This window comes from Harpegnathos saltator, unplaced genomic scaffold (genome assembly GCF_003227715.2).
Source record: "Harpegnathos saltator strain DR-91 unplaced genomic scaffold, Hsal_v8.6 scaffold594, whole genome shotgun sequence".
Lineage (NCBI taxonomy): Eukaryota > Metazoa > Arthropoda > Insecta > Hymenoptera > Formicidae > Harpegnathos > Harpegnathos saltator.
The window spans coordinates 739540-802500 of record NW_020230420.1 but is presented as its reverse complement, the minus strand read 5'-3'; the positions used below and the strand labels follow the sequence as shown (position 1 = coordinate 802500).

The 62961-nt window shown below is 48.2% G+C and overlaps 3 protein-coding genes across 8 annotated transcripts; all 3 read left to right on the top strand.

Annotated features, from left to right (window-relative positions):
* Positions 1–3301: 3301 nt before the first annotated feature.
* On the top strand, positions 3302–14714 carry bdl (borderless). Of its 4 annotated transcripts, none has more exons than XM_011146395.3 (12): positions 3302–4229; positions 5079–5221; positions 7675–7903; positions 9378–9514; positions 9627–9771; positions 10098–10372; positions 11097–11231; positions 11340–11599; positions 11750–11925; positions 12008–12052; positions 12149–12331; positions 13550–14714. In XM_011146395.3, the coding sequence occupies exons 1-12, from the start codon at positions 4070–4072 to the stop codon at positions 13771–13773; spliced, it is 2112 nt and encodes a 703-aa protein (XP_011144697.1). In that variant the 5' UTR covers positions 3302–4069; the 3' UTR covers positions 13774–14714. The 4 variants fall into 4 exon arrangements, with proteins under 4 accessions (XP_011144697.1, XP_011144696.1, XP_025159958.1 ...); XM_011146394.3 differs by having other exon boundaries at positions 3305–4229; positions 9348–9514; XM_025304173.1 differs by lacking the exon at positions 7675–7903 and having other exon boundaries at positions 3306–4229.
* A 5169-nt stretch (positions 14715–19883) lies between these two features.
* On the top strand, positions 19884–39399 carry LOC105186301 (protein croquemort). Of its 2 annotated transcripts, none has more exons than XM_011146390.3 (10): positions 19884–19901; positions 27191–27463; positions 30279–30445; positions 33065–33209; positions 33664–33864; positions 34879–35090; positions 35556–36030; positions 36611–36684; positions 36894–37113; positions 37209–39399. In XM_011146390.3, the coding sequence occupies exons 2-10, from the start codon at positions 27347–27349 to the stop codon at positions 37338–37340; spliced, it is 1743 nt and encodes a 580-aa protein (XP_011144692.1). In that variant the 5' UTR covers positions 19884–19901; positions 27191–27346; the 3' UTR covers positions 37341–39399. The 2 variants fall into 2 exon arrangements, with proteins under 2 accessions (XP_011144692.1, XP_011144691.1); XM_011146389.3 differs by lacking the exon at positions 19884–19901 and adding an exon at positions 22811–23062.
* A 345-nt stretch (positions 39400–39744) lies between these two features.
* On the top strand, positions 39745–62167 carry LOC105186299 (protein FAM151B). Of its 2 annotated transcripts, none has more exons than XM_011146388.2 (5): positions 39745–39968; positions 56719–56850; positions 59020–59258; positions 59375–59517; positions 60406–62167. In XM_011146388.2, the coding sequence occupies exons 2-5, from the start codon at positions 56727–56729 to the stop codon at positions 60803–60805; spliced, it is 906 nt and encodes a 301-aa protein (XP_011144690.1). In that variant the 5' UTR covers positions 39745–39968; positions 56719–56726; the 3' UTR covers positions 60806–62167. The 2 variants fall into 2 exon arrangements, with proteins under 2 accessions (XP_011144690.1, XP_011144689.1); XM_011146387.3 differs by lacking the exon at positions 39745–39968 and adding an exon at positions 46471–46874.
* The last annotated feature ends 794 nt before the right edge of the window (positions 62168–62961 follow it).

Below are 62961 nucleotides of genomic sequence, written 5' to 3'. Positions count from 1 at the left end.
TATATATATATATATATTTCGTGGTATATCAGCTCCTTCCTCCGTTATTAAACGTACTCTTACACGATTAAATATTTTTACGTCATATTGCAAATCCTCCTGGCTCCACAGATATATCTCACGATGAGTGTAGACGCACTTGAAGACAACTCACTTTGCGACATCACTGCGCTACAAGTACGTGCACGCAGACAGAGAGAAAGAGAAACCCAACTGACGATGTCGGATGCCAGCCATAATTATATGTTATCGCGATCCAACGTTGCAAGTACAAATGAAATGAATGTCGGCACACTGAATGCCACATTAGTTGGCGTGACATCGTTAGATCCGTATCTAACGTTGTTACATGATATTACCAGCAGCGCCGTTCTTCCTGCCTAACTGAAAGATTTCTATATCCTGGCGATAATGAAGGATTGAATTGCTTCTCAAGGCAAATAGGATCATTGTTGGAACAAGGAAATCGGGTCACAGAGCAATTATCGCCTCCGCTTATGCGAGCGATTCATTAAGGAACGCTCGTCGTGCACGACGAGTGTATGTTCTCCCCTATTTCTTACAAGAAATAATAATAATAATAAAAGAATCGTATATTTCCAATAGACCCGAGCAAAAACAGCGACTCTCGCGTGAGATGCGAGACAGCCGTTTAAGCGGGAATAGATTTTGACGCCTGATATGCGAGATCGTGAAATCACGACGCGGCTGTAATTTGCTCGCGAAACCGCCGTTGACTGGCAGAAGAAGGTACATTTGCGCAAGGCACGCTACGGCACTGATTACTGGAAATGACCGTCATTTCCATGATTTCTCTCAACGTACATCACGGTGTCGTCGCCGCCGCGTCGCGCCGTGTCAAAAACTAGAGCGCCGCTTCGTTAGAAAAGATCAGCCGTCGAGACTTTCCTCTCTCCGTTTCCTCCCTTTGCTCGTAAGGTGGACGTTATTTTTATGCACGAGGTACCAATCCGAGTCCTAGTAAAGCATCATAGATCACGTGATCCCCGCCGACTGTCGCAACAGAGAATCTTCGTCTCAAAGATGCGTCATTTTTCACTGTTTCCGCTTCGCTGAATGAAAGATCATCAATGACACGATGATGGAGTAATCCTTCGGAACAATTTGATTAGCGATACCCTTCCCTCATGGAAACTTTCTTCGCTCCTGTCGCTCACGAATTGTCCCTCGTGATCGATTTGTGGTGCGATCCTTCCAGAAAATTATATATATTTTCACGTGAAATCGACATATTATCCCGATATATTCTCCTACACTACGCTGATAAGCCTGATTCTGCATCGACGGTGAAGACGATAACGACTCGCATTTGCGAACGTGACGAATACGAAGTCACACGCCGCCCGTGAAGCACGGCCTTACCGAGTCCTTATCCGGATTCGACCGTTCAACAGGTCGATTTTGCGATCGATTCGAACGCAGGGCAGGTGAACCAGGAACCAGCCGTTCCCTCCTCTGCGTCGACGATGAAATAATACGACCGGTATCATTATGCACGCATTTATTTCCAGTGTCCCGGGCACGTCCAATCCTGAATCGTGATCCATGCGAATGGATCCATTATCTCAACAGCGTGACAAGGCTGTGGGCAGTCTGCTAATGCGGCAAGGGACGGATGTGACGTAATCTGAGGTCACCCACGCGCGCGCGGAGCGCGCGGCTGCTCCGAGCTGCAGCTTCGTCGCTGTCGTGCGACTTCGGCGAGCGCGAAACTCATCGGAAATCGATGATTTCTCCGCACGACAGGCACTTTTTTTTTTTTTATTTCGGTCGTAGCTTGCCGTTTCATTCGCGATATTTTCCCGAGGTCCTGTCAGCATTTCGCGTACTTCGCGTTGTGAGTCGCGTCGTTGTGGGAAGATCCTTTGACGTGACGTACGCGTACGTACCGCGTACATGCCCGAAGCGACTCGATACAATTTTCGACGAATAGCCCGATGGAATGAAAATAAAAATACATACGGTTTATTTCCAGAGTGTCGTTCGCCGTACTTGGCGAGATGGAGAGGTTTGTGATTCGCGGAGAAAATCAATCGCGACAGTACATATCGTTTATCTTTTCTTTCTACCTCCTACGAATGCAACGGACAGAAAAAGAGAAGAGAGGTCGTCAATTTCATGAGCGTAAGAATAGTAATCAGGTTGTAACCGGAAACCAGAGGAAACCTTAGTTTTAAAAGAGCAAACGACAATTGTACGACGTGGGTGTGCAAGTAAGAAAGTTCAAAGGCTCCATCGTGTCGTGAGAAGACATATATATATATATATATCTCCCAATCTCTCTCTTCTTCGATAAATCTCTCTTGTTCGATAAATTTTCATCGCGTCAACACCACCATTTGTATTATCCGCTTAAATGAAAACGACACGTCTCGAACGAGTGTGTCATTTCCATTTTTCGCAATCTTGTAAATGAAAAACGATCGTTGATCTCTCATGGAAGATCATCGACTCTTGTATACGTCAAAGTAAAAATCACACCGGCGTCAGTTTGAAAGGAAGGAATTAAGGATAAAAATTCAACAGGAAAAAGAATCGATTGAAAAAATCTATTTCTGGACGACAAAAATTAATTTCCTAAAGATCGCATTGAAATCACCCATCGCTAGTTTATATACGTAATGGAGTTTCGCGAGCCTTTTTAGTACCTTACGCTGCAGCACGCAGGGCTCAATTCCCTCGAATCAGCTTTGACCAAGAAAGAACAGCGATGAAAGAGCAGAGCGGAGTCGACGGCCGAAGGTAGGACTGAATACTGTTTAATTCTTCCGTTCCCGTTGTAAGAACACGACCCTTCGCGTGCTCCAGCAGCGACTCCGCAGATTACACGTCTGAGAGACAGAATAAAGCGACCCAAACATATTCGCCTTTTTTTACCTCGCGCGCATTAAATAACTACACGTATCGGGCAGTAGATAGTTACTTGAGAGCTGAATTGAGCGGAAGAAAGAAAAAAAAAAAAAACAAGAAAACAGAAAAAATATCTTAAATTAGAAGAGCAACACTGTTGCGTAAGACGCGACTGGAACAGACATAAAACGAGTTGCGAAACTTCATTGAGTCGTCGGATTATCTCGAATAGCGCGATAACGCACGTTGGCTCGGCTCATATCCAGCACAACCTGCGGAAATACGCGTTTCGAGGGGGGCTCGGCTCGGCGCGGCGCGTTTCGCGACGCACATTCCTCGCTCGTTCCTTCCCTTTATCCCGTGGATCGAGCTGATCAATCGCGCGATCAATCGCGCGTTTTGTGCGGCGTCGGTCACTCGTGTCGCCATGGGTGTGCCAAAGTTCGCATGCCACCGCTAACCGGAGCGTGCCCGTAAACGCAGAATCGCGACGCTGCGACCCGCCACCACCCCCCTTCCCGTCGCGGTCCATCCACCCTCGCAGTCCCCTCCCGGCGGTGCTCATTACTCCTAGCTCTTCGTATCCGCTCGGATTGAACAAGGCAGCGCGATTACTCGATCTACCGTTGCACTCTCCGGAGGCACTCTCCACTCGGCTACACGGCAATCTCGTCTCGGATCAAACTGTGCGTCGGCTCCAGCGAACGCGCGGTACCCGATCGCAAAACAGGCATCTGGTGCACCTTCGGTGCGCGTTCTCCGATGTCAACGACCTGTCGAAGGTGACACACGTCGACGAAGCGTCGACGAACCAGGCTACGATCACCGCTGATCGATCTCGAGCCGACGGTGTTCGAGCGGCGTCATCGACGTGACTCGCTCGTGCCCGAGATAGGCAAACGAAGAAGCGGCTCGGTCGAGGAAGTTTGCATAACGTTCGGCGGCTAACATCCGGGGGTTGCGTGTGCTCAGAGTGCGGAGGGAGGACGAAGGAGAGAGATAGGTCGAGGATGCTCGGAACGTACACCTACGTCGTTCGCACGCGTCAGAGTGACGCGTGCTGATCGGACTCGCGAAGGTGGTGGCTGGTGTTCGATGAGTGCGGGTGATGACAGATGTGTCGGTCGTCGCCGCGGAGTGTGGTCCATCGTCGTTTCTCTATTAGCGCGACGTAGCTCGCTCGGTCGCGCTCGCGTTGATGCGATATAAGCAAAGTGCGAGAGAGAAAACAGAGGAAGAAGAAGAAGAAGAAGAAGAAGAAGAAGAAGAGGGTAACGTGACGCAGGATCGGAAGGCAAGGATGAGCAGCACCGAGCAATACCTCTACAAGCTGTTGGCCGTCCTCCTCTGCTGCGAAGGTTAGGAAAGCGTGAGAAAAAAAAGTAAAAAAGAAAAAGAGAAGAGCTCACGGCGCGTTCGCGAGCGAAAACGCGAGAGAGTATCTTCAGCGGCAGCGGCCGTTTCGATCTCACGAACGGGAATCGTAGAGCGAGGAGAGTAAACTCGGGATAAATTTCGGACGATAACCGGCACAATTCGCTGATTCGTCGTTTAGTATACGAGGCGAGGCAGACTAAATTCGAGATTACCGCCGGAGAAGCGCTGAATGAACGAGCATCTTGTTTACCCGAATAATCGCCACATAAAACCACGAGCGAGACGACGCGCGCCTGTGCGTGTGCGTGTGCGTGTGTGTGTGTGTGTGTATATATATATATGCGTGTTTTAATATCATGTTTCATACATTCTTGCGCGACTGACCGTGAAAGTTTTTTTTTTAAGTGCACTCGCGGCGAGACTGACAACACGTCGATTATCGCCGGCACCGAGAGATTCATCGGCGCATCCCCCCTCCGCATCTTAGTTATCGCTTACCTCCCGAATGCGACTCATCGGGGTCGCTGTTTATCACGCCGGGGTGTAGATAACAACAACGCATCATTTTGTTAAAGCGCTCGATCGTCACGCATAATCCAGCGGAGAATTACGCAATCTCCGGAAATTAGTCCCAATGTGTAATATCACTTTACACGCGACATCGTCGTTCTCTCGCAGTCGTTCGTGCGCGATAATGCTGCGCGCGTTCGAAAGGCACGGCTGATGCGAAAAAGAGAAAAAAAGAGAGAGACAAAAGAAAGAATCGCGATGGCGATTCCGCGGAAATGCGATGTATATGTATGTCGTAAATCGGTCGCCGGTTTTTCCAGCATGCAGCTACGGCTTGATGCTGGAGGAGGATAAGGAACCGAATTATCTAACCGCGGGGGTGGGAGAGTACGCGGTGTTTAATTGCGATCTTGATTTTCCGCACGAGACGCCGATCCCGTACATCCTCCAATGGAACCGCAACGTAAGTATGCGAGATTATCAGAGTCCACCGGTAATTGTACGTTCCTTCGACGAACAACGCGGCGAGACACGCGCGCGACAGCGGATGGCGCCGTTCGCGCCATCGATTGATTCTACAATTTAAATAACTCTAATGTTACAAATTATCCCGAAATTATCCCTCTCGATGCGACTCGAACTCGGGAACGTAAAATAAACGTCGTTGCGACGAAACCAACACGCAGCGCACGATATGTAAAATAACAGAGCGCGCGCGCGCGTCGCGTGATTGAGGTAATACATTCCCGTGGCACGTATGCCGATTTCGCCTTGACTCGAACACACACGGTTGTGCAGGAGTATTTATTACAGCTAGCAGCAAGACCGTTCCCATGCGATTAGGCACGTGATATTCAATGTGATATTAATTCCCGATACGACACATTGATCGGTCCGAGAGAGGGAGAAAGAGGGAGACTCCGTGAAGTGGCGAAAGATACAAAGAGTCGCTACAATTTGTCCTCGCGATTCGGCATTTTACTTCCCTCCTCTCTCTCCCTCTCCCTCTCTCTCTCTCTCTCTCTCTCTCTCTGATTTTTCTCCGGAAGTACAAGTCCGCCCTTGAACAGACAGAAGAGCGGAAGCAGGCAAAAGGGTCTCGCGAAGGAGTGTAACTAGGCGCGTATTTATTTAGCGAAACGCGGAAGTCGAGGTCGCGCGCGCAACGCGCAATGCGCGATTCACTTTAATCATTTAACGTAGTTAATAACAGGCCGCACGGTAACAACGGTAACCCGACGACGTGCGATTGACTGATTGACGATTAAAGAGCGTCAAGGCAGGCTGTGCTACTCGCTTCATTTGCATACGGACGTATGTACGGGCAACGTATGTACGGGCGCGTACCCACCGCGTACCTTCCGGCGGAGGCGCGAAGGAAAAGCGCTTCAAGGTGGCGCACGTTATTCGATTACTTGACGAATATATCCGATTCCGCGGACGTGACCAACGGATCTGCCCGCATATGGGATTTCCACATCTTCTCGATTTCACGCGGACACATTACACGCGGGGGAAACTAACAGCATCGGGTGCGTCGCACGGAAGATACGGTAACGTGTCCCGATGACGTCACGATAGACGACGAGCTGAGAAAAACTAGCCGAAGCGACCACAATTGGCTCGATTGTTAACAACTCGCGGTGTCCCGAGAACTACGCGGCTAATTTTGATCGGCCTGGCGATTCGAGTTTCACAGATCCCACGGGTCTTTAAATCTTAAAGTGTCAAGACTTAGTCTCGTTCATCCCCCCTCGAAGGGTAGTAAGCGGGAGTAACTTCCAAACTCCAAATCGAGGAACTTTGGTAAACACGGCGACGTCGACTGTGTGTGATTGGTCGGAGCTTCTTCGGGCGTCACTTCGTCGGGTAGAAACACATGTGCGTGCATTTCTCCCTGATTCAGGAAACTCGCCTGAAGAGATATCGTAGTGTGTACGTGGAGCGAACGTCTCCCTTGGAAGCTCCTCTCTGAGCCCCCGCGACGCGTCTCGCGCGTTCAACCGGCGAATTATCTCCTAATGATCATCAGGAGAGATTTTCGTGGCACGAAATGGCCGCGCTCGCGCGGCGCATCCGGCCCCGTGAGCGCGGGGCTGTTCTTTCGCGGATGTCACATTGAATGGTCGCGCGACGGAAACGAATTGCACGTGGCCGCCGCTGTATAAAATCAAGTGGAGAGCTCGAGAGCCCATTGGTCCCTGATGCGTATGCAAAACAGGTGCTCTTTCCCTCTTCGTCTGTCCGTCGCTGGTAATTGGAGTACGGGACGCAAGGCTGCATTATATTTAGTCACGTTCAGTCTGCGACACGAGGGGTCCAACCTCAGTGGGTCACTGTTAATGCATTGTCATGCGATTAGAAGCGATTAGCGTCATTCTCGCCCCAGTCGCGCCGATGATATCCTCGTTTCAGGGATTCCGGGTGCGTTCGCCGCCGCGGAGAGAAGAATGCGGTGCGCGCCGCGAGTTGACGACCGACCGACCGGAACGTGTCGCTGAATCTCTCTCTCTCCTTGGCCGTCCGTTTTCCGCGCCCTGCACTCGCGGCACGCGCGAAGCTTCGAGCTTGCTCGTCGGGTTCGTGCTCTCGCACGAACGTTACACTTTTTCGCCGAGACGCGTGAGTCGCTCGTCCCGCGAAAGGAAGAGCCAATTAATGGCCGTGCCGTTGCAACTTGCAATCGGATTACGCGGTGTAATTTCCTCAATTTCGCCCGCGCTCGCGCTCGCGCCCGCGTCCGCGCCCGCGAGTGCGCGTAAAGAAGGAGAGGAAGAAAACTCGCTCGCGCGGAGAGTTGCTTCCTCGGGGGAACGTTACGTCCATGTGCGATCCGATCACATCGGACGCAGCACAGGGCAGCCGGACGAGATCTCTCGACACCGGGACGCTTTCTCGCTTACTCTGATTGCTTAGGGCCGCACGGTGTTCTCGTGGTACGACGGGCGCGTATCGCTGGAGGACAACTACAAAGGTCGTATACACTTGTTGGACGATATCGGCCACCGTGGGTACGGCCAGGGTAGTATAAATCTCACGAATATCCGCGAGAGCGACCAAGGCTGGTACGAGTGTAGGGTGATCTTCCCTAACAGGACGCCCAACTCCAGGAACAATGGCACGTGGTTCCACCTCGCCATTGATGGTAAGCTAGTCACAATTCCATTACGCAGTTCTCCGCATGCACGGTGGTTGTACTAATGGTGATAATACCGAAACTAGTCGAATAACTGAGAGATGTGTTTTCACTAATTTCTCTGGTGTGTACTTACACCAGTTTGTTTGCCGTTATGACGTGAACTTGGAGCTGGGAGAGCGCCGCACCCATCAGCATGTAGATCAGCGACGGATGCAATATGAATGGTAGAGGCGAAATGTCCAGTAGCCGGCAAAGTGTATGAGAATCAAACGATAAATAACGGATAAAATAATTGATAAGCAATCGATAAATCATTCGTAAATCTTCTTGCACGCCTTGATATTTTGATGAAATCCGCGGGAGAGCATCGAAGGCTGGCGGCTACCGAACGTTTCGCCTCACCTGCCAGGATTTACTTAAGAAATGATGGAATATAACGTATATTTTTTATGTGTAATAACAATTCCCCGATACATTATGCAAGTTGTCGCCGACTAACAAGAGCTGACCTGATTAAACTGTGTCGTCCTGGCGTCCAAGCTAACTGAGAGCTTACAGCCGTGAAATTCGTGACCTAATTTTTTGGCAAGTAGACAATGAGTTGAACTTAATCGCTCATTTAAACACCTCTGACATACTTGACCCTCTTAAGACTTGAAAGGCGAGAAAAAAACAGAAAAAACGTCTTGATGAGGAGGTCACTTTGCTACTTCTTCATTAATTTGACGCTCGTTGCACTCGCTGAAAATAGCAACGCGTTCGCGTAAGATATTCAGACAAATATTCTAAGTCTTTTATGAAAGTTTGAATTCGAACAAATGCAAATTATAATTGCTCCAAAATTTAAAACAGTATATATATATATATATATATATATATATCGACTGTATCAATTATAAGACATGTCTTATTTCATGAGTCATTGCTCAACTAGATCGGGTTCCGCGGTTCTGTAGGTTAATCTTATTCTATCGCACGAAATAAAATTAAGTGAGAGAGAGAGAGAGAGAGAGAGAGCTGAGTCATTAATATGACCAACCGACTCGCTCGTAATTTACCATAGAACGTTTATTTCTGTGCCTAAATAAATTGAAGGTTATAGCCCAGGTTAAATGTTGGATATACGCAGACTCCACGAAGCGTTCGTTGAATCCCCGAGAAACAATAATTCCCACGAAAGCCGTCGCTATTTATTGTATTGTGCGTGTAGCTTCTGGTGGTGGTGGTTTCTGACCCACTAATCGATACTAATGTTAACTTGTTTTACATTAACGCGTATGCCGGATTAAAACACGCGGATGACTAATCGTCTGTCTCACGCCGTTAATCCCCCGCTGATGTCGAGCAACAAAAGATAATTAATACGAGTAAAGGTGTACTCTTTATACCGTAACCCCGCTGCCGCTTACTAACCTGATCCTGGGCAGACTCGTTAAATCGTTCAACCCAGGTGCGTCGCCGTTCCCGACGACTGTTGTAGGTGATACTCTCCTAGCGATACCGCCTGTCAACAAAACTGCCATGGAGGGTGAGCCCGTGAGTTTCGACTGTGTAGCCAAGGGCGAGAACACGATAGTGACTTGGCTACGCGAGAAAACACCCATCCCGGAAATACAGGTGAGGGGAGCCTCCGAGCGCCTTCGGCCAATCGCGCGCGCATCGAAATTTCGTTTGCCAGCGCGTTTCTCGATGCGCGGGAAAAATTAACGAATTAATGTTGTCGTGGCAGGATCTCATGAAACGAGCGTCCATCGGTAGCGACGGGACGTTAACCATAAATTCAGCCGCCATGGGCGACCTCGGGGAGTACACCTGCGTAGTAACAGGAGAGACTGGAGACCAGCAGAGCGCCTCGGCCTTTCTAAATGTACAATGTGAGCATCGTCGTGTGTCGCATGCTCTCTGCGACCGCGATTATTAACCCTCTGCGGCCTCGAGCCGGGATATTCCCGGCGGAGCTGTTTTACAATTAATAATAAAAATTCGTCCTTCGTCGGTGAAAAGAGTACGCAACATTTCACTCGTGCAAAGGTTCACTTCGAAGGACTTAATTTTTCTGTGCTGTTTTCGAACAGCTGTTAATCCGACACACGTCGCTGATTCGCTGATGCGAAAACAAGCGGGCTTTGAAAGGCGGCAGATGCGCCGCCTTAAATTCGCGTCTTCCCTCTCTCACGATCAGCAATCGATCTCCCCGCAGATAAGGCGAAAGTGATCTACGCGCAGCGACAGGTCTATCTACCGTACGGCAAGCCGGCCCTCCTGGACTGCCACTTCAGGGCGAATCCGCCGCTGACGAACTTACGCTGGGAGAAGGACGGATTTCTCTTCGACCCTTACAACGTGCAGGGGGTCTTCTACAGGAGAAACGGATCTCTGTATTTCAGCAAAGTGGACGAGACGCACTCGGGAAGATACAGCTGTACGCCCTACAACGAGCTAGGCACCGAAGGGCCCAGCCCTTTGATCACCGTGGTGAGTAGCGCTCTATCGCCGTCGTCGCGCCACAACGAGCGACATAGATTGCACAAGGAGGGAGAAAAACAGAGAACACACACGTCAGCATTGAGACCATTGACCAGTCGACGGCGACGGCTTAACCGTGCTTTTGTTCCCCAATTGCGAATCCTCCGGGCCGTACGGCCGACGAGAACGACGCGAGAAATGGAGCAAACGTTTCCCCTCGGCGACACACGCGTTAGTTTCTCAAAACAATGCCGACGCGCGGCGCTCAGTGCTCCCCATAGACGCAGATGTATGGAAAATTTAGCGGCAACGTTATTGTCAACTTGCGAAATTTGCATCTCTTACGAGCGCTCCATATTTATCACATGGACAACGAAGTAAGAACGAAGTAGAGACGCGAAAAAAATTATTACAATTCACTGAGAACGATAGAGATCGTGTGCAAAATGTCATTTAAAAACTTGACAGTGGCTCTTGCTGCCGCGTCGACACGTAACAAGAAATTAAATAAAAAAAAAAAAAAAAAAAAAAATCACACCGACGTGACAAAAAGATAAAAGAAAAATGTACAGCGTCGTCGCACATGACGCAAATTTAACGATCGGAATTGAATACGGCGAATTTCTCCCCACGAATATGACGGCAAGCGTCGCAAAAGGTTTTCCCCTGCGATTGCTATGACAATCGCGAGAGTATATCTGGGTCGTTGTTCGATATCGCCGATTATTTACAGATAGTTCAAAGGCCGCCGGTGTTCACGATAACGCCGCAGCACCTGTACATGCGAAAGCTAGGCGACAGCTTGGAGATCCCATGCGACGCCAGGGACGGCGACGACGCGCATCGACCAACCATCGTGTGGTATAAAGTACGTGGTAGCGGTTAGCGATTAACCGATCGCGGCCGATCGCGCGCGCGTTGCCGATCGCGCCACGCGTGCAACATACATGTTATTCACGGTGTTTCTCGGCAAAAGGACGGATCGCCCCTGTCGCCCGAGAGAACCAGCATGATCGGCGGCAATCTGACGATAAGGAAGATCCAGGAACACGACCGAGGGCTGTACCAATGCGCGGCCAGCAACGAGGCGGCGACGGTCGTCGCGGACGCGGAGCTGATGGTGCTGAACGTCCCGCCGCGGGCGCCGTACAACCTCAGCGCCAACAGCAGCAAGAACGCCGTCACCTTGACTTGGGTGCCCGGATACGTGCGGCCCAGGATGGAGTATTCAGTATGGTAACGCATCATGCACGGTGTACACTCGACGTCTGTCCGATAAGGGCGACATGAGAGCAAATGCCGATCGTCGTGCACGAAAAGCACGATGGATCTCGCTAGGTCCATTTAACGCGAGGACACAAAAGGATACGCCACATTTCCGCGCAGGTACCGGCCCACGGACACGTCCGAGTGGAGGACCATAAAGATCCTCTCGAAAAAACTCACGGAGGCGACGGTGAGCAATCTCCATTCGGGACGGGAGTACGAGTTCATGGTTCTCAGCCAAGACAAGCACGGCGACGGGATGTTCAGCAAGACGCTTCGGATATTCACGCAGCCGAGTACGGTCACACCTAGTGCCTGTGCGGCCGCTGGTCGGGAATGCTGTGAAATAACCGAACTAACAGGAGATCTCTTTTCCAGGTTCCATCGACGAGAACTCGGCGTCGGAATTCCACGGCCTGCAAGGTAAGTGAACGACTATCGGGGCAAGCTTGATCTCGCCACGTCGATCGAACGGAAGACCGCGAGAGAAAAACCAAATATACACGAATGCTATTTCAGAAACCGAGATTGTGGGAGCGCCGCTCAACGTGAGAGTCCAAGCGACGGTCGAGGGTTACCTGGTGACTTGGGAGCCGCCCGAGTACGGCAAGAATCAAGTCAGGCTCTACACCGTCAGGTGGTTCAGAGGACCGTCGGAGCAACTGTACGGTAGAGCGGAAACGACGGACACTTATTATTTAGGTGAGTCATCTCGTTACTCCTGCGATCGCAAGCATCATTCGTATTTAGAGATGTGCGAACTATTCGAATTCGAATAGAACCGAATCTAATGTAATTCGATTCGACTCGAGTCCGAATCCTTATGATTCGAATCCGAATAATTCGAATAGGAATCGACTACATCAGAGCTCGGCAAAGTTTACAACTTTCGGCCGATTTTCGGAAGCTATCTCCCCTTCTATCTCCCCTTACCGCGCGGCGCGGATTCAGCAACTGACGGTCCCGGCTCGCGACTTCAGGACCGTTGAGATCATAAGGCGCATCTATGTGGTGCCTACTAAAGAACTGCGTTCGGGGAGCGCGTCGATCAGCGCTAACGCGTCATTCAATCCTTGTACATGTAATGAGCGATAAAGATAGAATAACGTGTTAACGTTGACAATGCGCTCCTCAAACGCACCACCAAAGGCTGAAAGATTAATGTATCGATACAACTATATGTATAATATTTCGTACAAATATGTACAAATATATATTTGTACAAGTATATATATATATTTTTTCTTATATTTTTATAATTAGAAGGTAATGTAATAGGTTTCCTCGTCACCCATGAGGTGGTACTATTGCCGACGCGCTTTTTTTTTAAACCACATAGATGCGCCTTATGATTTCAACGGTCCTGAGGTCGCGAGCCGCGACCGTCAGTTCTGTGGATCCGCCGCGCGGTAAGGGGAGGATAGAAGTCGCGTAGCTTCCGAAAATCGGCCGAAAGTTGCAAAGTTTGCCGAGCTCTGGACTACATTATCGTTTGCGTGCAGCAGCTACAAAACAAGACATTTGGGCCTATATGTTTGAACTCTTAACTTGTGATTAACTTAACTTATAATTAATAATTTAATTATAAATTACTTTAAATATTTAAATATATATTTTATTTTAAGATGATATTACAACATCAATATTCCTTTCCATATTAAAATCTTCCGTCACTATTTGCATGTTTAATAGTCATGTTACATTTTTTAAAGATTCGATTCGATTCGAGTTCGAATTTAAAAAATGACATTTGATTCGATTCGACATAGAAATTCTTGATTCGCACATCTCTACTAGTATCCTGATTTTTATTCCGTCGACACGTTCACTACCATGGCTTATTCGGAGAAACCTCCCCCTGCAGATTGCTATACTTCTTTTCATGTGTCAACGTGTCTTCAGTGCGCGATATTGTTTCAGTGAAAACTCTGGAGGAGGAGAGCTATTATACTTTCGAGGTGGCCGCGGTGTCCCTCATTGACGACGTGGCTACGAGCGAGCGGGTCGGTTTAGAAGTGCCCGCGTACCGCCGCAATCGTGCGATTTCTATGGGTATCGTCGCCGGTATAGGTTTTTTAGCGGCGGCGTTGGCCGCTGTGTGGTGGGCGAGGAAGCGATTCTGCCAGCCGACTAACGAGAAGTAGCCGAAAACCCACATCGGAGATACGTGCATGTACTCAAGCGGAGAGAGAGAGAGAGAGAGAGAGAGAGAGAGAGAGAGAAAGAGAGAGAGAGAGAGAGAGAGAGAGGGCAAGAGAGGAGGAGTAGTTGACCGTAGTACGAGCTCACGATTGATTATAAATATTCATGTCGCTCGTACGATCAGCAGCAACGGATTATTATAATATGAAAGTTAATATCACGTGTGTAAAAAGAAAAAAAGAGAAAAAAAAACATCAAGTGGTCGCGGGACACGCTCGTGGCCCAGCAAGAGAAGGTATCGAGATTTGACGAGACCTATAATTTCGAAACTTCGACGAGCGTGGACAAAAATACAAAAAGAAATGAGAGAAAGAGAGAAGAAAAATAGAAGAACGTATTTATCCGATATACGAGATAATATCAGGGATGTCGCGTAAAATATAAAACGACGACGGTGAGACCAATGGAAGGGGGGGATTTACATGTCAGGCAACACGCGCGAGTGCTTGAAGAGGCGATATCTCCCCCTCCAGCGAGCGAGCGATCTTATATTTACCGAACTCTCTATCCAAGTTACTACCGAGTGTTCTTGCATCGCTAATTATATCATACTTTATGTGTCGTTTAACGGCTTTATTAGGTAATTGCACGTTACAAACGGCTAGACTTCATGCGCGAATCACAGGTCGTCGACCGCCGAACGCGTCGAGAGGAACCGTGCATGCGCTTTTCACGCAGATTACGCCGCGCGTTTCTCTGGGTCTTTCCTTTTTCTATTGTAAATAAGTTGTACGTACGCGTCGCTGTGCACGAGCGTCCTCTCTCGTTCCTTTGTTAGTACTTGTACACACTTGACTTTCAATTGGACACGACACGCGCATTGTCATATATACCTGTACATCGCAATAGTTGCAATTAACAATAAAGAATAAGTGAGGAGAAAGGCGCACTTCTTTCCCCGCGTCGATGCGTCCTAGCGACGTTGCTCGTCCCGCGTATCTTCCAAAGTGAACTTTCACCCGCGTGTTTCTCGTCCATCCGTCGATAAGACGCATCTCCGACGAACGCGCCTCTCAACACCGACGTGAAATTAGCGCAAAACTTTAACAAATTTTTTAAATGTTTATATCATAGGTTCGTATCTCGTTTGTACCTGTTTGTACCACATTTTATTTCGTTTGTACCTAAAGGGTTAAAAAGTTATGGAAGGGTAAAAAATCGCCAGCGCCCAACTTTAAGATATTTAAAAACGGCCAACGCCATTCGGAAGAGCATCGTTTGTACCCGCTTGTACCTCCTTTCAAATCGTTTGTACCTCAAAGGGTTCGGAAGTACAGGCTTTTCAAAATACGTGCCGAAAGTACTTCCGCCATTTTTCGAGATATCTGAAAACGGCTAACGCCATTCGAAAGAGTATCGTTTGTACCTCCTTTCAAATCGTTTGTACCTCAAAAGACTCGGAAGTACAAAATTGTTTAATATCCGGCATATGTATAATGCGATAAATTTTTCAATTTTCAAGATATCTGAAAACGGCCGACGTTATCCGAAAGAGCATCGTTTGCAACTGCTTGTACCTCCTTTCAAATCGTACATATAGTTTGTACTCGATACAAACGGGTACTAACGATGTTCTTTCGAATGGCGTCGGCCGTTTTCAAATATCTTGAAAATTGAAAAATTTATCGCATTATACATATGCCGGATATTAAACAATTCTGTACTTCCGAGCCTTTTGAGGTACAAACGATTTGAAAGGAGGTGCAAACGGGTACAAACGATGCTCTTTCGAATGGCGTTGCCCATTTTCAGATATCTCGAAAAATGGCGGAAGTACCTTGAGCGCATATTTTGAAAGACCTGTACTTTCGAGTCCTTTGAGGTACAAACGATTTGAAAGGAGGTACAAACGGGTACAAACAATGTTCTTTCGAATGGCGTTGGCCGTTTTCAGATATCTTGAAAAATGGCGGAAGTACCTTCAGCGCGTATTTTGAAAGACCTGTACTTCCGAGCCCTTTGAGGTACAAACGGTGCTCTTTCGAATGGCGTTGGTGTTTTCAGATATCTTGAAAATTGAAAAATTTATCGCATTATACATATCCCGGATATTAAACAATTCTGTACTTCCGAGCCCTTTGAAGTACAAACGATTTGAAAGGAGGTACAAGCGGGTACGAACGATGCTCTTTCGAATGGCGTTGGCCGTTCTTAATGTCTTAAATATCTTAATGTTGGGCGCCGGCAATTTTTTACCCTTCCATAACTTTTTATCCCTTTAGGTACAAACGAAATAAAATGTGGTACAAACAGGTACAAACGAGATACGAACCTATGATATAAACATTAAAAAAATTTTTTTAAGTTGAGCGCTAAGTTCACATCGGTGCTTTCAACGTCACTCGACAGACTTCGTTTTCGTAACAACGTTGAAGAGATGGCGTTATGAGAGGTGGTCGCGATAATAATAACGCAGCTTAAGCCCCTTGCACAATGCCAGGCAACAAGCAGTAAGAATTAAAATAGACCAGTCACGATAGATTATTCTTGCAATAGTCGATTGTGATTGGTCAATTTTTATTCCTCTTGCTCATTGCCCGGCATTGTGCAAGGGGCCTTATTCCTGCCAATAACCCGAAGATAAGACGCTGTTAATCTCGCTGTTGAGATCTCAACAACCGGACGCAAGCGTGTGGCTTTCGCTTTACTACGAATTTACGTCCATACCTCAATTGAGAGAGGAACGATCGAGGGAGGGAAACGTGGGTGAGAGGAAACCCAGCAAAGGACACGCGCGCGACCGCGAGTCCGTGAATTCAGCAATCCCCGCGCGAACGTCAGCGCGACTAATTGCTAAAAATGCGGCGGATATTTTTGTCGCCGCCCATGTGTGCGGCTCAGCCGACACTTGACGGCGACGCGGGCGTCGCTCTGACATTGTTTGCGCCACGGGCGCCGCGCCGCGCCGCGCGCTGTACGTCGCGATAGGCAGCAAAGGCGGCTAAATTGTTTAGACACAAGATCGCATCTGGTAATTGGCTTATGGTCAGTGCACGTGTCTATATAGCCCGCGCGAGGTGAGCATGACGAAATACCGGCGCGCTCTTGCCAGCAAGTGTACGAGAGCATCGACGGGGCTTCGTAAGCGGTCGAACTCTTACCACGGCCGAGAAAGATAGTGTTTCTGCATAAGTGGATAGCTTGGCGTCGCGACTACAAAAGGATGATGGCTTCTTTTCCAGAGGCGAGTCTCTGTCGGGAAGGTGAAGCCGCGGCCGCGGTTGTAGGCCGTGATGTTTATCAAGCGCGACGACTGTAATACCTCTCGCGCGATTTACATTTCGAAATATATACGATCACATCGACGACATGAAATCACAGGACAGATCGCCGGGACGGCAAGGTCGCATGTACATGTGCGCGCGACCGCGGCAGTCGCGGGAATTACTGCATTCATCAAGCCGCCGTAATCGCGTATCTCGTTGTGTTTGAGAGAGCGCGGACTTTAACGTGGCTGAACGTTTGTCAGCGAGACAGATCCGGGAGACAGACGCTGGCAGCAATTGATACACCGCACACAAGGGTGTGATCATTGATTAATTGGCAGGTTATGTACATCGTCACTCAAGTGACGACTCCACGTAGTACCGCGAAAAATTTTCCATTGACCAATTACCCGCATTTTCATTTTTATTATCCTTTAATATGCCACTCGTATCGTTTAATACGTCATCGCGTATCTATTAGATGCTTATCTATTAGATTATATGTGTACGAATCAATATTCATTATTTTCCCGTCCACCGATGTGGTCTTAGTTTTCTTCAATACAGAAATGATCTAGTCTCCATAATCTAGTCTCATATAAATTACAAATCGGTGCTACTCGGAGCAATACAGATCTAATAGATTAGACACGAGCGACGCGACGACGAGAATGCTGCCTTATGTGTCGCAGGGTACTCGCTAAGAAAGCTCAGTCCTCCAAGAACGATTAGTTAAACGAAAGCCGATGAGAATTAAAACACTCGGCGGCAAGATCCAATTGAGTCCAGATAGGCCGAGAAGCCGGTGAATTTCGTTGCAATTGTTATCGTGTACGATCGATAGCAGTGCAACATAACGCATATCTAATATGCTTCTCGGTAATGGGATAACAGCGAGCGTTGCACCGATAAAACTACGCGTTATATACGCAAGATATAACGTATCGGCTCCTCGACACTTCCTCTCGCCTACGCTTTCGTGTAAACCCCATTACGTGTTGCCCGTGTAGATTGATGCGCCTCGTGTTCTGATTTACGGCTCCCTATTTCTGATTATCGTCTCCGTCGATGACGTCAGCGATAAACCCGGCGTCTTAAATCCGTCTTAATCATCAATCAGAGAACACTCGATTTAAACGACGCATAAAGTGTCGTAACGTCTTCTATTTTGAGAGGAAAAATATATGAAGAAATAAGAGATATTTACTCGGTCGATATTGCGATAATACGCTTATTACTCGAATTGAAATTATTCTATTTAACCCCATATTTATTTAACCTCCTATAATACCGTGTGAAACACGTGATATACTTTGCGGGCCAAACATAAGAAACACGAGTCAGGCTCGTGGTACGTATATATCGGACTAAATATAGAAGCACAACGAAGACCCATCATCGTATGTTTTGTGGGCCAGACATAGGAAAGAAACACAAGACTCGTGGTTCAATTTTTACGTGTTTTGGTCAATACAATGGTTCCGCGACTGCGATTTGCGTTTTGCGACTTGCGATTTATGTAGACTGGGCGTTACAGATGTAACTTTATCACCGATTTTGCTACGTGCTGTTGCGACTAAATTACAGTGCAAGGGGTTAAATAAAATAAACAATTGCTCTCTCACAGAATGCCACGGTCTCAAGAGAACGTCCCGCAGTGTAAGAATATGCGCATAAGTAAATGTGTGTCATTAGTACATACCGGAAAAATATTTTTTATTTCTCAGTGTGGCGATACGCATCGATGAAAAAAAAGTACACATGTCTGCTTTTGAGTTTGAATTTAACTCGTCGTTAACTCTTTTCGGAAAGTAATTTACCGAGGAGAGAACATGAAACGAGTCAACGAGTTAACGAGTGACGAATTGTAAAATTATAAAACCTACTCGATCTTCGTAAAGTGTAGCTCCATCACGATTCTTAACAAAAATTTCCTCTTGTATTATCTGTTCAGCCTATTAGCTGGAATTTCACTTATAAATATGGCGACACTAAATACACTTCCATTTGATCTTTCTCGAACGAGACATGATCTTATCTCTATTACGCTTATCACGCTGTTACACTAACACAGCTGACTATCTAATCTAAGTTCTTCGATGGTTTCATACTGTCGTCTCCGTTGTCGTTGTCGTCGTAAAATACGTCGTAAAAATCAATTTTATAACGCGCCAGAATTGTAATAATTAATTGACGCTTTCCTGTCAAAATTATTCCAACAATCGGTCGCGTGTTGACTGATTTAGCGTCCGTCCGTAAATGGTCAAATCAAAATTAATAAATCAACAGGACGAGATAAAGATTCACGGATAGGAGAGGCCTATTCACGCACCGATAAGCAAGGTGGTGACTGATATGCGACAGGGGTTAAAAGAGAGGCAGTGAGCAAGCACTTCAGAGGTTTTCTAACTGTGACGAGAGAGTGCATTCCGCCATCGTCTCGGTCACGTACGGCGACAGTCTCGGACGCGGTGCTGTCAGCAAAAAAATCGCCGTCGCAAGTCGCGTATACGTCTTATACTTGTTCTCCTTCGATACGCAGACCTTGAGAGAACTAGTAAATCCAGAGGGAAAAATTATCTTTAGTTTAAACATTAATAAATCAAAGAATACACTAGTGGAGTATCAATTAAATAAGGCGGTGAATAAGCGAGAAAATCAGTTATAGCGGAGAAATGGAAAGAAGTGCAGTGTCAAGTCACAAAGTGCAACCAGTAGTGTGAAAGAGGGAGGAGGACAATAAATATGCCATTACAGTCGGAGCGCGAGTTCTTCAGGATTACGTGTCGGGTTGTGATCGCCGTAAGGAATTGACCACGGAGGACGCGAATAAAGATCGAAGATACGTCGATTGTGTTTCGCGAGTAAGTAGAGAACGGTTAGCTGGACTAATAAAAATAGAACGGGTCGGCACTCTAGAGCGATGATGGAAGTGTCGATGAATGACAAAGTGAACGTGAAGACTAAAGAGATTCCTCGGTACACCCGTGTCTATGAAGTTAGCACGACGTTTTGCGAATTGATAAAAAATAAACATTGTTCCAATAGCATTTTTCATTGTTCTATTGTTCTTCAAAAAATGAAAAAATGTTCCGCATATATAATACCGAAAAACCGAAAATTAAGATATGTTTCAACACTCCTCCCTCTGAAGTATAAGAAGACGATAAATATTCTGACATTTGACGATTGTTCTAACTAGTTCTAAGTTTAATGTAAACGTAGCATTTCAGGACAAAATGTCAAAAATTGACCAAAAAACTAGTACCAATGCGAAGTACATTTTTCAATTTCGGCTGTTTTTGGTCAGTTTTTGGCATTTTGTTCCGAAATGCTATATTTACATTAAACTTGCAGTAGAACAAGCTAGAACAACCGTCAGATATCATGATATTTATCGTCTTCTTGTACTTCAGAGGGAGGAGTAATTAAGATACGTCGTACTGGAAGTGCGAAGTTAGCACGACATGTCTTAATTTTCGGTTTTTTGGTATTACACATGCGGAACATTTCTTCATTTTTTGAAGAACAATAGAACAATGAAAAGTGCTACTGGAACAATGTGTATTTTTTATCAATTCGCAAAACGTCGTGCTAACTTCACAGACACGGTATGTGACCCCGTGATGTGACGATGTGATCTTCTACTTTTATTACTGGACAACTTTATGGGCGTCCTTGCGTACACGGCTTAACTTCGCGTTCCATTCAATTCGCTCAATTCAATTACTCGAGCCGCATCCGTCTCCGCCGCGATTGCGTGAGAATTTATTAATATCGTACATGCCGCAAGGGCGCAATCATTGTTCGCCGAAAGTAGGGCTATCGATTATTCCTCAGGCACAACCGTGGGTGCTTCGCGTCACGATGATGTAGCACACGAGGTCGTATTAGAGTGCGATTTGCATATCCTTCCGTAAGACGAGCCCTCGCGTTAACTGCTTCATCGTCAGACCATCATCTTCGCCCAGTGAGTTTTAATCCATAAATGAGGAAGCGTCAGCACGGTGCGTATACGAGGCGCAAAATCGAATTACTTCCATTCGATACACTGACGCGGCCCGACCATGCGACGATAATTTATTCGTGGTTACACAAAAACTGGTTCACGGGAATGTATAATCAGGTCAAGAATCGTGTATATATGTGTGTGTGTGTGTGCTGCAGCGGTAGAATCGCGTTTATTCGATCCGTATAAGGACTATTTCTTTTTCGCATCCTGTACGCCTCCTTTCGAACTCGCGCGCACAAACGCACACGTTATCGGGTAAAGTACTTCAGGTTCATAATACGACAACATGAATCCACATCTGCGAGCGAACCCGTGAATTCTCGTTTGGATACCGTTGTGGATATCGTTGACCGTGCAACGAACGTTCTCGCGTCACATGAAACACACTGAGAAAAAATTGTATTAAAATTAAACAAATATTTGTTTGAATACGAGTGCGAATACATTTATTCACATTAAACGACTAATTTCTAAAATGAAATACAGAAGTACTGAATGTAAACTTTCTTCTTGAATTTTAGAAAACAATTGCTTAATTTAAATAAATATATTCACAGCCGTATTCGAACAAATATTTGTTTAATTTTAATACAATTTTCCCTCAGTGCATTTATACATGCGCAGTCTTTCCTTGAGGCGTAAACGTGAATATGACAAGGAAAAAATGCCGATTAATGTATAACATATAATAACGCAAAAACAAACATTTCGTACATAACGTAATCGGCATAATTGGTATACTTTTGGATTCTACGTACTATCGACTGCGATTATGCAGTAATGCAGACAACATAGAAAATCCACGCAACATAGGAAAAACTAGTTTCATCAAAATATTATAATATCTAATTACCGTAGCATTATATCTAATTGCGTCTATAATGTTCGTGTTTTCCAACATTTTAATATTAGTCTCTTATAGAAAGTAAATTATAATAATAAATATGTACACTTACATTTACAATATTGTAAATATTGTACAATATTATGAATATTAATATATGCATTCGAAGTCTCGTGGACGTCATCAAGGACAATAAAAAAATATTATGTAAGATGAAAGAAAAATATCACGCGGCAAAATATGTCATTAATGAAACGCAGTAGCAAGTATAAATTTTACATGATCTAATTAATGTGTCTTGCGTAATCAGACATCGAGCAAAACTTACGTTGTAGGCAGACTCTTTGTTGACGTCATCTGCAAACAGCCATTACGCGCCTGACATTTTTAGGATGCACCGTTGAGGCGCGATTTAAACATTCGTCTGGTTATTTGTCGCCCATGAACGTTAATTAGGTCAAAAAAAATGAAAAGTTTATCGCGCCGGCGGCGGCGAAGCGACACAGTCGCGATGAAGAAAGAAGAGCGTCGTCCGACACAAAGAAGGCTAAAGTCTTCCCACGTGGTGGCGTTTGAGAGCAGCCACGCAACGGTTAAGGCCATGGCACATAAACGAACTTAAGCAATAAAACATAAGCAGTAAGCAGATCGACCAATCACAATCGAAACTTAAGGGCGAAAATCATTTTAAAACTTATGAGAATAACTGATTGTGATTGGTCAGTTTCTTTACTGCTTACGTCTTACTGGTTAAGTTTTTTTATGTGCCATCCGCTTTAATTCGTCGGTCTACTAACAACGAGGGGACCATCTGAAAGGGAACAAGGCGCGGTCACGAGGGCGCAAGGGATAGAGACGGCCCGAGGAAAATCCTCCCCAAGTGGAGGGGATACGAGATGTTGGAGAGATGCAGCCTGTTGATTCACAGTACTCGCCAGTAACAATCGCGTCGTGACACACCCGAGACGCGCGTCGAATACGCGAGTAGTTTCTGAACACGACGGCCGGTTATTCCTTTTTTTCGTCTCGTCGGCGACAGTAAGCTCCGATCTTACATACGCGTCGATATATAAAGGCTAAAACGAGCAGCTACATTTTTTCAAGAGAAAGAGAGAGAAGAGAGAGAGAGAGAGAGAGAGAGAGAGAAAGAAAGAGAAAGGGAGAGAAAAGTGAGTGTCCAACTTTGGTGAATGCGTGCTCATATTCTTGGTCTTATATAACTCCATGATCATCCCAAATTTTTATCTAATATATTTACTTAATAAGAATACTTAGAGAACTTTAAATTTCAAGAAAGTGCAAAAAAGATTTCGAAAATTCCTAAATCCTAAACCAAGAACCGCTCTCTTGATACTTTTATAGAAAAATCTATTTATTAAAATTATAGAGGTATTAACCAGTTACTTGGTCGATCACTCTGTTCTTTTATTACTAGCTTTAATTAGAACTGTGGAAGCTTTTTTCTATCTAGCTCATATTCTTCTCGTTTATATTTTCATCATGCATTTTATTATGCATATATATAATGTGCATGATATATGATGTAATAATGCAATTTTCTTTCTTCTAATTAATCGTTGTCGTTGAAGTGACTAACAAAAATAATTACGCGGCATTTCATATTAATTATATTTCATAACAAGCCTCGTAACGGATAACGAAAAAAATACCATATTTTTATATCTAATTCATTGCTATAAACTATTTGTCTTTGTGTAATGAGAAATGTGAAATAAATCATTGGTAATTATTCGGTATTGCGACACTCATTTCTAAGATTTCTTATATACATATATACACACACGAGAGGGATAAAATAATTGTCATACAAACTTACTCACGCTCATTGACAAAAGTATATCGGCGAAAATAACAGATCAAAAGAGATGCCAGTTGCATCAACGGCAATGAGCATCGTCGCACTGCATTGATGTACAACAAGAAGTGAACCATCATATAACCTCGCGTAATTGTCGCTCATATATTGAAAAGACGACATTTATGCTACTAGTCATCGTAAAAGCATTAATCATTCGAAGGGGACTGTATTCGCGGTGATAGACTGCTATCGACGAACTTGTTGGATTATATATATTAATTGCTACGGTTATCGAATGTAAAATTACGCGTTAACAATTGGAAATGGTAAACACAGATGATTTCTTTTTCTGACAAGTACTTTTTCGAAAGAACGATACTTTCGCGCATATAACTCTTTTGCGAATCTGACTTTTTCAGAAACTTTACTGCAGGTCATGACACGCGGGACGTGTTGAAATTAATCGATGATACATTCAATACGTAAGTCGGCGTATCATTAGCCGGCGTATCACAAGCTGATATGTCAAATAGCAGCTGAGACGGTTTTATATGTATCTGTTATATATACATATATATATATATATTCTTTCATATATGTATATATACATATATATATTCTCGTGTAAATTTATACGCGACGTACTCAGCTGTAGAACTTTTTCGATGACAAATTGCGTTATTTTACTTTCATTTGTCATTGTTTGACGTACAATTTGTCGTTTGATACTCTCTTAAATACCCCTTGCGCTACTGTATAGCGAAATACTTTCTGTCAATCAGACTTACGGATATTAATTTTGACCTATTGAACCTACTTGCATAGTAATGGCGACATTGGAAACGTATTTACATATAGATACACAATTCACCAACGTTTTTGAGAGATTGGAAACATTTTGAAATATATCACGTAGAATGAGAATAAGGTCGTAATAAATATTAATCAATTTATTAAGATTTCATGAATTCGCGTGAATTAAGTGAAGCAATTAATTCAATTAGATTCTATAGAAAAAAAGTTCTACGTAGGAACATAGGATGGTAAGCAACTAGTTTGCTTACCATCTTATTTTGCATACAGTTTGCATACCACAGTTTAAACCTATTCAAAATTTTAAAAACATGTGAACTAAATATGGATCGTACACTGTATATTTTAATTAGTCCCAATCAGTCGCTGAGAGATTAACTTATTTATTTAAATATAGACCTTTTTACGTCTTTGCGTTTTACATATTTATATTTGAAACATTTTTTTGTGTCAAACGTGTAAAAAAAAAATATATATATATATATATCTCATTTTAAATAAGCCAAGCAAAAATCTCGAAAAATATGAAAGATACTAAGAAACGTCTTGGACAAAAGTTATATAGTTTCAAAGGGAGGCTCTCTATAATCTCTATAAATATAACTCTATACATAGAGTAAAAAGTCTAATACCACTTTTTCTTCCGACAAATAGTTAGCGAGGTATCGTAAGTTAAATGTTGAAAGAGTTACCAAAATTTTCTTAAATATCTCAAAAAATATTAGGCAAATAAAAAAATGTTTAAGACAAAAGTTGTTCAAATTAATTGGTTGGAAAAAGATAATATAATAAAAAATTGGGATTTCCATTTAAGAAAATGATCAGAGAATATCTCGAAAATCGGCGCCATCCGTAAACAAAATGATATAGTTGTTTTATGTCCTCTTTAAAACTATTCAATTTATGTCTGAAACGTTTCTTAGTATCTTGTATATTTTTCAAGATTTTTGCCTGGCTCATTTGAAATAGAACACCCTGTATATGTAAATAAATATGTAAATAAAAATAAATGAAAGTATATTTCAATGATCACTTATGAAATTATAATAAATCACACTTGGAGTTCGCTGTCGCGTCTACTTTATTAAACACTGTTTTTTATTATTTAGTCAACTGACAATACGCTTGACACATTACGTTACTACAGCACTTTAAATTACAACTTTCAGGTTCTCGTTTGTCGACCAGAAGTGATAATTTTAAGAATCGATTGAAGAATTAATATCAACGATCCTGACTTTATTACATAATTCCTTTCCTCTTTTTTCTTTTATTTATACCAGTAATCAACCATAATTGTGGTATATGGCAGGTGGAAGTATTCAATTGTTTTCTTTTTAACCGTACACGTGTTCTAATTGCTTGTGAAACATCGAATAAGCCGCATCATGTATAATCATGTAGAGTGAATCATAGATCACTGTATAATTATTTATACGATGACTTGACTTGAGGCGGAAAAGGCTGTGAATTGAGCACACAGTCTGCAACTTGCAATTCACTGTGCCACATCGGTTTATACAAAATCTCCTCTTATCGTTGTCGCAAGTATTGCAGGGTTAGGTTAATTAAAACGTGTGATACACCTCGACTTTAACAAGTATACATTTTAGACTGCAATCGTTGACAAGTAAGTACGTAACACGTATACGTGTAAGTGTGTTTAACAAAGATGTCAAACGTGCCGTTATCTTAGTCTTATTAGAGCCGCTCACGTAACAGGTCCCGCCTTCGGCGATTTGTGAAATCAACGGGAGCACAAAAACATCTTTTACATCTTTGATTTGCAGCATATGCAGCAGCATCGAACGCGTCTTCCGTATTTATGCTGATAAGACGGCGCTCGATCCGCATGAGGAGAGAGGCGCCGAATGCGCGTATCGTGAATCGGTATTGCCATCGGACGATTATGATCTTCGCGTATCCGTTACTCATTCGTCCGATTTGTTTTACGATACGTTCTGCTTCACTGTTAATCAAGGTACCACAGTGGTCGATACATTGAGGTAGTTACGCAAAGGGCTGGCGAATGACTAAGCCGCTTCGATATCCCATCGATCGTTAGACACGCGCGGGCGCGCGTTACGTAAACAATAAAATCCAGCGCGCGGATGCGTAGTTGCGTTAACAGACTGATAAATATTCTTTTCAGACTGACATTCCTTACGCTGGAAATTTATGCACAAGCATTCCGTCCTCACGCGTCGGCTGCTAAGTACGCACTCACCGGGAGTTCAAATTGCTATTGTTGTCATTTTAACAGAATTCACAGGAAACGCTCGGTGAGGCGTCGTTCCCATTACGAATCCTATCGATGCCGGGCATCGGAATGTCAAACGGGACATAACAGGGCGACATAACAGGGGAGACTCTTTTATTCGAGGTGCAACGAGATTTTTCCGTCTCCATTTTTACGTCTCTGGGACTTATCACGAGGAAAAAAGCTCCGATAAACAGTCTCAGTGAGGAGTCTGGCGCGCGCGCGCGCGATCGTTGTGCGCGATGTGTCTATTCGTGGCGGTGCCCGCGCATTCCTCGTCGGCTAGACGAGGAAACGCCGCGAGCAACGTATACGATGAACAATTGCAACGTGCACGTGCCGCGAGCCGCGGCCGCGTGCGACTCTTGTCAACTGGTAGATTAGATAGACGTTTTTATCTTACAGGCTTCGAAGCGTGGGCCGTTGTGACTGGACTTGCTATTCGACCAGACCGGGATTACAAGCGATCGTTGACGAAGAAGACCGCGGCCGCTCTCTCGAGTGCAAGGTGCACATGCTGAAGAGACGAGGATCAGTGCGTGCGGAAACATTCGCGTCACCATGAGACCTTGGACCAACAAATCTTTGAGCCTCGGTGTCATCGGGCTATTACTGCTGGTCTGTGGCGTGTCCCTCTCCGTCCTTTGGCCGATCATTTTCCATCAGATTCTCCAAAAAGTGAGTACATGTCCCGCTATAGCTTGTTTCGCCGATCGCAACGTCGCTTAATGAGAAGCGACGAGGCCTGCAAACTCACTCGAGTGGAGGCATATTTTTCCATGTGGCTGAGATTTTTCGTTATATCGCGGACGTTTACTTCGTTATCATCGTCTCGATAAACACACACCGTGTCTCAATGAACTTGAGCCGTATTTTCGAAACACTCGATCGTATTGCGAGAACGTCGGCGTTTAATTAAAAAAAAAAAAAAAAAAAAAAAAGTTTTATCCGATTACCGATGAGACAAAACGGGTGTATTGAGGTCTCACTACTAAAATTTGCAATATTTAAAATGTATAATTTCATATTGGTAGAAAAACAAAATCATACATCTTGTATGAATTCCAGCAAGAGACACAGGCGACAAAAATTGCCACGATGTTTCCCCTCGCGACGTCACAAAATGACACAAGTATGCATGGCTGAAGAGCCGAGTCAATAGTTATCGAATTCATGACTGTTATTATATTCAGCGGAAAAAATTTACGCACACGAGAGTTTCGTGAGTTGTGTTATAAATATTATGTAAGTGAAATTCGCTCGATAAAACTCCAAAAAATATTTGTTTTATGGAACAATATATTTAGAAAATATCTTTTGTGCAATTTTAAGGTAAAAATATACCGAACCTCAAAGAGACATTTTTGTATTGTATAATACAATTATAATATAATTGTGTAGAAATGTATGTAACATGGAATGAGGTTTAATAAAAAAAGAAAGAAACTACCAGCAGTGCTAACAATTAAATCATGATTTCCGCAAGTAATATTGTGCAGTGTACCATTATTAGCATCTGATACACAATTTATCTGTGTCTTCTTGCTGGAAAACAAAAATGTACAACCTCTTAGATAATGTATTACAAATAAAAATCTTCCGCAGATCTTCAACAGATGCAACAGTTTAACGATTGACGCCTTTGATCTAAATTGATATTTAACAAAAAAGAAATTACCAATAGTATTAATAATTGAATGATATTTCCATAAACAATATTATGCAGCATACTAGCGTTTGACACGCAATATGTCTATTTTTTTGTTCTTGCTGGAAAAAGGAACGTCCTTGCAACCTCTTAAATAATTTTCTAAAAAATCTCCTGCAGATGTCATGTAAAACAGTTTGACGATTTGTATCATTGATGCAAATTATATGCCTACATCGTCTACAGGCGATTAATGATCAATGTCATCGCGATATTGATTAAAACCTTACTTCTAGTTTCCCCTCTTTCTTTCGCTCGCTTTTATTCTCGATTTTTGCAATGTATTTCGCGATATTTCACAAACATGATATCATTCCCCGTCGCGTCAAATGCCAATTTACGACGCTATATACGATGCAAATAAATACCGGAACACACGAGCGGTACTGGCCGAGACGTATTATCGTCCACGAGGAATCTCGCTCGGTATTTTCGTTCTGCTTGTCGCGGATAGCCTCGCGCCCCTTCCTGGGTTATCATCATCTTCCCCCGCGACTGCGTTTATACTTTTGAGCTCGCCTTTCGCAGCGAAATGTCTGCTCGCCGAGCGTCAATGACTCAATAAACAACGGTTCATTACCGCTTATTGAATTTTCAGCGACAAAAGCGTACGACGGAAGCCCCCTTCGAGCCGTTCGTTCTGCACGATCATGGAAAATGAATCACCTCGTGGGTTGAGAGTACGTGGAAAATGCATCGCGCCGCGTATGCTAAGGTCGTTTGCAGCAAGTAAGATCTCGTTCGTTGGACTGGTCCACATACTATGCATTTACCGAGCAAGCACTCGTCTCGGCGCTAGTCCCGGCCCGATTGGAAAAGTGGCCGATTGTCCCATTAATTGGCATTCCTCTATATCGCACGGCTCGTCACGAACGGTTTCATGCTACCGACAACACTCGGCGCAAGCGCGCGAGTAATCCTCCTCTGCCGATATCCTCAAAATATCGTCCCAACTTTTTTTAAAAGTTTAAGATTAAAAATATGCTGCTCACAATGGAGCTACTTGTCCCGTTCGGCACCGTGTCTTTTATGTTCTTTTATTGTCGACCCTTCTCTTCATCTGTAAGAGAAACGAGAAATCGCGAGAAACGCGGTATTTCATCAACAGTCGCTCTCTTCTCTGCGGTTTTGTCCCGGTCGATTCTTATCGGGGATTATCGCCGTCACGTGCACGCGTCGACTCGACGCAATCGTGTTTGTTAAGTATACCGATTAACAACGTACGCAACGTCGAGCACTTCGATGTTCGAAGCTCGTTCATGACCTATCAGTGTTCGAGACTACTTTATTTAATATGCGATAAAAACATGAGACGATATTTTTTCCGACTCCTTTCGTATGACGATCGCGACAAACGGAAATCAAATGTATCATGCAAACTCATTGGGCAACGAATGACATACTCTTACAACATCTTCGTATATTAGCTTTTATAACGCATTTGGTTTTTTAATTCCGTTAAAAAAAATGACGATACATTTCACAAATTTTGCATACTCCTTTCTTTCATAACCCCTTACATACATTAGCACCAATAATTGAAGTCATCAAATCATTAATTATTATTCATGAAGATCATAAAGTGACTAAATAAGGGAAAACGTTTCGCTCATCGGTTACATTTGTATTTAATCATTGCATCGATCGAATAATCGATCGAAATAATAAGCCTCAGCGAAATAGCGATTATGTTAATCCGCTTATAGACATAGTTTGTCGTGATCTAGACATAAATTGAAATCGATCGTCATGCCGATTTTCGATCGTTAAACCTTGTGTTCTCAGGGCTTGGCCCTCACACCGACTTCGAGGAGCTTCGACGTGTGGAATGACACCAGCAACCTCCCGCCGATGTACTTCAACATATATATGTTTAACTGGACCAACCCGCAGGAATTGAAAATGCACGGGAAGAAGCCACATTTCGTTCAAGTCGGCCCGTATGTCTTCAGGTAGAAGATTTTCACTTGAACATTCACTCGCAAGAGCGATTGATAAAATAATGCGCGATGATCAAGATAAAGACACGTGCGTCTCTGTATATCGGCAAGGCCGGTTATTCTTCGTACGCTTAAAAAACTCACATATGAAACGCGAATTCTGAGGAAATCTGCTCGTATTTCAATAATATTTCATAATCTTTCGTGTCAATCTACCTCAATATCGCGTCTTATTTCAGTCGATTTTATATAAAAAAAAAAAAAAAGCTATTTTATAAAAATAAATTCTATAAAAATTCTCATTCATCAATTATTACACTCCAAATTACAAAATTACATTCCAAGTAAATATATTATTGTAAATGTGTCGTTGTGTTAATTAAATATCCGAGTGTTCATATAATTCGATGTGAGAATCTCTATGAATTCGCTGAGAAAAAAGTCGAGAGTAACTCGAGGCACAAAAAGCCGCTAAAGATATATTTAGACTCGTGTCGGATTTCAAACTACTATCATCTCTGGCTGCTGTCAGCCGATAAAACAGGTTTTAATGTAATTAACATGTGTGTTGGTGACTAGATAAAATTACAATCACTGGTCACTTGATAAAATTACTATCACTGGTCTACAACTAGTGCGTCTATAAACGAAAGAAGGATGATATGATTTTTGTTCCTTTTAATTAAGCATTAATTAAGCTTCTCACTCATCGTGATAACGTAATCACGTGATAAACGTATCAAACGAACGGACTGTTTGCCTAAACATTGCTTATTTGAAAACGGTTTCGAGGAAACATGACGGAAAAGTTCCTGCTATCAAATAAATCGTTATCGAATAAAATAAGGTACAAACGCATTTAGTAAATTACGACTGACTAACTAACACGATTACAGACCTCGCGGAAATGCGAGCGCGAACAGTCGGAAGCGAGGAGTCTTCGCGTTTCGCGTTGAAACCGCGGCGACATCGAGCAAAAATTAATACTGATCAACGTGAAATATCGTCATTCCTATCGGCGTGTCATTACTCGGCGGAGAATCGTCAGAAGAGAATATTCGACAGCAGTCGAAGGGAAGCCAGCCACTTAGCTTTTCAAGCGACGAAAATGAGATTATTCTAATCGGGCTCGCGCGCCACGAAATTATAACGTGACAACAGACCTAATGGCAATGAAGAAGAAATAGTTAACCCCGCTATATTGACATCTTAATGAACAATAAAACGTTTCGGTCCAGCCGTGCGCGCCGCGTAGGCGGCACTGCACATATTAAGCAATTGACTAATTAATTACTTTCTCCTTGGTCGCGGAGCTACCATGGTCGACTCCCCCGGGCGCATGCGTGTCCTTCGTCGGACGATTGTCTTCTCACCTCAGCACGCTTTCGCGAATTTCGCCCGAGTGCCGAGCGCGATAAAAAGGCTCGAGCGAGACCTACAGAGATGAGGTGTGAGGACTTACGACTTCACCGCGAATCAAATGATTGGTCCGTAATGATAGGTACAATATCGTTCATTGAAAAGTAAATGGAGCGTAATGATTTCCGACGAACGTCGCTCGCCCGCTCTGACGCCGGCTCTGATGGACTGGTGTGTGATCATGAAATTAAGAGGATTACAAGCGCGAGTCAAGTAGAATTCTATCTGCGTGCGCTGGAATTTTCCGCCAAGCCCAACATCATGATTTTGCCACTTTGTATAACTGCGCGTCGATTATTAAACGATAATTAGCGATAATCAGACGGAAGGAAAAATCTCGATTCGTGCAGCTGTTTCTCTGTTGCCTGCGAAGCAGACAAAAACTCGGTTGCAGGAATAAGGAATAGTTTTTTAAGAGACGTCCGTCCGTACGCGGAAGTTTGTGTATATTCTCAGTTACATTTTAGTATTTCGACCGAGTTTTAGCGCGATCGAACGTTCAGACGAATCTTCTCGGTCTAGTCATAACAGAGACAGCGTTTATTGTTCTTTTTTTTCTTTTTCTTTATACAAAAGGAGATTTTTTCCGTGTGGGATGCAAATCTACGTAAGTCTGACCCTTCCGTGCGTATTCCCTCCATCTCTCTCTTTCTTTCTCCTCTCTTCCTCTGCCCCTCCTCAACACGGCGCAAGTGTTACCGCTTAAAATAGCCTCCCCTTGAACTTTTTCTCTTGTTCCTTCGCACTTCCGTCCTTAATCTTACGCTAGTTACGCAACAAAGATTGCATCTTTGATAATAAGAAGACATTAAAGTCATCGTCGTCGTCATTGCGTACGTACGCCCCATACGATTGCGCGGCAATTGTCCCGTTCGTACTAATAAGCAAAACATGTAGGTCAGATGTTTAAATCACGTTCGAACAATCGACTTCAGGACCAGATTGCGTCGAAGACGCAACTCGCGTAACTCGCGCACATTGCTGACAATGAGCGACTTATCGACCAAATTAAACTCTAGGAAGGACGCTGTATTGTATCAAATCTCTTTGTTTCTACACGAGCGCGCTGTGTCAACTTACGTTAATATTATTTGCCTCTGCTGGATACATTTACAAATTATCCACACACATATATGATAAAAGCCATACCCTAAGGAAATCTCCATTACGTAGGATCAAAAGAATAATCGTAATTATGACACAAATTTTCAGGGAGGTAAGACAAAAGGTCAACGTGACCTTTCATCCCACGAACAAAACCGTCAGTTACTTTCAACGACGATCATGGTACTTCGATGCCGAACGGAGTAACGGAAGCCTCAGCGACATCATCAACCATCTGAACATCGTCGCTGTGGTGAGCTGCCTCATTGCATCTTTTGTCGCTCGTACTCAGTACGATAAATTGGATTCTTTTAACCCTTTAACGCCCGATTTTTTTTACAAGTGTTTTAAGAATAAAATTTGAGTTTTTCTGAACTGAGACTATAAGTAGTGATAACCAAAAAAACATCAGAATTTTATATACGACGAGAAACTCTACCTTCTGAATAAATGAGTACACGAAGTTTCCGCTTTTCGTTTGTTGGTTTTCGTTAGTTTGGTTTTTTAACGAAAGTATCTCCTTTCTTGACTAAATTATGGGTTCTTAAGTGCTGGTTCTGGTAACTATAGTTACCAGTAGGCGTTAAAGGAGGAGTCAATGCCGACTGCGAGACTGAAAGAAAATTAAGAAAAAAAAAAAGAGAGAGACGCTGACTCTCTCAGGCTGCGTCTAAAGTCTAACGTCCACGTTCGCGTCTTGTTCGCAGTCGGCAGCGCACAAGATCCGCTACTGGGACTACAGTTTCCAGAAGTCGTTGTCCATCATGCTGACCAGCTCGAAAATCTATGTGACGAAAACAGTGGGCGAGCTGCTGTTCACAGGCTACAGCGATACCCTGCTCACCATGGGCAAGATGCTAGTCACCGACGACACGCCGCTTTACGATCGCTTCGGCTGGTTCTACATGGTGAGAGCGCCAATAAAACCTCTTCTTTTCGACAACCTTGGTCAAAATAGGTATCCGTGAAAGTACCCAGACAAAAAAATCACCCGAGGACGGTATGCGAAACACACGCGCATTATCCTCGGGATATTATCCCCGTTCTACGATCGGTCATTTGCGCTCTCGCGGTATTTCGTTGTTAATTTGTTCCTCACCTTGAGGCACTCGTTACGGCAGCGTACTGCGCTCCGTTAAATATCGAGGGACCTTCTACATTCGATTATCGTTTTGTCACAAAACATTCACGCGCGAGTCCTCCCCGATGTCTTTCGTAAATATTTAACTTCAAGCGCGAACGTCGAAGGCGACATTCCAATGGGAAATATCAAGGGCTGATACGGACGCGATTAGCAAGCTGTTACAGAGATTAGATGATTTATTCTGTTAGCCTCAGCATCGAGCGCGAATAATAACGTATAGAGAAGCTCCGGATGGCACGGCAGCCAGCAAATGGCTTTGTCATCAATGGTGAAGTATTCGTAACCGGACTTAAATTGGTAATGAATGGCAGAATGGCTGCTGCTATATAGGTCGTGTACATACGTAGTGAATGAAACGCGCGACGGGGATGTACTCGTTGTGATCGATATTATTCGTTGCATCAATGCACGAGCGCTGTATACGGGATAGCTTATATAGCCCGTTGATACGGAAGCGTGCTTCAAGTAGCTTCGTAGTTCGTGGCGCGTTCGGCCACGTCGTCACGTCGCTGAAACGACCGGCTCTCACGGAAATACCGGATCCGGATAACTCGTTGCTCGTTAATGAAGAAAGATTAAAAATCGAGGAGAGACAGAACCGTTTTGCGTTTGTCGTATGCGGTATCGCCGACGAGAGGGAGCCAATGTCTGGCTGAAGTTGCCTGGATCGTGGAGTTGTTAGGTGAATCGAAGGGTGAATCTGTCGGGATCGTGTCGACGAGAAAATGGCGTTGCGACTGGTCTCGCATCGCGTTAATCGTTCCTCGATTGTACGCAGAGGAACAATTCCGCCGAGATGGATGGGATAATGAACATGGAAACCGGCGTGGACGACATCAGCCACTTGGGTATAATGAGGAAATGGCGTTACAGGGACACAACCAAATACCACAGAAGCCCGTGCAACGTCATCGAAGGCAGCGCGAGTGAATTTTGGCCGCCCAACCAGACGAAGGAGGGCATCACTTTGTTCAGCGTGGACTTGTGCCGGTCGGTGAAGAATTCTATCGAGTTTCAGGAGATAACGCGGAAACACGATCGGTTTTCCTTGCGTCCACTCGTAATTAATCAATGACAGATCGAGTGACACTCAGCTCAGATTAAAATTTCACTTGGAGAAGTTCTCGCGTGCGCGCGCACTTCAGAGCGATCCAATCTCCGCTGCTTTTTACACGATCGCATGAATGACGCTGTAATTGGATTATATCTTATCCTATTTATTTTTAATATCCTTTTACGCGCGACACGCGTAGCACTAACGGGGGACACGATGCTAACGAGCGTCGTTTAATTGCCCGCGGATCGACTCGTTAAAGGCGCTCAAAGTAACCCGCTTAACGTCATTTGGCTTTTTATCGATGATACTGAGCCAGTGCTACGATATCGCCTCGCACATTGTTATTGGCGTCTTTCACCGTCAACTCAACCTTCGATCCCTGCTTCTCACCGCTCCAGGTCGGTGATTTATGAGTACGAGCGGACGGTCTCGCACATGGGCATCGAGGGCTACCGATACACGATGGACAAGAAGACCCTCGAGAACGACACACGGCGGCGTTACCCGCACGAGCAGGCGAAGTACTTCGAGCCGACCACGACGACCGAGGACTTCTTCGCGGCCGAGCACACGAACGAGGGACTGCTCAGCACGACTACCGAGAGCCCGAGCTACGGCTCCAGCGAGGAGCGCTCGTCCGAGAGCTCGGACGACATGTCCGACGACGACCCGGACGTCATCAACATGGGCAATTGCTACTGCAACGGCGAGTGCACGCCGTCGGGCCTGATAAACGTGAGCTCGTGCCGCTACGGCGCGCCAGTGTTCATGAGTTTACCTCACTTCCACAAGACTGATCCTAGCCTGCTCAACCAAATCGAAGGGCTGAACCCCAACGACGGGGACTACGACTTCTCCATCACCCTGGAGCCCGTAAGTGACGACAGACTCGCGTGGACAGACGGCGAGCGCGAGCGCGAGCGCGATAGATCCGCCGCTAGATTGAAATATGGGTCAATCACCCCGCTCTGCTATTGCTAGAAGATGCTAATTTTGCTATCGCCTTTTATCCGGGGGCTATCGAGCGCGCGCTGCGATAATACGCGCCGTTTGCGAGGCAACTTCGCGCCCGCGTTATGCCGTTTACGACTTATTCATCGCGCGCGCGTTTATGTATAATTCGCGCCGACGACGTCTAGACTCCGCGAAGGGAATGTCTGATTAGCGCGGTGAGGAGTCATCATTCGCGCTGTACTTTGGATTCTTTCGCCGTGACTGAGCTGGCGGTCTTTCAAAGCGATTTCCCACGTCAGGCTATTGTACGTTTACGCGGACAAAATAAGCGCGTGTGAGCCGAATGATCCGAAGCACCGGACTAAATCTCCCCTCATCGCGTCAATCGGTACATCCCCCCCTTCGCCTGAGCGAACAGTTTCTGAACTTGCTTGCCTTGACGGCGCCTTCCGTTTCGTGGATATGAGATTTACCGAATGGAAACGCGTTCATGTTCCAGACCACGGGGATTCCCTTGGAAGTGGCGGCCAAACTACAAGTGAATATTCTCGTACAGCCGTCAGAGATTGTGTCGTAAGTACGTTTCGAGCAATAGAAAGGAAAAACGGATAGCGACGAGAGAGCTAGCGTGAAAATATGGCCGCGAGTATCGCGAGAAAGAGAAGGAGATAGGGAGGGAGGGAGGGAGGGAGGGAGAGACAAATGCTTCTTAATGTCACTAATGTGCTGTGTTGAGACGTTCGAGGGGACTGACAGAGCAATCGTCGGGGATCTCTGTTCAGGCTCTTCAAGAACGTGCCCAGGATTTACTTCCCGATCATGTGGTTCAACTTGACGGTAGAAATCACCAAGGAGATGGCGTCTGATTTGAAGCAATTGCTAGCGCTTCCGACTGTGATGCTGTGTACCGGCGTGATTATGGCAATCGTTGGATTGTGTTTGATCGCCGCAGTGGCGCTGCTCTATCTGGTGAAGAAGAAGCCTACACCACCAGCGCCCGCGGTACGTACACTCGTTCGTTCGATCGCCTCGATCCTCTACGCGACGCTAGATCGGCGGAGAAGGCATTTTGAAACACGATATCGCGCGTTTTGCAGGAGGTCGCGCCGGAGAAGCCGGTCGACGAGCCGCTGGAGAAGAAGTCGGAAACGGTGTACATGGACAAGATAACCGCCAACGAGGACGCCAACGTTAGGAGCGACCGTCGTTTGTACGCGAAGCTCTATTGAGCGTTTCCCCACCCGGGGGAAACTTCGTTCCACCACGAGACGAGCACGTAGACTACACAGGGGACAAGAATGTGCAATCGTGGACCAAATTCGAGAGGTGGAGGGGGGGGGTTCGAAAGGTGCGCCCTGAATAGATTTTCATGTCTCGGGATGCAAAACTCCCGCTTGATACGGTATAAGAGGGAAATGAAGAGGAAAAGAAACGCATTTAGGACGACACCGAGCTGCACACGTGTACTTTATCGTGCTTAACGTTAACACGATCGGACACGTGTGCGCGGATGTATTCGCGATCTCGCATGCTAATGCGAGTGAATGGGTAGACCGTGTGGAATCGCTGCTAGAATAGCTATAAAAATAATGCGAAATTTATAGACGCGCCATGCAGACGCGCATGCCACGAGTAGAGTAGATCGGAATGACAATGCGTCGCGTTAGTTTATGCGCACGATGACTCCATGACACGTGGAGAACTAGAAATTATCTCTCGAAGTCGATGTTTCTCAATGACGCGAATCTCCTTCCTCTCTTCCCTCCCCCCCTCTCTCTCTTTCTTCCTCTCTCTTCAATCCGTCTCGAGATCTTCTACTCTGCAGACGACGCGACTTTCATTGTGATTGTTACATTCCTACGTGACGTACGACATTGAACGAAGAATAATAATGTCGGATAATTATTCATGTATCGACGTGGTACACCAAGACTGACGAAACCGACGGTCGCATGACAAAGCTTTAGTTATTTTCAATCTACTGTCTACTACTGTCCACTACTACTGTCACACAAGAGCGCGCTGTCGCCATCAGAATACAACGGGCTGATATCTATAAAGGCAAATCGAACTGCACGGAGTTCGTCCGTTCTCTGTTAACGACGATTACGTTAATGATGACGTTAACCGATGATTCGGCCGTTCAGTTAATTCATCCGCGTGACACCGACGAAGCAGAGCTTCAACACACATATGGATAGGCCGTTCAAAAGCGGCTTTAGTTACATTTGTAGGCGAACAGATATTCGCGTACTATTGATACAGCCGCAGCCGATGCCGAGCCAATGAACGAAGAACGCTGTAATCAAGCGCGGTCGAATGAAAGGAAAAGTACAAAAAGCTTTATACGATAATGCCGCACGAACACCACTGGCCGCTGTGCGAAAAACCGAATTTATCTTTCCGCTAGAATTTATAATCGAGGCGTCGAGAGACGCGGCGATGTCATATTTACCGAGTCATTTTTATATAGAGATACTGTTGCCGGGAGGCGCGCGCGAAATCGCATACAACGACATTCTCATCGATATTCGAGTACAGAGAGCAAAACAATACGCTATTTACGCGGAAGAATATCTGTGGTGTGCCTTGGTATTGTTGTAATTAAGTGTTATCTATCGTGCGGATTCGGTGTTGTGTTCTCGATATGATAAGGCGTTGTTGCGCACCGTAATTCCGGGATAGCGTTGCAGCTTTTTGCAGCCTCCTTCGCTTTTATTCCCTACAAAAACCTTTTTTCTTTTTTGTTCTTGTCACGGAGCACGTTCGCGCGCGGTCGATATGAAATCAGTTTCGCGCTCCTAGTGGAACTGAGGAGAGACTTCCTCGCTGGCGCGATTCCTTCCCTCTCGATACACGTTACCGTGCGTCGAGCGACGCGAAGCTAGTTTCGATACCGTGGCAATACTTTCGTTTACCGGGATTAACCCCGTCATTATATACGGGATAAGCTGTTTTCTAAGGCGGGATTTGTGATATTCAGCGTTACTATTATTTGTATTTGTACAAAAGCAGCCATTTACGAGTGCCAATGACGTATTAGACTAAGAGTTACTCCGCGACGTAGCCGATCGCGGGGTCGAGGAGAACCGCGGCGGCATTTCAGAACGATGTTACCAATTCTGAGCGTGACCTCCCAATTGTGCAATCGCGACGGGAGGTATCGCATTGTATGCTTTAATGTTTAAATATATAAAGTGTGTTGGGAAGCCGTGGTTCATCGGGCAAAATCGTACGATTTTGTATTTGTATTTTAATAAAAGGGTCTACCACATTTTTACAACATCACACACCGTTCGATCGATTTCGTGGCAGCGCGAAGAAGACGCCTCAAAGCGAGCACAGCCTTGAGCTTTTCTTTCTCGTCGAGTTCCTCAGAACACTCGACTATTTATTGAGACAGAGATAAAAGCAATTTTTTATCTCGACGTATCTGCGCCCATGTCGTAACGTCTTCTACATAACGGCACAAACAACGACTACGCTGATCCCTCGACTGCTTTATCGTTCACTGGTAATCAGAGGCTCTTTCGCTCTTCTTTTCCTTCGCTATCGTTCACCGCTCACGCGGATTACTGCATTATCAGTAGCGGCGATAACGATAATTCCCTCTACTGTGAGTTTTCGGTTTACTCTACTTTCTAACGGCAAAGAACGTCCACCATCAAACGACAAAATCCGCGTACACAGTACGAGCAGGAGTTTGATTCGGAGTTTTGCCGAAGGAACAAAATTTATTCCGCGTAATCGACGCGTTCGCGAGGATGAAGTTCGCACGCCATTACCTCGTGCGCACATCATCCAAGCCTTGGCGACGGCAGCTCGCGCAGTGCCAATCAAACTGACGGAGTGCACAAGTAAGGGACAAGTTGATCTGCCGTTAAGTTGGGCCGCATAAAGATATACGAAAGTCGCGGAGAGAAAGAGAGAGAGAGAGAGAGAGAGAGAGAGAGAGACGTCGGGGTTTGCGAGGAAGAATAACCCAGTTAACAGAGACACGTAGAGCAGCGCATTGTGCTGCCCGCTATCGATTATCGTAAGTCTCGTGACTGCGAATGTGCCGTTTGTCTCGTAAGGTCAGGTCTAAAGAGGAGCTGCTGCAAAATTCATTTATGCGCAATTACATCGACGAAGCTCGCTCGCCCGCTCGCCGGAATCGGTCGCGACGCGGGCCAGTCTCGACGCCCATCGCGACGGAGCGACAATTATTGCCGTTAACTATTATTAGCAACATAACCTCCAACTCGGCTCGTCACGTTCAAGCGCAATCTTGGTAATACCGCAGCATGCGAACAATATTCAAAGCAGATAAGCGATATAAAAGAATTCAAGGCCGGCGAATCCCACGACGTAGCTGCCGCTCGTATATATCCTCGTAAGAAGCGTCGTCTTATTTGATATTCCATCCTGGCAAGCCCTTCTAACAGCTTTTTTATGCATTGCTATATAACCATCTTTATCGCCACGCCGTAACTCGAAGAATTCGCTGATCAAAGCGGGCCGGCGGGGGGGAAGTGTTGTGGGCCGAAACATTTCCCGTAATTCATGTTGCAGGAGAACGAGCGAACGTGGCGTAAACGAGCGAAAGTGTCGCGCGTTATCATTCGGACGAAACGATCCGCGTCCACGTAGATACACCGACTTTCGGAACGGTTTGAATACTACCTTTTTCCCCCTCCGATTGTGCGGTTTGTGACGCAGCGAACGTCCAGCCAGAGGGGAAAAAACTCAACTTTCGGGAATTTTTCAGGAACAGGAAAATTCCTCTCGTTGGACGATTCGGCTGCGTTCCGAAGGAGAATGTTCGGACCGTTCCGAAACTCGCTCCGCCAGCAGAAAAGTCGTCTGTAATTTTTTTTTTGCGTGGCTTTCGGGGCGTTTTCTATGTTGCGATCCAATCGGAGAATTCTCCCATTGGGAACTGGATTCTCCCGGAGGATTAGACGGATACATTCGTACGGACATCCGCGCAGAGCGGACGATTTTTCCATCCGAGTGTGCGATATCGCATTTGAATCTACGGAAATGACGCCGCGATTCCCATATTCCTGTGTGTTACGGGGGGCTGTGCTTGTTTTTTTTTTTCCCCCAAAAGAACGTTCGTAATGAGGGACAATGGCGCGTGTGATCAGCGTCTTTGATCGATATTCAACTTTCGACGCGCGACAAAAAGCGCGCACGTGCATGAAACAACGTAAAGAGTAATGGAAAGAAAGGGAGAGAAAGAGAAAAAAGAAAGAGAGAGAGAGAGAGAGAGAGAGAGAGAGAGAGAGAGAGAGAGAGAGAGAATACGACGGGTCGGAACACGCGAAAAGTGCAATAATCGCACGTATTCCGATATTTTTCCCCGCTTCTCCGCCCCCTCCTCTCTCTTCCCGCGATGAGCTTAAGCTTGCTTACCGCGCGAATCCCGCGCGCATAACTCGGCCGGGCTGAAATCACGTATTTAAAGCGGCGTATACGCAATTGTTGACTTTGAATGTTGAATACGCAAACAGCCGCTAAACAAACACGCCAGCGCGCCGGTCGCGGTCGGAAGTTACAACGGCATGACGGTGCGCGAGCGCATTCGCTCGCGCAGAATGGCAGCATTTTCGGAGACGAACTCGGGGGAAGATCGAATTCGCAAATATCGCAAACAACGCGGCGAGTGTCAACGACGAGCGATAAGAGAGACGCGACCGTAACGAGCGGGCGTTTCTATCGGGATTGCACAATTTGCGCGCGATTTCTAGCGGCGTGCTCGTTAATGATGTTTAATCGCACTCGTTCGCGCCTGCGATAACGCGAGAAAAATAAGCGCACCTCCTCCGTGGAGGTTAAAGGATTATCTATCTAATGACTGCACCATTGTTTGCATTATCAATCGTGCCGTGATAACGTATCGCTCACGCGATCGTTGAGAGAAGGCGGAAAGGCGTCAGGTTGGCGCTGAAAAGTTGACAGAATGACGGAGGATCGAAGGAATCGGAGCTCTCGGTCGCTTCAATCAGCGAAGGGCCCAAGTAGTAGTAGGGCGCTCGCCGCTCTGTAGCCGCGCTTTTATCTGCCTTTTGATTCTTACGTGAATAATTTCCACTATCGCACTCCTATCGCGGCCACTGTGGGAGTCCACAAAGGAGGATCGCGCGCTCGCGTACGAGCCCCGGGAATTCGCTATCGAGCGCAAACGCGCGCGGCTCTCTTCGGGCGAATTCAGTTTTGCTCTCTGCTCTTCCGCCCCGGCGAGTGAAATCTACGGTGGTATTAGCATACGGACGAAAATTGGAACGTCTAATTGTCACGTCTACCTCTCCCTCTCCCTCTCCCTCTCTGTCGCGCTAGCCGAGCACGGAGCGCTTTTTAAAGCCGATGTTCTCGAGCGCGAGCTCTTCTCTCTCTGTGGAGAAGAGGGAACACGCGCCGCCGGCTGCGCGGCAACAAAGAATGGCATTCGCCGAGAAACTCCCATTTCTCCGCTGCAATTTTTATCCTCGTCGTGTCGTCCTCGACACGGCCAGGGCCGGCCGGCCGGCCGGCCGGCCGAGACGATTCGCGAAATTCGAGTCGCTCGCGACCGAGCCGAGTCTGATCGTGGAAATCGCCGCGACGAGCGACGAGTTACTTCGTAAGCGCCGCTTTAGACAAGCTTCGATGAATAGGAAGTTTCGACAAGCCGCGTGGAAGATTCCGATTTCACGCGACGGACGGAGAAATGAAAAGCGCAGCGTTGTGCCGCGATGGAAGAAGGGGGGGGAGAGAGAGAGAGAGAGAGAGAGAGAGAGAGGGAGAAACACGGTAGCTCTTCGGTAAGAACCGAACGCGCGTCTCTCATGATTGAGAGCGCATCCATCGGCTGATTAAAAGCAGCCATCGCGAATATTAGAGACCTGCGCGACCAGGTCCAAGGACGTCGGCCGAAAGTGGAGGATACGCAAACAACGTGGCGTGTGCTGCGCGCTCCCAATTCTCTCGCTGATGATTAACCGCGCGGTTATCGTGACCGCGCGCTATCAGACGCACGAAAGACACGAGAGACACGTAACGAATTCCTGGGACTATCGCGTGCTTTCGGATGACGCTTTCAGACGCTTCGGGAACGTTTATTGTCGCGACGACGACAACGACGACGAGAAACCGTCGTCAGAGAGTCCAAGCACTTTCTCTCGGGAGCGAACGGCCGCCGCGGCACGCGACAGGGCACAAAAGGACGGCAATTACGGCGCTAAGTAAATAAGCTGCCCTTCTGCAAAAATGGCGTGACGGTTGTTCGAGAAATTAACTCGTTAACACCAGTGACCTCCGGTCACGTCGACCGTACACCACGATCGTGCCAGCGTCTCTTCCGAGCAGAGATCGTCGAGAGAGAGAGAGAGAGAGAGAGAGAGAGAGAGAGAGAGAGAGAGAGAAAGGGTGGGGGAGAAAAGTTTCACGGTTTAATAACTAATAACGACAAACGAAATGCAATATTACATGGAAATTAAGAGGACATGAAAATGAAATAATTACAAGGGAGAATTGTTGCGGAATAATATAGCGTACTGTCTCGCGTATCTGCGTATTCGTGTATTATAACGATCAATTGTCTGCTCGAATGTCTTTTGAATTCTACAATATAAATACTTATTCGATAAAATAGTTTCCCGTATCAACTTTAAATATCTGCAATAATATGATATGAACGCTCGCATCTCTCGGAAAAAATGATTTTCGTGTAAAAGTTCCAAGCAGAGAGAAAGAGAGAGGGGGTGGGGGAAGGGAGGAGAAGGGAAGGAGCGAGACTTCGAGTTAGATACGCAAATATCGGAGATAAATAATATCGATTAAACTGACACGGAGAGATCTCGAGGATGCAACCGTGCGGCTCATAAATACGCGACGCGTAATTTGATATCTAATTAATCGCATATAACCTGCAGATTATATATATTGTAGTTGTATACGTCAAAGAGTTCGGTTTCAGTGCGCGGCCTCGTTAGAAAGTAATTGTGGGTTTACCTCCGTCGTCGGGGCCGCGAATTGTAATTACCGCGGCTTCCTTCTGGGAGAGAGATGGGCGCGCAACGCTTCATCGGCGCATTTAATGTATGATCCAACAATTACGATGTGTGTATAATTCGCGAGTCGAGTAAAGCCGTGCGAGAGGGAGTAATTATTCATGAATTCAGCGAATCGCTCGGAGCACCACCCTGTGGTGGATTGCTTCTTGTCGACACGCTGTGGACAAGGCGACGAGTTTCTTTTCGTCTCGTTCCCTTTTTTCCCAGGAAACGTCACGACGCTGGAATTCTGCGAGAATTTGTCATACAATACGGGTCGGATGATTCAGGATGATGCTTAGCGACGCCGCGACAGGTTTAACGGCGACTGTCGGTGCTATTGTCAAGTGAACCGCAGCGTTGCATCGTTACGTGTCTAGAAGAGATAACGCGCACAAACGCCTAATTATATTCGTCGAATTTCGCTCGGCCTCAAATTACGTACGTTCTCTCGATCACAAAGTACCTCCCCTGCGCCGTATAACGCAGCGAACATTCGTCGAAATTCGCCGACTGCTCGGACAATTCAAACAATCGCGATCAATGACGAGGCAAAAGAATGAACACGCGCGCTCCTTCTTTCTCTCGCGACAATTCGAAAAGAGAAAAAAATATCGAGGAAACGAATCGACTTTGTTGACGCGACATATACATGAGAAAAAAAGAACGCTCCATTCGTACGACCCTGTCTCTGATTTTCTGTTACCTGAAAAGCGGACAAAAACTCGGTCGCAATAACGGAAAGATTCCTGCGGGAGGTTTCTATTCACTCGATTGTTCTCAGTTATTTCAGTTTCTCGGGCAACTTTTCGATTCTCGCTCACAATCGGTCGCACCGAGCGAGATCTCTTTTTTTTCTGCGCAATAATGACCGATGTGCCAGGAGGATTCGTTACTCGCGTCGCGAATATACCGCGAGCCGCGCGAGTGAAAGTTCTCTCTTTCTCTCTCTCTCTCTCTCTCTCTCTCTCTCTCTCCCTCTCTCCTCAACGACCTCGCGTTGAAGCACGTCGCGAGTGCGTGCGATGAAAGAAGCAGAATGCTCGTCGAAAGCAATACTACCAACGGCGGTGGCTTCCGTCAATTATAAAAGTTGTAGAAAATTGGTGCTCAGAGCGACTCTACCCTGCTACTACGGTCGTGAACCCTCGAGCAGCAGATGTTTCGCCCCAGCGAGAGCGCCGGGGCCGAGTCACGAAAACGACCCTTCTCGCGCCGCATTTATGCGTCGTTGAGAGATCCTGCGCCGAGCACATGTCGGCCGCGCCGTACGGCAAATTCGACGTATGTGAGACAACAACGTCGCGCGACGACGACGTGATACGTGAGGAAGCCGTGTCGTTTCGGTGGCACGACCGGCGAGCACTGTCAGCCTCGTCCTTTCGGAAAGCCCATCAAAGCCGTTTAACGTTGATTAAGTCGCGCGAGAGTGACGCCTTTGACTCACGGCCCCGTTAAATTAATCAAACGCGGCGGTCCGATAAAACATCGTGTCACGCTTCGGCCGCGCTACATTCGGCTCCCGCCGCGCCGCCCACGCCGTTTGATCGATGCCCGCCGAAGTGTACTTTATTTCGCGTTTTCTCGAATCTTCGCGTTGCGCACGGCAATTCCCCGGCACAATCGCCTGGGTAAACAACCGCGCGCGCGGCCGACGCGCGTTTGCTGCTTTCGACGGCCGCGGTGTGTTCTCGACCGAGATTTATTTCGGGAAACGCGCAATGCCACCCGCGCGCGAGATATTACGTCTCCCTCCCCGATACACTCGCCCGCGCGATACCATCTCTTCTCGCGCGGCCCCGATGGATGACTCGCGCGCGACGGAGGGATGAAGGCGTTCTCGCTCGCCTCTCCGACGTCCGGTTCAACGGTCGGCGGAAAAAAAGGCCGAGGGGAGAAACGCCGATTTCCCCGGCGTACAAGAGGGCTTTCGTCGTCGACGGGCCAGGGGCGGATGTGCCGTTCGCCGGTGCCCATGGCCAACGGCGACGATGACGACGGGTTAGGTCTCTTTCTCTCCCTTCCGCCGACTCCTGTCGACATTTCCGCAACGACGCGTCGTCTCCCGTTCGCTCGCGCGAGTGACGTTCGTCTCTGTCGCGCGAGCGTCCCAGCGCGGAAGTGCCGCGTCGAACGCGCGGCGATAAGAGCCATGCCAGGCGGCCCCTTCTAACCCTTGCGCCTCGGAGCGAACTTTCGATTCGATCCACGCATCGCGGCGCCCTTCCGTTCGCGCCGAGGGGGCCCCCGAAGAGAGGTGGTGGCGAGAGCGCACCACGTGTGTACCGGCGCGGCGTTGCGGCGCCGCGAAATATGACCGACGGCCTCTACGTGCCATTATGTACGGCTGGATTTCGACGATCGGCCGACCGCTCCTCTCGTAGAGACAGTCAGTCGTTTCGAGACTGCCGAGTTGACCGGGTGTCGTCGAGAGAGCCTCTTCGTAGAGAGCCGCGTCGGTTCGCGCTGTGTGTCACTTCCCCCAGCTGCCGCTTCTTCTGTCTCTGTCTGCCTCCCTTCCGTTCTCTCCTCACGTTCTCTCTTTCTCTCTCTCTCTCTCTCTCTCTCTCTCTCTCTCTCTCTCTCTCTCTCTCTCCCCCCCACCTTCTTTCTCTCTGTCTCTCTTTCGACCCGTCCCCTCGCCCTTTCCTTTGTGAACCTACCCCATCGTGATCACGGTTCAGCCGGCGACCAGGACTATGGCAGGCACGATCACCACGGGTATTCTACTGCTGGCGGCGACCCGTAAGTTCCGTAATTTCACGCGGTTTCCCCACGCAGGTCAACGGAATTGGGGCATCGTGCGCGCGATAGACGACGTTTCGCAGGAGCACTTTGCTCTTATTCGCACCGCGATGACGAGAAATCCGAGCGACGAGCCTGTGCGGAACGAGCGTCTCGGATGCTCGCGTTTAGCGTGAAACGAGTGAAACGGTTCTTCGCAAGTCGATCGTCGACGAGTGGCCTCGGACATTGTCCTCTTTATCCCTGTCGAAGACGCGGCAATCTATGCGGTGCACGCGACAATACGCGCTTCGATGTTTCATTTCGTCGCTCCGGACAGTCTCGTCTCACCTCGCGCTTCGCCGCGACGTGTCTCGCAATGTACACGTGAACGCTACGCTTTGCGATAGCGAGCCGCGGACGTCTCTCCTCGGCTTTGATTGACGCGCACACGTGGTGCAAGGCCCGCGGTTTGCCGACGGGACGTCCGACGGGTGAGTCCGGTGAGTCCGCGCGCGCGAGGACGACGGCGCGATGGACTCGCTCGCGAAGCGGCGGGGTTCTCGAGCGCTCCGGCCGGCGCTCCGCGCGAGAGAGAGAAACCGGCCGTTGCGTATCGATCCTATTTTAAAGCGACATCCCGCGCGCGCCGGCTACGAGCCCGACACTTAGCAGATCGTGAAATCGGGGGTCTGGAGTATCTTTCTCCGTCGTAAACGCGCGGCGGCACATCTCCTCGTGTGCATCGGGAAACCGTGCGCGCCGCCGCCCCTCTTCTCCGACAGATATATCGATTTTCTTTTTCCGTCGCGCGTTTGCCCATCCGCCGTCACGGCAAAGAGCTCCTCTCTCTCTCTCTCTCTCCCTCTCTCTCTCTCTCTCTCGCCGAGAGAGTGCCCTCTCCCCCTGCATCCCTGCACGCTCGCGCGCGCGAGAGGCTACGGCCGACGTTTAATTAAGACGAGTCGCCGAAAACAAACGACTCGATGACTACGATAACGCAGTCGCGCGCTGCGATCCCTCCGCAAATTAAGGTCCGCAACGAAGCGGAGAAAGGTGCCGCTTTTCTCCCTCCCCCTCGAGGCAAGAGACAATGGGGTTCGGGAGGAGGGGGGGGGGGGGAGCAAGAGGAACGATCTTTCCTTGCGATTCGGATGTGCCGACACGGCGCGACGCGCGAAAGAGCGCGATTCCCGGCGGAAAATCGCGCCGACGTAGCGCTGCGGAAAGTTCGCAGCTTGGTGCGCTTAAATCAATTTGCAGCTTACTCCAATGCTCCAATTAGGAGGCGGCAGGGCTCGAGGTGCGACGAGAGTCGGACTTCACGGAGCACGATAACGAGGCTCGAAGTCCTCGGGAACGCGGCACATCGGCTGGGTCAACTTTGGTGAACGCTGATTGTAGACAATTAAGTTTTCTTTCGCTCGCGCGCGATACATAAACGACGGGCGAGGTTCCCCGGGGATCGAGATCCTAGATTGACGCCATTACGAGGTTTCCGGGACGGAAGGGGTCGAGACTCGCGAGATCGGAGGACGCGGTCTTCGAGATGTACGATGACACGTAATAAATCCTCATCCGAGAACCGTCGGTCGATCGCTAATAATAATCTCACGGTGACGCACGTCGGTCTACCGTGTTATACACATTGGCGCTCTCTCGGCCACCGAGGCCTCTCTCTCTCTCTCTCTCTCTCTCTCTCTCTCTCTCTCTCTCTCTCTCTCTACTCTATCTTACATTGAATTAGTGCTTAATTTCACCCGCCGCCGCTTGCGCGCCGCAAGTGCGATCTTAATTCCGGGCCAGTCGTTACCGCGCGCGTCGTTTCTCCGCCGATTTTCTTTTTCTCTCGTCGCCACCGACGGCGAATGTACGCTTCTCTTCTTTCTCCCCCCTCCCCCTTGTCTCTTTGTTCATAAACACGCGAGCAAAACCGAGGGATCAATCATCGAAAAGTAATTAACGGGTGTGCGAGAGAGTTCGTTGGTGATTCCTCGAGAAAACCAAAGTTTCCTGCCCGAAGGGCACTTCCAGTCGAGCGTAGTCATTTTTTACCGTTACGGACCAACGTGATACGGCTGTCGCAGTATCATCGTAGTTTTGCAATTTAGTTTACCGTCGCTGATAAACGCGGCGGTCGGTCAAAGGTACGCGTTACGACGTGGTGGTACCTTCGGCAACGCCGGCACACGGCCGCGCGTTGCTTACAAACGGAGCGTCCGCAAAAATAGATGAACGCCGTGACACCATAGCGATGTTGGCGGCATGTAACTTACATACCGCGCGAAAGTAGTACGAAAATAAATCGCTTTTAGCGATTTCCTCTGCACCTATCGTGTCCACGCCCGCGGACTACTAACTTGGTCACACGGGAGATATAAAAAGGATACGCGCTCTCGGTACGATTCTGCTCGCAGCGGCGATACACATCGGAAGTGACGACATCGATCGTCAGCGGGCTAGCCACGGCGGTAACCAGGAAGATGAGCACGGACGTCGGCCATGTGAAACGCGACTCTCGCGAAAAGCACGATGAAGGACGGACGATGTCGGTCGGCGCGCTATCGGCGCGAAAATGAAACCGACCAGCAGGCGGCCTCTCACAACGTTAGAAAAGTCCAAACTCTCGGGAGCGACCTCGACGTGAGTCATACGGCGCCCGCCATTACGGAAATGAATTCTCATGACTAAGGGACAATTAATTACTCGCCCGAGTCAGCAATCACATAGCGCATCGTTTGCAAATTTATTCGCTGACCGAGGTTAACGAGGTGTCGTAATTCTATATCAAAGACATAGCGCGCACTCGTTAATGATCTTCGTCGGAATAGCGAGGTGCGTGCGTGCGTGCGTGTGAGTGTACCGAGGACACTCAAGTGCGTTGATCAAAATGCAGAGACAACACACAGGTGCAAAATGTTACAGCAGTTGTAAGAGTAATCTGCGAGTAACATCGCGCGATACATTTCGCGTCGGTCGCCATTGCGCGCCGCATCACACATCATCAATACAGCGACGATGACACAATCGTGCGATCGTGTATTATGTTTCTCTCACCGATTCGACTGCCGAGATTTATTATTAACAACGAGAAGCGCAAGCTCCCGACTCTCGTCGCTCGCGAATGGACTTTCCGTGCGAGCGACTGTATCGTGGGAGCGACGTAAATACGAGAGCTAAATGGCGAAAACAAGAGCGCGATACCCCCCCGGGGGGAGGGGGGCCGGGGGCTGGGACGTTATTACGCAGCGCACGGCGATACGTAATTTGCGTTATTACGACATGCCCGAAACGACATCGGAATCCCATTGGAGACCGAACGATCGAGGAGCGCGCGCGGCCGATAAGCAGGATCGCTCCCACGCGAGGAGCGACGTCGCCGCGGCGCCCTTATCTGCATCGTGGAGAATCACCGGCAGCGGAAAACACCGTCACGCGCGATCATCTCGTCTCTCCGCGTTCTGATCGCGTCCCAGTTGCGGCACGAAGAAGGCGCGTGTAGGTGAAATGGAAATAATACGCGCGATAATGGTGTGTTTATTCGCGATAAGCGAAGCAGATAAGGCTCTCTCTTCCCGTCTCTCTTCTGCGCGGCACGTTGGAATGCAGGTGCGTAGCACGCGTTGCGTGCGTCTGCACTCCGCTTCGGCGCGGGTCGAGGGAAGATTACGTACGAGAGAACGGCCGGATTCGGCCGGCCGCGATACCGCGGCCGTAAATTTCCCGCCGCCGCCGCCGCCGCCGCCGCCGCCGCCACGCTCGTTGACTTCGGCTGTAAGAGCCGCGACGCATTTGCCAATCGATTATGCGAATCGCGATCCACGCTCGACCGTGAACCGCGAGGATCGCGGAGCGTAGCGCGGTTGTCTCGCGTGAGAAACAATGCGATTTCTCGATACGCCGCTCGCCAGATCTCTCTCTTTCTCTCTCTCTCTCTCTCTCTCTCTCTCGTCCGACGAAACGGCCGTCGCTATTGTCGGCGCCGCAAAGCCAGGCGGGAGTTTTCGAAATTAATCCTCGACTGCGCCACGTCATCCACATCTGGGTGACGCGTGAGTTTTCGCAGGGGGACACAGGGGCACACAGGGGGCCGATCTTTTGTACTTGCCCGTTCAGTAACGATTTCGCTGCTTTCATGAGAATAAGCATTTGTGCAATAAATATGTAAGCACAATGAGATGTCATTAGCATAACACATTAGCAGAACCCGAATTTAGTGGGACGACGTGGCGGCGAAGGGACGTGTCTCTTCCCACAACGCGTACCGAGTGAGACGCGCAAAGGTGCGCGCATTCTCGCTGGAAAAAGTCGCTGGGAACGAGCGGGCGATCCGGTCGCTTTTCTTCGACTCGACGGGACGCGATCCTTGTGAACACGAGCAGAGCTGCCCGCACTCCACTCTCCGTCCAATCTCGATTATAACTCTCGCGAGGGAAGAATCGCGTGAATTTATCATCGCAGGCATGTGTGTGACGTCTGTGAAGTCTCGCCGGGAAGAGGTGCGCGTTCTATAATTGATCAGTTTGTTCGAAGGGTGGACTTTGGCCGTCAATATTTTACAGGCGCGATTCTACGTCGGGCTACTTCGTGGAATCTTTCGTTTCGGCCGACGTCGCCTGCGAACTTTGTCAGACGCTCGAGAGACGTGAACTGCAATGGAAGCTCGTAATTGCGCCCTTAAACTCCGTTATAATTTAATGGCAGCCGCAAGGTCTCTCCGCGGAGTAACAAAGTGTGCTGCGCGCGATACAATGCGAGTACGGCGACATTTGCAATCTCGCAAACGACTGCGCGCGATTCACTCGGCAAACAAGCTCGGCTCGCAGCCGCTCGTCGTTAGTCTCGTTGCCGCAACAAAATTGCGCAATTTTCGTCGCGTTGCGCGAACGATCGCGAGTCTCGCGATCGTGGTGGACTCGTGGTCGTGCATTCTTCCGCTCGAGCCGCAGGCACCACTTCCGACGTGCCCGGAACGCCGCGCGTTACTACGGCATACCTTCGCGATACCTTCGGTAAATATTGGAGTGATCGATTTTTGGAGAAAGCGACATGACATTGCGCTTTGCGTAAAGAATAGCCGGGACACAGCGTTGACAGTTTGAACAGCGTGGAACAAGCGTGACAGGTGGCCCATCAGACGTTCGTCGTATCGCGCTGGCGTTTGTTTAACATCGCGGCCTGTCGCGGCGTTCCACTCGGTCTCATGACACGCATAAATCATTCGTCGAACGCGCGATTCGCGCGGAAGCGATACGGTAATCGCCAGAATTCGTAGGGACTCTTAACACTTGAGAGCGACACTCTCTCCGTTTCGGCAGGTGATCGAGTCAGCTACTCGGTCATAAATCATCAATGTCGCGCGGAGCAATTAAACTAATTTCGATACTCGTCCAACTCGATAGCGGTGTCGCTACCACGGGAGGGTGAAAATTGCTGGAGGGTAACTTTCCATCCGGATCTCTTCGAGGATGATTAGAAGCATCGACTGCCTCGCGAACGCGATCCCTACGAAGTCGATTCAACTAATTTGAACCCGTCGAATTCGGGCGGCTGGAAAGGACGAGAATTGCCGGGCAATTTTCTGCGCGAATCTCTTCGGTGTCTCAGAGAGAGAGAGAGAGAGAGAGAGAGAGAGAGAGAGAGAGAGAGAGATTAGAAACATTGACTGTGTCTCAAACGAGCTCTCGAATTCTACGAAGAAACTTTTCGACATACAGCCGACTGACGCGAAATTCCGCGTCAGGTAAACCCGAGATGTGTCAAAGTCCTCATAAAGTTCGAAATTGCTGTTTTTGATCGCGCGCGGCGATTTCTAGCGCGATCGAGGTCCAAGTTCTTCGATAATAGACGCGGCCATAAGTCACGCTTTGTCAGCCGGCTGACTAAGGGCGAAACTCTCTCGAGGCTCGGCTCCGGCCGACCGACCGGCCAGCCAGACGAGCTGAACCTTCAAAAGCGCACTCTAAGCGGAAGAGAACGGTAGTCGCAGCTATTTGCAAACTACACGGAGGCGCAGTGACGCGTGAAAGATGCTTTTATCAGACCACCAGGGCCATCGGCTTCTTTTGTATCGCGAAAGGCGGCCACGCCGACGCCGACGCCGGCGGTGTGGTGTTCACGCGGCTGGAAGCCTGATTCGATTTCCCCGCGCTACATCCTTGCTACATCCTCGACGCCGAGGTACTCGCGTCGGCTACGGGCTAAGAAAATACAGGCCGCGAGATAAAGTGGCGCTAGAGACGACACGGCCCGGACGGATGAAAAACGGCCGATATTCGCGGGCTGATATTCGCGACGCCGCGCGCCGTCACGCTCGGCGAAGTTGCCAGGAATGAGAGACTTTGCACGGGAAATTTCAAGCGGCGGAAACTCCCCCCCTCGCCCCGCGCCCGGTATATTATTCTCCGCGGCAGTTACACCCGCGCCCGTTATTATAATCCAGCTCCTGCGCGGTACACAACTAATAGTCGCAGGTGCGTTATTATACGCAGCTAAGAATATGCCAACTCGGTCGGCGCTCACGAGAGCGGCGAGCGTTATTTCCCCCCTCGATACGACGGCGACGGCAACTTTGATTCTGGCTGCTCTCCTGCTCTCCTGCATCTTTCGCGATGAAATATTTCCGACCGAGCCGAGCCGGGCGCGTCGTTATCACGCGTCACGCACGGACACGCGACACCGGCGTATCAACACGATCACGTATCAAAAACACTCTAATCGCGCGCGCGCGAAACACGCGCGAAATCGCAGCCGCTACGCGGCACGTAGCCGCGATCGTGGTGGCCATTGTACCGACCAGAGGCCGAGGAAACAGATGATCGATTGTCCGGCCAATCTTATTCTCCCGAGCCCGAGAGCGAGGTCAGTTTCGTCTCGATCTCATAGCGTTCGGTCGAACCCCGACCGCTCGTAACAAAAAAAAAGAAGGACCTCTCCCCCCCTCTCTCTTAGAGTTTTTCCCCCCGTGATCCGACCGGTTCGAGCACACACAGTAAAGTCTCTGTGTGGAACCGCTGAACCGGAAACGGCCGTTTCGAAGACATTGTAGCGCCGATACGTTCGCCGTAGCGCGACACGAAGGAGCTCGAGGATTTTTCGGAGGGGTCGAACGCACAGATGTACAAACCCCCGGCTGCCTCTTCTCTCCTCGATAATGCTATCGCGTGTGTGTGTGTGTGTGTGTGTGTGTGTGTGTGTGTGTGTGTGAGAGAGAGAGAGAGAGAGAGAGAGAGAAAGAGAGCTGCGTGAAAACTCGACGCACGTCGAACCTCGTAAAGGACGGGGATAAAAATGAATTTAAGACTCATTTACGTGACGTCACGTGACGCGAAGCCGAATGCCATCCGATGAGTCATTCCTTCGTTATCATGTGTCTAAAGCACGAACAAACATTAGCTGCGCTGGAATGTCATTAGATTAACCCGGGAGTGGCCGCTAAGTTCGTTATTGTGTCAGCGCTCCACGAATGCAATTGGATATCGACTCTTTTCTTTCTCTTTTCATGCTTCGGTCGTAATTGAATTATCGCACGCGCATTGCGAGACGTTATCACTGCGTAAGGCGAAAATATTTCTGATAGCCACACACGTCGGTGTACGTGCTCCTTCTCGGTTTCCTTTGTGCGCGGGGGGAACACTGTGTGGTGGAAGATTGTGATGAAATTTTGTAACCTTGGAACGCGTAGAGATTATGAAATTATTATGGAACCAATGAAGCACACGCGATCAGATCAGAAAGTTTGAACCAACACTCATATATCCCTATACGAGGAAGCTTCTAAAACAGGAAATCCTGCGTCTCTCGGCTCGCCAAGACGAAACGCAGCCGAATCATATCTCCGCAACCCACAAACCACAAAACACACAGGCTGTGCAACTTGAACGCATTTGGCTGTGCGTAATTATTATTATCAACCTCGTCGCGTCACAAGTTAATTTATCGATCGTGCAATTGTTACGATGTATTGTAATTTTTAGCGACGTGTAGTACATCGCATATTCGGCAATTCGTCAGATTTACCGCTCTTACAATAATTTACAGCGACGGTGCCGTCTGTTTTCATCAGAAATATTATGAAAAGAGATATAATTTTAACGCAATTGTTACCGCGCAAAATTCTCCCCGCGCTCCTCGCCGCAACGTAAACTTTCGTACAAGGAGAAAGAGAAATCGAAACCTCACCTCATCGAGAGATATACGTAAGCGTAACGTACGAATATCGAAATGCTCGGACAGTTATCAAACGTAAACTAGGTTGCGATGCGCATATATAGAAGGCTGTTATTAGTGCTTAAAAAAGAAAATAACAAAAAAGGCGGCTCAGCGTCTCCTCTCCATTGGTCGGCGCGAGCGAATCCCGGTTCACCCCGTGATCGGCGAACCGGAAACGGGTCAGTCGGAATCATCGGTGCGGCCGCAATCGATTCTTCTCGTGCAAGGGAGAGGCTGTTTCAGAAAAGTTTTGCGGAAAACAGAGGCTGTGCGCGCGATAAATCCCGGACAGATGAACGAGCGGCGCTAATTTAAGGGCCGGGCTGCGACTTACGCAAGGTGAAGGCTCCCCCCCGCCAAGTTTTCGTGCTCCAGTTACGAAGTGTCGGAGTACAGAAGAACGAGGAACAAGCCTTCGGCTTCGGGCTCGCAAGCTGATTAGCCGCTGGAACTTTCTTATTACGGTCGATATCGGCATGTGACTTTGACATGACATACCCGCATCGCTAATCGCGTCTTGTTCAGGGACGTGCTGTCGTTTTCTCTTCCAGAAGGGAAGAGAAAAAGACAGAATAAGAGAAACAGAGATCGAAAGAAGGAGACAAAGGGGGGAGGGGGGAGGAGGAGGCGAGGAAGGATACAATTGGATAGGTTGTCAATAAGAAACTCGAAGGGGATATGATGAGCTCGATGTTTGCCAGCGGACGATCCGTCCGTTACAATCCAACGCAACGTCAAACATTGCCGCTTGGTTTTCTAACCTCGAGCCTCGAGACCCGCCGCGCGAGCTCCGTTAGTCATTCATAAAAAGACCGACTCTCTCGGAAGGGGTTCCTCCTCCTCCACGGGGAGACCAATCGCCCTCGCAATCTGCTCCGAGGGGTCATTCGTCGCGCGAAATTTGCTCGCCACATGGCCCGGGATCCGTGCCGGAAACGGTCGGAAGCGGAGGCCACGACGGCGAGGAGAAAGGCGGGAGAGTCCGGCCGGGCGGCCGTGGAAAATTTCACGGCGCGACGACGGCGACGACGCGATATCCCTTCATTAATTCATCCCGACGTCCCCGAAGCGCGTCGCGACGTCCGCACGTACGCGGGCGATTCGTGTGCGCATCGGCGCGACGCTGGCAAATCTCGACGGGGAAAAAGAAGAAGCACAGCAGCAGCAGCAGCAGCAGCGTCGTCGTCGCGGGAAACGGTATATCTGTCCACGGACGACGCGATGACCACCTCCCCCTCCCCTCCTCTCGGTTCGCCGACCGCGACGACCCGCGAATCGCCGCCGCTGAAACGGCCGAATGGCAGCCGCTCATAAAGACCGAGTGACAAATGAACGTGATTATCGATCGAACGCCGCACAATGGCAGGGCAACGAATATCTCGGTCGCCTGCGAGAACAGTCGGAGTGCGCGTGGCGGTCGCCGCCGCCGCCGCCGCCGCCGCCGCCGCGAGGAATTCACGGTCCGCTCAATTACGGAGCGAGCCTGTCGAATATTGGGTCAGGGGTCGCGGAGTCTCGGGAGAATACTGATGGGGAAGGTCAAGTCCGGCCGGGCTCTCGCGCGCGAAATGCAAACGCGAGCGGCCGCGCCGCGCCGCGACGCGACCGGTGTATTGTCCGTCCCGACACGTAATACTTCCCGCCGCTGTTTCAGAAGCCGTCATGTGCAACGTCGTCTCGCCGGAGCCGAGGAACTTCTTCCCCGACGTCAAAGGCAATCTCACGAAGATCGTCTGGGCGCACGCCGTTAACAGCAAAGCGGAACTGGAGGCGGCACTCTCGTCAGGTAGGTCGATCGCGTGTTGTAATTGACGCGTGTAATTGACGCACGACGCGGACAAGCCCTCCGGTTGCTTCCGCTCCTGCGTTTATTGCAGAGCGCAGACGAACGACGACGGCTTAGTTCCGGTTAGCCTCAAATATCCAGCCGGTTCGCCCGGCTGTTCGTCGAAAAGACGTCGGCGCGGCGGCGCTTTAATAAACGCGCGACCGTGTCCGCATGGGTCCGCGTGCGTATTATTTTTAGGCGCAGCGGAAACTCGGGATTCTCGCTTATCATCCGAGCTGCTTTATCGTCTGTCGTGGAAACTTCCGAACGGCCGCTCGCCACAGCGGGCTTTTATTCGCACCGGCGCGCGTTAACACCGTCGCGCCAATAAGATTGCAAAAGACAGCTGCAGATGAGTGACGGTTGCGCAACAAGACGCTCTAAGTGATTCACCTGGACGGTGTCAGCCTATGCCTATGCCGCGATACCTTACGTAAATGCAGAAGGACGATACGCGCGGGTGTGACTGATGTCCTGTCTCTCGCCCCTTGCTCGCGCATATACTCGCGTTAATCGCGCAGCGATACGCGACAAACACCGCCGGCCCCCTCCTCCCGCCGCTCGAGCCCGAGTCGAGCACTTTAGAAGTAATTTGCTCGCGAACGGACAATAGCCGAGCTATAAATATTTAATACCCGCGAGAGACGACAAGTGCGTAACTTCGTGGCGAAAACGTCGCGCCCGCGGCGCGGCGCAGCGCGGCTCTTTCGCGCTCGAAATCGACCGTCAACATGTTACTAGTTAATGGGGACTTCATGACAACATTTCTCGCTACACACACCGAACGGCGCGAGACGCGAGCCCTTCAATGTCGACGCTTTCGCGCTCTCTCTCTCTCTCTCTCTCTCGTCGCTTTCACGGCTATCCCCCATATCGCCCGGCCGTGTGCGGCGCGCCTTTGTGCGCAGCCCGCATGATGACACGTATTTTTACATCGGCGCGCTTTAAATAATGGTGGCGAGTCCTTGAAAAGTGCGCTTCCAGAAATATCGACAGCGAGCGAGAGAAAGCTTTATGAAGCGTCTGCGCGCGTTCTCTCCCTTCACGCGGGACTCCCTTCACGCGACTCGCGCAAAAGCTCGGCCGGTCCTACGTAAAATACGAGTTACATCGATTTGTTTCGCATTACCATCCCCCCCCCTCCCAACGGTGGCGCACCTTAGCCCGCCTGCCCTCCCCCCCTCGTCCCTATCCCTTTGATATATGTTACGTCGCGGCGTATCTCGATTCCGGCTGGATGCCGATTCCGAAGTTGGCTGCAAACTTTCCCGTGAACTTTGCGCTCGGAAGATTTCCTACCCTTCTCCTCTCCCTTCCTCCGCATCTCCATCTCGCTCGCTCGCTATTTAAGTTTTCCACCTTTGTACTACTACGACCAGACGCCCTCGTAGATAAGTCATTTGTACGCAGTCACGTCCGATGCAGAGTTTTCGGAAAGTACACTCGCGCCTCTCTTGAATCTCAACGAGGTAACACCAAGGTAGCGGAGAATGCCGCCCACCGGCGGTGCCAACGGAGCCGTCGCCGCTCCGCAGGAAGGTCGAGCTTCCGATCCTCGACCTTCAATCACCGAATATCTCGCGATTGAACGCACTGCCGCGCGCGCGCGCGTTTATCGGCCGACGCCGCGCCGCCTCGGCTAAATCGGCCGCTTCTCGAACCTCGCGTCGCGGGGAGGGCGACGTTCATCTTTCCTCTCGCAATCTGAAGCCTCTGCCAGCCTCTGCAAGCTGAAAACGCGCGCTGGTCACTTTGATATCCGCGGGGGAAAAAATGTCGCGCGTACTACTCGCCTCTTCATATCGTGAATTGCTCTCTTTCTCTCCTTTCCCTCCTCCCCCCGGCCCTGGCTCTAGAGCGACCTGATGCTTTCGAGAGCGCTTCCAGTCTTCCGTTTGTGAAAAGAGCCGGAATTTTCGGTCATTTGAGCGCCAGCTCCCCGGCGGATGTGTGGATCCGGCATAGTCTTCCAGCCTCTTTAGACGTGATCGATATTCCCTGCACGTGTATGCACATACCGTAACCCCCTCCGCCCAGCCGTCGTCTCAACCACGGCCGCGTCGCACGTAACACATACACACACACGCACACGGAGCCGGCGCGGACAACCGACTTTCCTTTTTAAAGACGACATCATGATGCTGGAGGCCGACGTCGTGTTAGGCAAGCTTAACGAAACCGACAACAGCAGCATCGCCGAGATCCCGATAATGGCGCATCCACCGAGCAAGGAGAGCGACCTGTCGCTCGAGGAGTTCCTCAACAGCACCATCCAGAATAATGGCACCAAGGGAATCAAGCTGGACTTCAAGACTATCCAGGCGTTCGAGAAAAGCAGACCGATCCTCACCAAGTTGCGTGCCAACGTACGTACATTGAAATGCGCTATTTAGGAGTATCGAAACGCGAAGTATGTGCGCGAGGAAGAGAGGAGAGAGAGAGAGAGAGAGAGAGAGAGAGAATCAAATATTCGTTTGTCCAGTTGAAGTTCCCGGTCTTCATCAACGCGGATATTTTTTCCGGGTCGGTGAACGCCACTGCTATTCCGGTTAACGCCAAGGATTTCCTGGAGGGCGCCGTGGAGACCATTCCAGAGTGTACCCTCTCCGTCGGCTGGACGACCAGGTAAATATTGAAGAGCGCGCAACGGACAGAGCGACAGCGAGTTCTAATGTACAACCTTGTGATTAATTAACCGTATAGGCAAAGAAATATGTACGATGGCCGTGGCACGGACTCTTATGAAAAAAAAAAAAGACCGGTGGTTATAAATAAAGTCCCCGAGGAGGCGGTCAACCTGGCGATCCAATAAAGTACGCGCGCGTTAAACGTCGATATCGCGGGTAAACACGGATATCTCGGCAAGCAGTGAACCGAAAGAAACAATAAAATGTTAAACTTGTCAACGACAAGAAGGGTTGAGGTCGAGAAAAATCGTCACGAGGTACACGCGCCCTCATCTGTACTCGACCGTTATAATTTGGGCTACGCGTGCAATTTTCGTTCTCACCCTTTCACGCGCGTTTGACACTCGTACGAGCAGCATCATTCGCTCTGAGGTGTGCCTTACCATATTTTGGATTAAAAATGATTTTCATGCTTTTCACAGCTCTACACACGTACAATTAAAAAAACGTACAAGTAACTCTAGTTAACTCTAGTTATAATTGCAGGTTTACAGTGACCCTTTAGTTTTAATAGTTTCGACCTACTGTCGCCGTGTGTGTAAAGCTCCTCTGAAAAGATCGTCCAACTCTCAGTCTAGGGAATAGTATGGGATACAAAAGTAGATAGACGGCCAGGCGTATACTACAGCGAGTGTAAACGTCCAAACAATTTTCGAGTCGTTTGATGTCCGTTTGATTACGTTATATTTACCTACAAATGTAATTTCCCGAACCATCGCGCTAAAGAGGGGATTTTAATTCCAATTTGTTCCAATTCGGGTCGGAGCGAGATTCAGCCCGCCCGAGCCGACTGTGCGAGAGATGCTGAGAAACTGAATCGTTTCAGATACGGGAAGGAGTACAACATCACCGAGGGTCGATATACTCCGGAGCAGATCAAGATGATGACCGACGTGCTCGCGGAGAAGCAGATCAAACAGTCGGTAACTTATCCTGTACGAGCCGGCCTCGCGGCGAACGATATCGAAACCGTGAAGGTATTGCTGAAGAACACGACGTCCGACAACGCGACACTGACCATCTGGTCGTCGGAGGGCGATTCCGTCAACGTCGCGCAGCTTTCGAAGCTGATCCAGGACGTGGGCATCGACAAAGTCTACGTAGACGTGCCCGAAGACCTGAAGAAGCAACTGGACCTATCGGGCGCATCCGTGCTGGGTTCCGCGACGATGTTGGCGATGAGCGCGGCGTTAGGGGTACTGTTACTGTCCATGAGAATGCTGTGAAGCTGAAACGCGGACGATCGAAACGGACGTAGAGTCGCGGCGGGATTCGGGAGAGGGGTTTCGACCCTTCGATCCTTCGACTCTCGATCAAGAAACGAAAGTACGAGCATACCACGAGGTGTCCGATAACGATCGCGCGTCGTGAATGTAGCCACTCTATCGCCGTGGCGATCGCTCGATCGGGTCTTCGGTCCCGTTCGTCGACTTCGCGGACGTACGTCTTCGAGATATCCGGCTGATCGCAGCGGACGCGCGCGATTCCCACAGCGAGACGTTTTCCACTTCGTGAGATTTCTTCTGGCCGATGCAAAAATAAAACAACAAAAGGACAAATTGCCCGCATCCCCACCATTTGTACTTAAATTGATTGTCAGACAAAAAAAAAGGAAAAGGAGAACCCGCGTTCTGTGACTTCCCTCTCTTTTGACAGACTTCAAGGTGCAGCGGCCTTGACTGTCGACTCTGCAATATATATCGCCGGAAACCATTCGCGTTCATGCAGGTAGACCCGCGTTCCGATCAGTCGCGTATCGAGAGTGTAAACTTTAATACCGATGTAGAAACTAGCAAAAGTCACACCAATCGTTAATCGATGTCGAGACATTTCTTAATATCGTATTGTATTTATAAGTAAGGAACAGAGCCCCGATATCTTGGCACGTTCGAAATAACTGTTACACGCTGAGACCGCGAGACGTCGATCGCGCGCATTTCGAGTGACCTTTGGCCACTTTGGCGAAGGCGGCGAACACACGCACGCGAGGAGGAGATGCGAGAAGAAGACGTTTCGTGTGTAACTTTGTATGAAACCGCACGTGTGTCGAGCTTGCCACGCGCGCATTCATCATGTTTAATGTCCCGTCTTAATGTTCACTGTTCGTCCACTGTTCGCTCCCCCCGTGCCTGCCTGCGCGTTTTCAACATATCCCCGGTCTAGCTGCAGAGAAAATGGTATCAGTCCCTGTGTTACGCTACATATCCAAGCCAAAGGATTATATAAATATGCGCAGTATACGGTGCGAGTGCACTGCGTTTGATAATGAATCAATAAAATAATACACAAAATTGCCCGAGTACTCGCGCTCTTCGGGGGGCCCACTCATCCCGCGCCGCTCGACGGCGACGGCGACGTCGGGGCCGCGACCTGACCGAGATCGATCTCGAGAGAGAGAGAGAGAGAGAGAGAGAGGAATTTCAGGCCGCGGTCTCGAAACGGAGTCGCAATATCACGCGCGGTATCAGCGCAACAAAGTAGCCGTTAATTTAGTGGGACGCCCGGGGCCGCTACTGTCACGCGTAATTACCCGCGAAAATTAAATGCAAATCCCCGACGCGCGTAGTCGCCCGCTCCCGTCCCCCCCCTCTCTGACTCAGGTGGCAGCCTGATATCCCGACGAGGGAAGGGAACACAAGCACGTTCACAACATATCGCCCGCCGCATTCTCGATTGTAGTACCGATTGCCTACTTTTTATCCGGTGTCTGTAGACTTAGGCGTAAGGCGTTATTTATCATCGCGAAAGATCCGGGATAACAAGCTATTAACACGTTGAGTGCCACGTGTGGAATTCACGCCTCACTCTCGCGCCCGAGTAACTCCATGCGCTATGATAACACATGTAGTGTAACATCGCTCCTGATAATAACGTAATTTATGATAATCGATATTCTTATATAAAAACTTGCTAGCGCTAGTAAACAATATCTAAAAATAAAACAATAAAACACTCGACATGGTGGAATCATTCCTAATTAGGCAAGTATCAAACCGTCAGCCGCAGACGAGCGACGGGGAAAGTTGACGCGTCGCCCGGATACGGCTGACGTGGCACTCAACATGTTAAACATACTCCGTTCCCGCGGGTCCCGTGAAAAGCTAAGAAAAGTGATTACGTGAGAATGTACGTATTTCTGAAACCGGCGCAGTTAGCCGGCTGCGGGCTCTTCCGGTAAATCCAAAAGGGCTGAGACAGTTGGAGGAGCGGTAGACGGTTCTCACGAACGATGTTTGCATTATGATTTAATCCAGAGGGTAGAGCCGGATAGAGAGAGGATCGACTTGTTTGTCTACCATTGTTTGTCTTCCAGTTATCTCCGAGGCACTTCCGCGCCAAGCTGTTCCCGTTACCCGCTGGAGAATGTTAATGACTGCATGTA

Excerpts from the sequence above, each read along its gene's own strand:
- bdl (XM_011146394.3), top strand. The coding sequence starts at position 4,070 with ATGCGATATAAGCAAAGTGCGAGAGAGAAAACAGAGGAAGAAGAAGAA. Across the intron at positions 11,600-11,749 it reads AGGATGGAGTATTCAGTATG|GTACCGGCCCACGGACACGT; the intron begins GTAACGCATCAT and ends ATTTCCGCGCAG. Across the intron at positions 12,332-13,549 it reads GACGGACACTTATTATTTAG|TGAAAACTCTGGAGGAGGAG; the intron begins GTGAGTCATCTC and ends ATATTGTTTCAG.
- LOC105186299 (XM_011146387.3), top strand. The coding sequence starts at position 46,829 with ATGGCAGGCACGATCACCACGGGTATTCTACTGCTGGCGGCGACCC. Across the intron at positions 56,851-59,019 it reads GGAGGCGGCACTCTCGTCAG|ACGACATCATGATGCTGGAG; the intron begins GTAGGTCGATCG and ends TCCTTTTTAAAG. Across the intron at positions 59,259-59,374 it reads TCACCAAGTTGCGTGCCAAC|TTGAAGTTCCCGGTCTTCAT; the intron begins GTACGTACATTG and ends TCGTTTGTCCAG.
- LOC105186301 (XM_011146390.3), top strand. The coding sequence starts at position 27,347 with ATGAGACCTTGGACCAACAAATCTTTGAGCCTCGGTGTCATCGGGCTA. Across the intron at positions 30,446-33,064 it reads GTCGGCCCGTATGTCTTCAG|GGAGGTAAGACAAAAGGTCA; the intron begins GTAGAAGATTTT and ends ACAAATTTTCAG. Across the intron at positions 33,865-34,878 it reads GCTTCGGCTGGTTCTACATG|AGGAACAATTCCGCCGAGAT; the intron begins GTGAGAGCGCCA and ends GATTGTACGCAG.